The sequence below is a fragment of the Strix uralensis genome, chromosome 3 (assembly GCF_047716275.1).
Source record: "Strix uralensis isolate ZFMK-TIS-50842 chromosome 3, bStrUra1, whole genome shotgun sequence".
NCBI lineage: Eukaryota > Metazoa > Chordata > Aves > Strigiformes > Strigidae > Strix > Strix uralensis.
In genome coordinates this window covers 41,207,014-41,264,695 of record NC_133974.1, presented here as the reverse complement: position 1 = coordinate 41,264,695, position 57,682 = coordinate 41,207,014, and the positions used below count along the sequence as shown (strand labels likewise).

Sequence of the window (57,682 nt, the reverse complement as noted above, 5' to 3'; positions counted from 1 at the left end):
AGAGACAAACAAAAGCCAACACATGTGACACAAAACTGAACCGTGCAAATAATTCCATGTAAGAGGTTGCATCCTGATCATAAAGCTACAAGATGTCTACAGAGAAATTCAGTTTTCCAGTAGTGTTCCATTTGCTCACTTTGGCTGAAGGCTGAGGGAGGGGGAAGGTTGCTCCCAGTAGTCTCAAAACCCTGATGTTTTGAAAGGGATTTGGGGGTCACTTTTTCTGTCATTTTTGGTGACAGCTGATTGAATTTGATCATGACGGCTAATAGGAGGTCAACCAAGGTAGGGCTGTACTCTTTGATCGTGAGCACAGCAGCGTAGAAAGCCACTGACATGGCTGCCACGCTCATCTTGGTTTGGGTTTTTCTCCACCACCCAGCACCCAACCCTCCTCTGCTCCACGCTCCCCGATGCTCCTGCACCCGGGTGCCCCTGCCCACCGCTGGAGTACGTGGGTGCGTGGCCTCCCAGTGTCACAACACATTTGTGGGTGTTAGCGTCACAAGCAACTCAAGCAGCATCGCTAATCTGTGTAGCATTGCCTCTCCTCGACAGCACCAGCCATTCCAACCCAGGGATCGCTAGTTTATTTTTATGGAATATTTTGTTCATGTGGACTCGTAGCTGCTTCCCACAGGAGAATGTCTTGGAGTAGGAAATGTTCCAAATAACATATGAGCTGCTATGTACATCCACCGCAGAGAAGTGAGAGCTAATAGATGAAGCACAAAACTCAGCACTGAAACCTCACAGCACTTAACCCTGACTCTGCCATTGACTTGCTGCAAGAATGGGGATGAGCTATTTACCTAATGACTCTTCCCCCCCGCCTCCGGCAGTTATTATAAGGATGAATTATTTAATGTGTGTACACAGCTTTGATGTTGTATGCACCATTTCATATGTACATAAGTGCTAAAGATTATTGGGTGGTTCTGTCATCGCTAGACCACTAAACATGCATTTCTGGGCTTAATTAGGTGTGTAAAAACAGCTGTACACAGCCACACTGGAAAATGTGAGTCCTGATGTATAAAAAATTGTGAGGCCATGGCAAAATGGATCTCAGCAAGAGAAAGCCCATCTGGATTTAACTTTGACCAAAGCCTGCTAAAGTGCCTCTAATGGCCTCTAAGCTCTTAAGGCATCCAGAGAGGATTCTCACCTCAGTCCTTTCCTGGTCTGCCTGGTGTGAGTTTGAGCCGAACAGGATGATTATTTTATTTAAAAAAAAAAATCACACAAGAACCTGGAAAGCTTTGCCTCATGAAAGCTTTGCTATAAGCTCATCTTGGGGACACATTTATCAGAAGTTTTGCAGAGGCTTCTGGGTACTCTGGGAGGGAAGGTGGTGGGCCATGAGTCACCTGGCCTGTGTGTACATCAAGACATCCCAAAGCATGTTTCATGGCTTGCCTGTCCTCTCCACTGCTCTGCTTTATGTGTGATATATTGCATCCAAATACGTGCTAGCCACTAGCCTTTAGCTGCTCTGGAGAAATGCTCCACTTGCAGACCCAATGTATTGACACTGGTGAAACCCTTTATGCAAGTCACAGAAACACAGAATCACAGAATGGTTTGGGTTGGAAGGGACCTTAAAGATCATCTAGTCCAACCCCCTACCCTGTCATGGGCAGGGACATAAGTCAGCAAGGCTCAGCAAGTTGTGATTTGCATTTGTGCAATTTACTCCTGTTTGGGGGCCAGCTAATCTCCACCAGTGCAAATAGCAGCTTTGCCTGTATGCACTTGGGAACAATGCTGACAAAGCCCCATCAGCGGCTGTCACCAGTGGATATAATATGGCAAAATCCCCAAACCAAACAAGACCTTAATTTCCCATTGAATGTTGAGTTTCCTGAAATCTACACTTGAAGGTGGTTTTATCCCTTGCTCAAGGGGTAAAATCCTCTGGCAAGAAAAGGTAAATAAAAGTTCACAGTGCACAGGCTTTCTGCAAATAAACGCCTGAGTGTCTCACCAATGGGATCAGTGTGATGTAACTGCAAGAGCATCTCAGTCTCATCCGTGTTGCAGGACCTCCTTGGGAAAAGTAAGTTCAGCTTCTTCTGATGATCCTGTGTTATCACATGAATGTTTTCAGAGTACATTCTTCATGTGTTAATAGTTTTGCACGTTATTAAACTGGATCTAATTATGCTTGGTTTGCTAGGAGCAGCAAATCATATTCACAATTGTGTTTTCATTAAAAAAATCATACTATATAAAGATTTCATTAAGATGTTAATTGCTACTGGAATTATATGCACATAAATAATAAACAAGAATACCTAGCCATTATTAGAAAATAACTTCCACATATACCAAGCCATTTAGTTTAATTTGTTTTAGATTTTAAGTGGGAAGTAGTGTGCCTGGCTAGAATTAGCAAAAGATCCTCCGTTATGAAAATGTGGCTTTATCTCCTTCTCTGCAGAGTGCTGCTTGCCAGGCCACACTAAAAGAATAGGTGATGCCCTTTTAGCATCAATAAAAAGAATGGATCATATAAAAAATCTAATGATGGGAAACATTGTGAAGGTTTAAATCACTGAAGGACTCAGCATAAAAAAGCACAGACTATGAGACAAATGTGTGAGGACAGCAGACACTTTCCTCTCTGCGGACCCTGTATTTTAACCAAGCAAGGGTAAACTCCAAATCTTCAAAGAGGCCTGGATGGGGCGACCGTGTTCCTTGCCAGAATCCCTCTGAATTTGCTGGTCTTTCTTTGCAGACAATTGTGAGATGTGAAGTGAGCTCCCTGGCCCATGAGCAACTGCCAGCCCCCAGGTAGCAAGGACAGCAAGGACACAGCTGTGGCCAGAATTCTGACAGAGGTCCCTCCTCCACTGAGGTGGCAGCAGCTGGAAATTAAATCGGTGGGCTCAGTCACATAACAGGAAAGCATCTGTGTTTGTGCCTATTGGTCTCAAGGTGTAATGACCAGATGGGGTTTATTTTTGACCTCTAAAAAGAGGTTTTCTTGCTCTTGCAGAGCATATTGGACACTGAGATCAAACATGCCCTACGTAAGGCTCACTGACATGCCCTGTTGGGCAACAGTCATCTTCAGTGACACAGAGAGAAGAATGAAAAGGAAAATACAAAAGGTCTGGCAGTATCAACAAATTCTCCTTTCTGTGCCTTCCCTCTAGCACCACAGGCTGACTCGATGTGCGGGAACAGAGAGCTTTCGATCAGGAGCAAAGTGGAAAGGAACAAGAGGAATGTAAATGCAGTGTGAATCAGAAAACACACTCAGAATTATAAAAAGTCTCTACTTCAGGAGGAGCCACAATAGAAGTCTGAAAGCCTGAGCAATAGGAACTAGGAAATAGAAAAAGGAAATTAAATTTTTAAGACCCTGTATGTTTAGATGGTGTTATCTTCAAGACAACAGCAAGGGGCCAGGAAATTCAAAATTAAATCCAACACTCTCCTTATTTCCTGATTTTCTCTTGTTAAGCATAAAAAGCACAGCCAGGATCAAGTTAACATTATATTTCCTTCCATGTGACTCTATTGGCATAATTTTCATTGCTATGTATATGTGGACTCACCTAGTCTGAAATGTAAAAAAATACATTAATTGCCTTGACATGCACAGAGAAGTAAGTCAAGAATTTCAGAGCTGTAGTGCACAAGAAATGTAACAAGCCCAACTGCTGGCCTCACAAGGTTTTTTGTAAATCCAAGGTGAATGTCTCATGGATGGAGTTCATGTCTGATGGCAGATTCTGTTGTTATTAGATGACATTTATTGATTAGTGTGAGCTATCTGACAGGTGTTTATCCTACCAGAATTTAAATCATGTAGCCCTTTGGTACTGCTCTGACACAGCTGCCATCTTCTACAATGCATTAATTCCTGTGAGTTGACTATGAAAGGCAGGAGGAAAACTTCATGAACTCACCCTGCAGTCCTTTGCACCTACCAGCTCACCAGGGTTGCTGGCTACCTGAAGTTCTTGTCATGCCCTGCTGCAGAGAGAGATCATCTGAGACGCAAGACGATGATCTGAGCAACAGGACGTTTCCAACCCTGTGGGCAGTTCCTCTGCGCGAAGGTTCATCTGGGGAAACACAGTCAGTGGGGCAGTGGGATGTGTGGTGTGATGAAATGAGGCCTGGCCAGCTCCCCTCCAGCCAGAAGGCATTAATCCCCCATGGTTGCCCATGTCCAAAACCCTAGGAGCACACTTACGCATCAGAAATAGAAAGCCAAAGCAGAAGGCATATCTACCACAAACACACAGAACGGAGTTCATCACACATAGGTAGTACCTGTCCCTAGCCCTTAGCAGGGTGTGCAGGGCAGCATGGCATCTCACTGCAATCGCAAGAAAGGTGCTGTTTCTCTGGCAGAGACAAACAAGTCCACAGACACTGCCAGTGATGTCCCTGGACTGGCAGCATGAACTCCTGCGGTAAGGAGGTGACACCCATGAACCCAAACAGTGGTGCAAGGAAACAAGTGCCTTTCCCAGGCTCACCCTCAGCAAGGGGTGAAGAGCCCGAGGAGGGAGGACACCTGGTCTGTTGCCATGGCTTGTGAAGTTCAGCCATAAGAGCAGCATGCGAGTGATAAATGGGTGTTAGTGCCAATGCAGCTTATTCCCAAGGCAAAGGGGATTCTAAAGCCACCTGTGTGGATTACAGACCCCAGCTGGCCAGACGCTGGTTGGAATGGGCTTGGCACAGGCACCAAAATGTGTCCAGCCATAGGCTGGCACTGGTCCTACCCTACTCCTCTCTCTGCATCTGGGGTCCTCCCAGCCACTGAGCTCAGTACAACCTTCCAGTAACTTCCTTGTTATCAGGAAAGAGTTTGGACTGAAAGCTTATTAACAACAAGGTTTCTCCGCCATGAGTTCTGGGGGCTCAGCGGTCTCAAGCTCGAGGGCTTGCTTTCCTCAAGTGCTTTCACCTGCATTAATGCTGACTCTGATACAAGCTCCTTTTGAGTGAAGTCCATCGCTGGCCTGGGGGCATACAGTAGCCAGGAGGTGTTGCAGACCCCATAGGAGTAGCAGATGCTGCCTGGTTCCCACTGTCTGTGTCCTGCACCCTCCACCAGCGGCCGCACTCTGCCAGCAGCCAGCGGCACGCAGGTCCCAAAACACAGTCCGGGAGCTCAGCCACGGTTTTCAGAGCAAAGAGTTAGACTTTGATTATTACTTTGAGATTATTGTTACAGAGCAGTTTTAGTCATCATGACCTGACTTTTCACTGGTATCTATAGCAGTTGACTCAAACTTCTAAGCTAATTCTGTGCTTTCAAAACCTATTTTTGTACAATCCTGGGATCCTCAGAACTGAGGCTGAGAGGTGGCAGGACATTTTACTTTTCCCTATGCCAATTTTAATTTAAAAAACTACCTCCTTTTACCCAGAATTAATAGTTTTTGAAAGGAACAAGGGAGGGATGGAGGGACAGAGGAGTGCAGGAAGGGAGGAAATGATGAAGGGAGGAAGAAAGGAAAAGAAAGGAGGAGGGGAAAAGGGAAGGAGAGAAAGAGACAGAGACAAAGAAAGGAAAAGAAAAAAGAATGAAAAGGAAGGAAGGAAGGAAGGAAGGAAGGAAGGAAGGAAGGAAGGAAGGAAGGAAGGAAGGAAGGAAGGAAGGAAGGAAGGAAGGAAGGAAGGAAGGAAGGAAGGAAGGAAGGAAGGAAGGAAGGAAGGAAGGAAGGAAGGAAGGAAGGAAGGAAGGAAGGAAGGAAATCTCCTCTGTAGCCGGCAAGGTTAGGTGAATTATACTTGGATTTACAAGTGACACTTGAAAAGAAGGATTCTACACTGTGTTTTGATCCTTCCATTTTGCTTCCTATTTAATGTCTTTTCATTCACATTGGAAAAGTCTAGCAATACAATTCACATTTCAAGCAACATTGTGAATCAGTCTGCCAGAAACTGATAGATACAGTTCTTTCTCTGCAAAGGTCTGACGTGTCACTGCTTGATGAACCAATCTTGCCAAAAACAAGTTGAAATTTTAAGACATCACTGAAGAGTCCTTTTCAGGATTTGCAAGGAAGTTTTATCACAAGGGTTAAAAGTTAGGAATAAAACCCACCAAAGTGGGTGGCATGTAGCTGCTGTAAGTGATGCCTGAATACAGCCCTGCCATTGCATGCTTTATGGAAACCATGAGCAAGAAAACCTATGAAAATGAGACACTAAATTTGCCATTTTAAATTTGGAAACTTTAGAGGTCTCTGGTCTTTCTTTTGTGACCCTGTTCACTCTCCAGTTAAAAATGCTTGAACAAAAAGAGAAGGAAAAACAAAGAAATATTGGAGGGAACTACAGTCATGGACCATTATTCATTTTATTTGTCCTGAAGGGAGAAAGATAGAGTGATGGAGTTCCAATTTTGTAGAAAAAGTTGGATTTTACACTATTTAAAATGTTGAAACATAAATTTCACACTCTTTAGAATGAAATACAATATGAAGAATCTATCCAGTTTGGACCAGCAATAGCCCCAGGCAGAGGCAGAGGAGAGCTTCCCCAGATGCATGCATCGTGTGATATTTTGTATGAGTCAAGAGTTGAGGGAGTAAGAGAGGTGTCCAGCAAAGAGGCAACACCCAAAAGCACTTTTGAGTACAATTTAATGGACTGTCCTCTTTATAAACTAATCTCCTGTTCTACTCAGCTGTGCAGCAACTGAAGACCCCATCCCAGATCCATTTTCTTAGCTGAAGGAAAGGCAAACCTCGTCTCCCAGGAAAGCACCTCATCTACCAGGCTAGGGGTTAACATGTAGGATTTCTCCCTGCATCCCACACTCCACCCTCTCTAGTCAAGTTGTACCAGTGTGTAGAAACATGAGAGATTCCTGGGGTACAGCATGAAGGGAATCGAGAACCTGCTCTTACGCAGCCTCACTGCTAAGAGGCTATGAGTGGTGAAACAGCAGTCTGTGATTCTTCTCTTATTTTATCATACAACTGTTTAATGCAAAATGCAGACACAGGTATCCCCTTCAAACTGAACAGGATTCAGGGCTGTGTTCCTACTAGCACCTTTGTACATTCAGACCAACAAATCTTGAATCCTTCTCTGAATAGTGGCTGTGTTCCAACAGCCACTTCTGGTGAAGACAAAATGGGTGCAGAACATGAAGATGGATGTAGCAGTAAATGAAATTGGGAGAAGCATATGGAACAATCAGGAACATATATGAACAACTCTTATCCCTGTGTGATTTACCAGGGCCAAATGAGAAGTTGGTTCAGGAACAAGGAATGCAGTTTGTATCTACTGAATGAGGAACCGTGTTTTATAAAGATGGACTCTGCAAAGGATTTAGGATACAGGGATGGCAAGTAGCGGAACACAGACATCAAGTGTCATAGGGCTTATATGGTTCTATTCAAAATTAGAAGCTGTCAAAAAGAGTCAGAAAAAGTACCTAAACATGAGAAAGAAAAGCTTTTGAGAAGACCTTTAAGAAGCTTAGTCATAAAAGAAGACTGAAAATGTATTGATTAGTGTGTGTTGGTGAAGAAAAATTTTTCCATGAAGGAAAAGTATGAAGTACTAGAAGACTGACGATTTTAGCAGAACCAACAACCAGTGGCTGAAAGATGAAGCCAGATGTGTTCATATTTTGAATGAGGAGCAATTCTTATTTAGCACAGAAGGCAATAAACCTCTGGAACAAATTGCCAAGGGAAGTGCTGGACTTCCAGTCTTTCAGTGCTTTTCTGGCAGGTATTGTTTAAACACAGACTTCAGTTGAGTTACCAGCCTCAGCACAAGAGTAATAGACAGACAGGGAAGAGCCTCTTACAGACACAAGATCAGACCAGATGATGCGGTGGGACCTCCTGGATGTGTGCACTGTCAACATATGAACTTAAGGTCTTTAAAGCTTCCTTAGAAAATCACAAATGTCTTCCCCTGAGATTAGCAAGTGCAGCACATGGGCAGCCTGGATAAAATCAGTGCTTCAACAATGAAAATAAGAGATTCAATTATACATGTCTTGCCTCTATGCTATTCAAAGGGAGTTGGCATTTTGACTTCCACTGGCTGACAACCTGCTGTGAATACCACTTGGACCAGGAAGACTGATGACATTTTGAAAGAACTACATCATTCACCTGATGAACTTTTTATGAGACAAGGAATTTACCTTTATCCATTTATCTACAAAGATAAAAGTCTGCAGGCTTTAAAAGTAAAAAACGAGTAAAAAACCTGACTGCCTTTTCAGGACCATTTACAATGATGTAAATGCACACACTAATCTACCAATTTATAAGGTTTGTCTTTCAGCATCCTGCCCCATTAAATTCCTCAGTGGCCTTCTCTTTCTCCTTTTTCAGTTGTTTGCATGAAGTCCTAGCCCCACATCAATCTATGGCCAAACTTAACAGGGGAGAAGGGAGGAAGTCTTTCAGCCTCTGTTTTGCCTTTAAAATGCCTTCCTGCTAATCTGCTTGAGTTCCCCAGGTTTGCTTAACCAGCTCTGCCAATCCTGACAGCTTTGTCAGGTCCTCTGCTCCCCAGCTCTTCTGTCCCTTCTGTATGAGTGTGTTGAAGGAGCAAGCCTGCACCCCACTCTGTCTTCAAGTGGACACCAGAGACAGGGGCTGGACCAGGGCTGTATAGCCCACATACACACTGACATTTCTTAACACTCAAACTTGCAACTCCTTTAAAGTTTTCTGTGATTTCTTAAATTCTGTACTAACAATTCAGGTGTTCTGCCAGGTGGCAATATACTCATAACAACATACACATCGACAGGGTCGGGACTTTTAGCTCTAGGGCAGGGATCTAGATACTTGAGCTAATACAGTAACATATTCACCCTTCAAGTTAACTGCAAACACAGAAGGCAAGAAATAGTTTGCTAATGGCTCTTATAGATGTTTGCAACCAGCAGAGGTACAAAGAAGCCCAGAAAAACTGCCCCTAATCCAGGTTCATGATGAAAGAATATTCCAGTGGACACAGGTACCTCCAAAAGAATCCTCTGCTCTGACCTATTCTGTCTTGTCTCTTCAAAAACTCTGCCTGCTGTAGTCCCATGTCTCCGTTGTTCATTCTTCCAGTCTCTTCTTGCCAGAGACTTCCAGTCTCCACTCTTCAGGTTTCTCACCCTGATTTCTGTTTTCATATGCATTCAGTCCTAGTCTGCCCCTCCAGCCTTGTTCTTCACCAGTCCAGTCCCCTGGCCCTCCTATCCCAGCATTCAGACTGAGGTTGTTACCCCAGTTTCAATGTCTTCATTCTGCCTTTCTTATCTCCATATTCATGTTCAGCATGCTTGGCTCCCTGTTTGATCTCTCTCTCTCTGCCTCCCAGGGTCTCACAATGCCAGTCTCCTTCCCTATGTTCCTCACAAGGAACTCTCTCTTTTCACAGTATCTGCTCCTTCTCCCCACTCCCATCAGGTTTCTAAGCACAGCCACTTTGTCCCGCTAATCTCAGGATGCTGCTTAATTTCTAGTTTTCTTCTCAGCCTTCCTTCCATGACCACTTCTCTAGCACTCCCAGTCTCCGCTCCCTTCCCAGTTTCCCCACTCCCAGCCTGCTCTCACCAGCCCCTCTCAAAATACTCACCCAACCTGTCTTAACCTTCTTGTTCTTTCCTACTTCTCCATCATCTCCAAGTCACAGTCATTCCTTTCCTGTTCAGTCTTAGTCTTACCACACTAAGGAAGAAGTGCTGATGGGACAGTGGGTTGGGAGGGGGAAAACTGGGATGGGATCAGAAACTAGGAATGCGAGAGAAATGGTCACGATGGGATTAGCAGCCTATTTTTCCACTGAATGGGTTCCAAGAAAAACTAAAACATTTGACTGCACTTTCTTCATACCCAGAAAAAAAGATAGCCTGAGGATCACATATTCATCATGGAAAATTTCTCCCTTAAAGATTAAAATTTGGAAGTTATAAGTAGCAGATAATTGGACCATTGTAAATATCAAGGGATCTTGATAATTTGCTATTATTCTAGGTGTAATACAACATAATGTTATCCCAAAACAGTAACTGTTTCATCTGCACGACAACTTCATACTATTTTTTAATTCTTATGTTTGATAATGTGATACCCTCAGTAAGGATCAGGACATCACGTTGTAAGACTTCACAGGCACATATACTACAAAACCATGTCTTTGGGAAAGGGCTTACAGTCCAAAATGAAGATTTAATTGGCTCAAGTCTTCCCATTTTGCCCAGTAACTTTCTGATTATAAAAACATGAGGATAGAGTGCAAAACACATGTAGGATAAGTAATTTTAAATAACCAATTATTCAATTATCCATATCCAGCCATGCTAGATTTGGGGTTTAATTGCTTCAGACATGCAAGCTTTTTCTCCAGTTATCTTTTCACAGTCCACAAACACAATTTCCTGTTAAAGTAGCATTGTCCTGAAAATTCACCATAATGAATTTTCCAGTCTGAGTACTCTGACCCAGTTCTAAGTCAAAAGTTTTTCTATACAGCTAAGTAAAAAAACCTTAGTAAATTGTAAGTGAACTATATTGGCCTAATATAACAAGATTCTCATAATGAAGTAGAAGCTGAATGCTCTGCTCCTGAAAAATCCATCCCTATACTTTACAAATAAACAACTGGAAACCACAGAGCTCTATTTCCAAAATCCATATAAAATGCTGTACATTTGACTTAACATTTAGCTGTAGCCTTCCGATTCATAAAATCATAAATCAAATTATTTGCTTATTTTCTCCCTGTAATAGCTGCACAATGCTGAAATTTTGCCACCAATCATGAAGCACTGAATCAGTTTTCAACTAGCATTTCTTTATTTTATTTTATAGAGCATTAGGTTAAAAAATGACCCATATTTCTGTGGCAGTCTCCTGTATGCATAGCAGCAAAGAAATAAAAAACATGAGTACTTATTATTTTGTTAAGTGTGTGTGACTAAATGAAGTTATAAAAAAATAATGAAAATCTCTGCAATTCACCATAAAAATTTCATTTCCAAAAAGAGCCAGTAAAGCTGTCAAAGAAAAAAATTCATTTCTATGGTATATACTATTAGACCATACATAAATGAAACTGTACATACATCAAGACTTAAATAACTATATAAATGCATCCTAAATTTCCTGAGACAGATGATAGATCATATACAGACAAGATATGCATTCCAAAAAGATATTCTTTAAGAAGAATAAGAAAAGGAAGATGAAAGAATAGTTGGGAAATGTTTAAAATACTATTAAATTAAAACCCACAGGATTATCCTGCAATATTAGACAATACAAAGCAAATGAAAGCAAGCACAGTTATTTTGGCCCTGATTCAGGAAATCACTTAAACACACATATAAGGACATCCTGGTTCAGGTAAAAATGTAAGTACAAGCTTAAATTTAAGCATGATGAAATTTTCACCTTCACTCTGGCCCCTGTATCCTGGATCCAGGAGCTAGAATAGTGGAAGGAGATACTAGAAGTCCTCTGTACAGCAAAGGAGGGTGAAAAAGTCTCCTGGCAGATGAACTGAACTTGACAGCCCTCCATGGTGGGGCGTAGGAAGGCGTCTGAATGAGGGCAAATCTACAAGCTCCCAGAGTGCTGGGATTTCTGTACAGATCACACTTTATAGAGAGGACTGGGGAGGCTGCCTAATCTGCGTTGGCCAAAAGCTCTTGTAGGCAGCACAAACTCCCGAGATCATACAGATATTTTTATGTGACCTTTGTCCCTTTTTCTAGTTCTTCTGTGCTTCTCCCCTTAGAAATGCAGCAGATTCTCACTTCAAGAGCTTAAATGCCACTGACTTATACAGGAGTTGGGCACATGCCTAAGGTCTGAGAATAAGAATACTTTTGCACTTTGGGGTGATCAGTAACAATAATGTTTCCACTGCAGTCAGCAAGCAGGAGATAGAAATACTGTACTTAAATCTATGGAAAATGAGAAACTCTTGTTGGTTTTCTTAATTAACCCACTACCAGAAAGTAACAATGAAAGCATTCTTTACATTTCTTAGGCACTGCAGATAAAAGGAGTTACATCAAGTACAGTTATATATCCTAGACGGTGAATACTCTCACCAGAAGTGTTCAAGCAGATTGTAACATGTTCTTTATCTCTTTAAAAATACTTAAGTTACAACACTTATTTCTGGATGTCCTTTATCTGTCATGACTGTCCATCTTGTTTCCAAACTAGTAAGTATATTATTCAGATTATGGGATCAAAAGTCAGGGAAGGTTGCTATGGGTTGTGCTAAGATAATAATTTTGCATTTCCCATGTGTTTTATGCTTCATCTAGTACAAAGAGCAATTCATTCAAATTTATATTTAGGGTGGTTGTGTGATGGCTGCTTGGACAGAGTAATCTTAACTTCAGGAATTTGCTCACTTCTTGGAATTTCTGATTGCAGCTTCAACAACAGAACAGCCTGTTTACCCTATCTGTTGAGCAGCAAGGCACTATTCCATATTTTATGCTACAGTTTTTGTATCAAATTTTCTGGCAACTTTTTTTCCTATTTTGTAGATAGCTTTAAGGAGTTATAAAAGAACAAAAAAAGCAGAAGATAATCGTATTTTACAAAATGTAAGTCAATAAAGAACAAAACCTCCTTGATCTACCCTAAGGACCCCCACACTCACCAGTATGGATTAGTTCAGCTGTTTCTGAATTTCATTTTCTGAACTACTCTGCTTATGTATCTATTACTTTTTGCTGGATTTGCCAGCAGACCATGGAAATTTAAAACCCTCAAAATACCAACCCAAATATGACTGAAGGTTCTTTGCAAATGTTATTAAAGCGCAAAATGGTTGTATAATAATACACCTCTGCATCACTATGGAAAAGAATATTCTAGTTCCCTCTCTTTTTCTTTCAGTTATACTACACCCTAATTACAACGTGAAAGCAAGAGTTCAAAAGTCAATCGCAGAGCTGATGGCAGGGCTTCATATTTACCACACTTTCAGTGGAAATATTTTCCTGAGCAATAACAACTGGCTTTGGTCTATTTTTAAGCCCAGCATTCCAGATCTAACCCCAGACTCACCACAACACACTGTCTTTGATTTCACAGGATCAAAAACTCACCTTGAATGTGTAAGCTAGTTCTGAAAACTGCGGAATTGTTATTGTCTGCTTTTTCCTTCTCTATGCATTTTCTTCTTAATGTTGCAAGACTTGTAAGTTTGTCTGCCAAATGATATAAAATGACATAGCTAATGATAGTGTTACCAAAAATATCATTTCCATTTTAAAAAAAGATATTTTTATAGAATTAAGTGCACGTCATTTTTGAATATGATGTTTTATTTGCAAAAATGTAAATGATCTTTTCACTAAACAGCAAACAAAATGATGTATCTCTGAGAAATATGATAATGCTTTTTTAAGGATGTGCAGATGGTGCAGTTAGAACATCTGCAGCAACAGAGGATCTGAAGAGAACAGGAATTCTTTGAGAGGATGAGTTACTACCTCCAATCTATTTTTTTGCAATTTTTTAGCAATGTTCTGTACTGAGAAGCATTCTCTACCCTGGGGTGCTCAATATTTGGCCTCTTTTCAGAGCTTCTACTATACTCAAGAGAAAATCTTAATCATAAAATCTATTAAACTTTTTAACCAGTCCACAGTCCATTTTTCAACATGTCATCAGCTCAGGTTTTTTATTTGCATCAAACAATGTTTACTTACACAAACAGAAAGCACCTTCATAAACAAGATAGTCATGTAATGGAGGAAGGTTAGAGAAGGTCAGCAAGAATGGTCAGAGGTATGGTACGGTTTCAGGATGAACAATCACTAAATAATCTTGCACTTCTCAGTACAGAAAGAAAATAATCAGAGTCTAAAAGATATTAGAGGTCTAAAAGACAGTCCCTTTCAGGGAAAGGATAGTGTGGATTGACATGGCTCACTGCCTTTTCAAGAAGTAAGTTGTGACAAATGAAGCTAGCAGGAACTGGGTTCAAGCTGGACAAAAGATGTGGTTGCATTGTGGATCTCCTTGCCCTTGGACATTTTATGTGACAGAAGCTTACACAGGTACAAGCACACACTTAACAAAGCCATGGAAAAGAAAGCCATTCAAGATTGCTAACTGCTTAGAAATTGGATCTGGTTTAGAAAACCTGCAGCTGCCTGGAAGCTGGAGGAATACACATGAAAGATATCATACAGCCTTGTATTGTTTTTTTGCTCTTCCCTAGACGTCCTTCGTTTGTCCATTGATTTGATTACAGAGGTAGATGAATCCTTGGTCTCACCCTATGGGGCTACTCTCTTGTTCACATATTTTGGTCCCCTTGAAGGCAGAAATGGTTATGTGTGCAAATGTGCAGGTAACAATTTAATGAAACTTATGAAGCAACTTTCAATTATCTTCTCTACCATTACACATCTTTCCATGTGTCAAGAAGAAACTGGAGTATGGTGATTACATGGTAGGTGCTGTGCTTGAAGATTATTGAGGAGATAAAGAGCACTTTACAAAAAATGGTCTCTGCCTAGATTATATGTCTAGTTTCATCTAGTCTAGATTAACATCTTCACAAAATTAAGACATATCATACAAATACATCATTTTCAACATCCTCACAAAAATTGGGCTTTGGTTCTCCAGTTCAGAGGTGCTCAGACTATTAAATTACCTGATGAATGATGTCCACCGTAAAACAGAAGTGTTTTTACACATTTCACTTCCAGTCGAGTAATCCAAGACAGTGAATGAACTGTAGAAAGTACTTCTTAAAGCCAGTATTTCAAACATATTTTTATCTTCTTTATATCTATATATTAGACTATGTAGCCTAATTTTCTTTTTTCTAATTCTGTTCATTATGCAAGTCCTGGAAGGACTTAGGTACTTCATCCTCTGTGAGTGAGGGCTCTGCCACTTCTTGTATCATGGCCCATGCAGATGGTGAGAACACTGTAGCTGCAGGTGGAGGCTCCAATTCCTTGAAAGGCCAATGCAGACCCTGAGCAGGGGGGCTATTTATTCCATGTTACACAATGATCTTTTGTTGGCCTTCTTGTGTTGGTTGTCTTGCCCAGATTTTGATTTACAAATAGATTTTACAACAGCCCTGAAATGGAAAAAAGAATTAAACAAAAACGTAGCTTTAAGTAGGTTTACATATACTGCTCTGATTCATTTCCTTCCCATCCACAATCACCATTAACTGCTTTGTAAAGTACTTCTTTCCAATCTCCAGAAGCTTGTTCCTGTTTTCTCTACTGGCAACACAAATATTAAACTATAGAGAAACTTAAGTAGTTCACTCCAGGTCATGTTTGTCATCAGTAATACCATATTTTGATCAAATGAAGCATAAATCACATTGTATGGTATCCACCTACCAGTGAAGAATCATAAAGGTCATGGCAAGGATCACACCAATAGTCACAATAATTCCAGTTACCAGGCAAAAGACCAGAATGGCATCTGTTGTGGTTCTCCTTGATCGCCCTGTTTCTATTCTCCTTAATTTTTTCATTTGCATTTCTGAAGAAAAGAAATACAGGGTCATTATTATGTTCAAATTTTCAAATGAATAAGGCATTTAATCTGATGGACAGGACTGAAAAGGAGCAGGGCTTGATTATTTACTGTCTGACATCCTTCACAACCTTCAGGCATCAGCAAAAGTTAGAATAGTAACATTTTATAACTTCTTTGCAAAGGCAATTCTAACCAAGTAAGATGCAAAGAAATGGAGATCAAGGCATGTGGAGTGGGAAACAGGTCACTTAACAGCTGTGAAACACAAAGAACTTCAATTCCTAAAAACAAGCTAAAAAATAGAGGGAAAAGTATCTATTTGGTACATGTTAAGAATGACTAATGTAACAATATTTTTGCTTTAAGAAATGCTTTAATGTAAGATTTCAAGATGTGTCCACATAAGATATGTGAACGATAAAGACAGAAGAACTACCACAGACTGTCTGCCACTCAAGGCAGGCTGATTTCTTTGTTCTGTGTCTGGTACCAGGTGCTCCATCACCCAGAGCTGAAGCACCAAGGTACCACCACGCCACAGAAGAATTCTAACAATGGTAATGGCTGTAATAATGAAGCCAAAAGAGAGTATGCTAACAAAAGAACAGATTCAAGGACTTATGTGCTGCTTTTCAATGCCCTGTCTCTATCTAGGTCTGCAAAGCAGACCTTTATTTAAAGCAAATAACCACTGAGCATGGCAAGAGGTTGTTCTGCATGGCCCAGAAACGCATAGCGAGGAGCAGCTGCCTGAAGCTGAGAAGTGAAAAAAGTACCAAGGATATCAAGTAAAAATGCATTTTGTAATGCTGCAGCCTGTTCAACCATTCACATAAGGAAACTGAGGGCCCTGCCATTACTCAGGCTGTTTCTCTAAGACCAGACATACCAGTTAGGAGATGACTCTAACAAACAACCCACGAAGAGCAGAAAATGCTGAAGATGGTGGAGCAACTTCCCCCATCTGTTTTTTGACACTGGATAAAGAAACACCAAGAAACCAAACCCAGTCAACTTGTTCTGAAATTTAATTGACCTTATTTGTTCAGCCACATTCAACTAAATCAATGAATTGCCAGGCATCTTCCCAGATCCCTCCAGCTTTGACAATTTTACACAAGCCAACTCTAATTTCTCTTTCATTTTCCCTCATATAGTTTCTAAAACTATAAGGTGCTATCTCATTGCTGAGTGGTATGCAAAATTGATGTTCACACTGGTAAGAATTCTGTGTAGCAGAACAACTGCAGGAAAACCACTTCAATTTCTATTTCATTTCTACTTCTATATAAGGTCCTGTGCCACTGCCATCACTGTAGTATCTAAGCAACTCTTCCATCGCATCATTTGAGTTTCATTCTCCTGCATCACCGAATTTTCATTTTGATATTCTTAAACCATAGCTCATCTATAGGATTCTCCTGATCTTTCTGCAAGATACAGGACAGGTAAGAATGGTGAACTGGCTAAGAATATAACACACAGTAAGTCTGAATGCTGAGGTTTCCATACCGTGTAGAGCTACCTGCTTTTAGACCAACTCACTTCACTGACTGGACTGTGTCTTTTAGAATTACATGCAGTTGTGGGGCATAGAGGTTAAAGAAAATTATCTTTGATTTTGCAATTTCATTCACGTAATATATTTTTCTCTAGGAAAGATGTGAATTTATTGCTCCAGGAACACCTCTGTTTACAGGCTGTAACAGGAGCCTGCTGAACAGAAAAGTAAGTTTTACGTTATCCACTGCTAATATACTCAAGTTTTCTTCCTAGGCAAGAAATTCTTCCAATAGTCAAGAACCAGAACAGCCCAAGAGACAACCTGATAATACAGAGAGGATGCCTTCCAAGTAAACACACATGTTTAAAATGCAAGCAGGAAGGAAACAGAAAAGTAGCTTTCCAATAAGCTGGTTTACAATGAGAAAAGACTGATTCACATCAGGTGCACTTTTAAGCCCCTGACTGCACTCAGGCAGGGGCTTAAAGTTCAGGCAACACTCCCAATCAGTCTGTGAGAATTTTGCCACAGTTGGAATATGCCTTAAAACCACCTTCAGCTTACAGTTAAGGTTATAAAGATGTATTTACACCAACTTTAAACAAAAAAAAAAAAGTTCACTTAGCTTAGTAAAAGTAGGAAGAACAATTCTGTTGTGAAACATGTGAAGTCTAGTTCAATCACTTTCAACTTGAAGTCTACAGCCCACTGTGGGTCTGTAGACTACTTCACTATAAAGAATGATAAAGAAAATCACTATCATATATATTCCACAATTCCATTGTAAAAAAAATCCTAAAATTGTGTACACCTCAACTGAAATTTTCTAGGATTCTACAAACAAAAACCAGATTGGTAGCATACCTGATAGTTTCAAGTAGATTGTCTCCAACCCTACTGAAAGTTTGGCATTCTCACTTTACCTGTTGATTATTTATATTCATCTTAACTAAAAAAGGAATGCACTAAATGCAAGGGTGGGATACTGCAGATAGATTGTAGGCACTGTTGGATCTAATCTATGAAGATCCATTTATTTGTGCAAGTCCAAACAAGGCAAGAAGGAAGGAAAAGAAGGAATGCTCAGATTTAATATTTAGCTTCCACCAGAGCTTGCTGATTTGAGGCCAGCCCTGTGGCAGAAATCCCAGAGTGTGCTGGTCATGGCTCACAGAAGCCTTTCCAACAGCTCAAATGGTGCAAGCACCACACCAGTCCCTATCTGCTATTCGTGTCATCAGAACAACAGGACCTTAGAAAGTTACTGCTTTCTTATTTGGGCCGAAAGAGATACATCACATACCTCCCTCACACCCAGCACCAGAGCAGGATAGCAGCACATACTCTGCTGTGGTGTGGCCCAGCAACTATATTTGCTTTGTATACCACAGTTTAACAAAGCTGCTTTGATTTCTATGTGGTGCATCTCCGGTCTGTCCTCTGCCTTCATGGAACCCTCTCCCCTTTAATTTGTTTAAATCCAAATGCATTCAGAAATATCTGTTGTCACTGTTAGCATTTGATTCCAGAAAATAACAGCAACACAAATTCCGTCTCTACTCTTCAGTCATTTCTTCAGTAAGAAACAGATTCATAATAATGTAAATCTCATATACATCAAGAAAGTGGAACACCTGCTTTTTCAGCACCATTTCTGTCCAAAGGAAACCCACTACTTCTGCCAGCAGCACTGTTCCTCTTCATCCTCCTCTTCCCCTGGGTTCTTGAGCTGGAGTTCCTCCTAGACCATGATGTACAGCAGTGCTCCATCTACAAGCAGACACTCAACCAATTGTTTATACAGTCCAGCAGCCAACAGTTCTTTCAACCAGTTTTCAGATCCAGAAAGTATGTATCAGTTTGGCAGAGAGGGATGAGATTTTGCCTCTGCAGAGTGTTTTTTTCCCCTTAATATAATGGTGATGCATAGCTTTTTTGTTTCCCTTCTAGATTATCTATAAGCCTTTTCCTATGTATTAAAAATAGATGGATGGATATATGCTAATGGGAGAGCAGGATTATATACACACAGAGGAGATCCAGGCTGTTAATTTTGGGTACTGGGATTCCCCATTTCATTTCTGTGCGAATGCAAGGGCAACATGGTCATGCTGATGACATGTTTGTACAGTAGCTGGTTACAGAGTGTGACTTTTCCCTCTCAAGGAAGCTCTGGCACTAAAGTCATCAGCAGGAAATGAACTGAAGAGAGATGGGGGCTAGAATGGCCTCAGAGACACAGAAACACTATTGCCTCCATCTTCTCCACAGAAGTGCCACCAGACACACACCCCAACTCACTCTCTCGCTCATGAGAAGCGTGGAGCTTGAAGCACAGCTGGGATCTCAGTAGGCTGACACCCTTCACATAGCATCCTAATGAGGATCATTCTCTGCTCTTGCATTCCTCCCTTGCAGATTCCTCCCTCCTCACAGGACTATTATTAGTAAATATGAATAAACCTCCTTTCAGCGCCTAAGTCTTCATGAAATAGTGAACAACACAACAGGCAAGAGTGTGAAACAACACCCTTCAGTGTTTCAGGGTAGTGATTTAGTAAAAAGGACATACAGAAATGTCAGTTACTAAAAGACGGGATTTTCCTTGCAGAGATCCCAATGATTTTTGATGAAGTTGAAATACTTTTTTCTTCCCTGTTATGTTTCTCTTGATATAAAAGCCAAAGAGAACCCATACGTCTGAGCAGTTCTGAAAACAAAAGAGCCAAATTACTAAAGACTACTCACTTATGCAAAAAGGTCATTACGACTGTTCATCAAAAGGTCACAGAGAAGTGCAGTGATCACTGGCAAAGGACACATGGAAGTTCTCCATGCATAATTTAAAATTAACTCATACAAAGTTTTGCCACATGGCAAATACACACAAATTCCTGTGAGGTTTTACCTGCCCTTTTGCAACATGTATTCCCTTCCTCCCACCTCACATGCCTCAAAATCTGAAGCAGAAAGTGTCATGCTATGTATTTTCAAGTGGTGGCTTTGGATCCAGGCTTGCAGACTGTGTTGCTGAATCTGGCCACTGCTGTTCATGTCGGTAAAACATCAGAGCACTGGAAAGAGGAGGAAGGATGAGATAAAAGCAAACACATTCGTCCCTTATCTGCTGCATGGATAATTTTTAGCTCTGTTGATGACTTCAAAGGTTTCTCTCTAGGAAAGTGTCAAGAAGAAAGGCCAGCCATGGAGCAAACACATTTCCACTTCCCCTGCCCCATCCTGTAGCGCTGGCATTAAGAAAGGAGGAATAGTGAAAGGAGTGATCTAGGTGATGAGAAAGACAAAATAAACAAATTTAAGCTTATTGACTTGAGTGAGGCAGAGAGGTGGTCAGAATCGCCTCAGCTGAATTAAAAAAAAAGTAATTTAGGAGGTAATAGAGAGGATGCACTCTTTTCCTTGTCCATTCAGCTGGTTCAAATACACCTCTCAAAAATTATACGAGACCCTCTCTCTCCCCACAGATGGTTTGGCCTGTTGTACCAGGTGCCGGTGCCCAGGCACCCTGCAGGGGTGGTCACTGTGAGGAGACGCCAGGGCTGCCCCGAGCCGGACATGACCAACTGACCCGCCAGGGCGGGGGCTGGCCCACCACACCCACCCAACTTGCGCTGACTAGAAATCTCTGTGGTCAGTTTTGGATGCTGGAAAAAATCCAGTTCAGTGCTGTAGATTCAGACTTAGATTTTCTGGAGTAGGTAGAGAAACCATCTTGCTTGACAGGGGTGATAAACTTGTCTCAAATTCCCCAACCCTCATTTCAAAAAGTCTTTTAAAGAGGAACTGGGAAAGGCCACATTGTACCATGGGCAGAAATGTTATTCCCTTCCAGAGTCTGAACAACACAGCATGTCATGCTCCCAGAGAACAGAGCAGCTCTGCAAAATACAAGGCAGCAGCTAAGAGAATCTACATCCAAACACAAGGAGTCTTGCCACTATCAGAGGATCTTTTTCATTTCCTCCTGATCCTGCTGGAAAAGTAAAATCTTCTGATCTGGCTAGACTTCTGACCATCCACAGAGAGCAAAACTAGATCTGTATGATGAAAGTCCTGGTACATTCTCAACCAAAACTTCAGCTGATGACTTCTTCTATGTACCTAATCAAGAGTTAATAATTTCTGAAGTCCAAACAATGTCACTCCTGGGGAAGCAAAGCCCAGAAACTCCTTTGGGCATCTACACACCTCTGTACAACGTCAAAGGATGCTGATCTGGCACTAAGCAGAACCACCCATTCCTTTTAAGCTACTTAATAAACCTTAGAGTTTATCTTCCCCAGATTTCTGTATAGTCATAAATACTTTCTGAATCAATAAATCTCAATCCTTGTTCTCAGTGGGTATGTCTGTTGGGCGGGTTTCATCTGACCACTTTTCACTAAGACTACTCAGTCACAGCTTAAACACAAGTGTGTGAGTCGTCCTATTGATGACTCACCGACTCAAGTCAATGGGACCATTTGCATGCTTAAACCTAAAACAGATTATGTGCTCTGCTAATTCAGGTCTCAGAAAGGAAGCTTCCTCTGTACAAAAAGGAATGTCGAGACTGAATAGTGGGAGAGGGGAAAAAAAAAGCTTTGGGTGTTTTGTGACTGCCAGATGGATTTAGAAAATGAATAAACAAATTTCATGTTACTGTACAATGGCAGAAAGGATCTCTCAATAGAGATACAGGAAATAGCCTATTTTACTGAAGAGAGAGGGGGGAAAAGCAGGATTCCCAGACCAGTTTTACCTAGGTAAACAACATGTAAGGGAGAAGCATGGGGAGGGGTATCTCCAAGGATTTCTTTCTTTCTAGTCACCCATAATTTATTTCTTTTCTAGTCTGCCATGTAAGACCTGAATCCTCATTATTTCAGGAAAAACTTTAAATTTTGATGAGCAAGGCACTTTCACCCTTTCTCTGATTAGGAAAGGTAAGTTTCTGTGTGGCTGTTCTCACGGTTTAAGAAAATTAGCACACTGCTACCCTTCCTGATGAAGTCAGCAAAAATCCCATTAGCAGAGGAGGTGAAAAAGACAGTACTGGGGAACTGTTTTATGATGTATTCTTTTTAATGTTAAACTTTGCTAAATCCATTGTGTATAAGCAAATTCCAGATGGCCACTAAAAGAAAAACCCAAAAGGTTGTTTTCTTGCTGCAGTATTGAAGTGGAAAGGAGACTTAACTGCAGAACCCATGCTGCTGGTGCTACATGGCTTAGTGAGGTGAAGAGAAATCTATGTTAACAGACCTAGGTGCAGTAAAAAATAAGCAGGTAAGAGGAAAACCTTCTTATCTTAGCTTGAATTTTTACAAAGGATAAACAAAATACTCATTCCTACCACAAGGCACGTCTTCACTCCCATTCTGTCATTTCCTTTTATAGGTCTCTCTTACTGGTCTGCTTTTCATGACAGTCATTACCACAGCACACAAGCTTCTGCCTATATACCACTGGTGACATGCAATCTTACGAAGATTGAGTACCACATAAAAAACACAAGGCCATATCACTAGAAGACTGTAAGAGTCTCTATGAGCTTACTGGTTTTTGCGTAGACTCTGCATTTTACAGAGGCAATTATATTTCCGTTTTCTTGAGTTCCACACTGGAAAGTAACTGAATGGGTATCTCTGCAAACTTTCATAATAGCTGAATCATCAGGAAGAATGTGTGTGGTCTAGCCGTATATAAAAGTAAAAAAAAAAAAAAAAAAAAAAAGGGGGGTTGTATTTTTTCTAATAGATCTGCAAAGACAAGTTGCATTGTGTCAGATGCACAGAAAAGTGCTTATTCTACTCCCGACAGCTTTCAACCTGCCAGGACCTCTTGGCCCCTGGGAACATTTCTCCCATCTCTTCAGCACCTCCTACTTGAACAACTGGGAAGGGCAACGTGGTTGTGACTTGCTGACATGTATGCACTCACTAGCCACTACGCCACATTTTTCTGAAATAACAGTAAACATCACTCTCCCAAACTATTGTTTCCCTCACATAAACAGGAAATTGAACCTGCATAAAGGGGCTAAGCCATGCAAGCCCTCATATTATCAACTCGCCAGTGACAAATCAGGGCTTATGTGCATTGTAACAGCAAAGGAAATAATCTACCTAGAAGTCTGTACAATTCAGATGGAACATGTGGTAAATACATGCAGTATGCAATTCTTCTGCTCAGTTACTCACCTTGTTTGGAATGAACATCTTCCAAACATATTTAAATCGATTTTCAGGAGGTATATAAATACAAGGCATCTTCACACAGGCAAGGCCCTCAGAAATTGGTATTCCCCCCTACAGGAGGAATTTTTAATAGGTACATCATCAACTATATGAAACATCTCTGTATAGATCATAAAGTTCATAATTCATCAAACCACAGCATGTTACTTGGAAATCATTCTTGCCCTTAAAATTACTTAAAATACTTTTTGCTTGGTCTAATGTCTGGAACGAAGCACATAGCAGAAAAATGGTGTTTTACAGGGACTTGAAATCAAGCACACATCAGTACAGAAATGAGATCTGAAACATTACTGGATTGCTTAACAGGGTAATTGGAAGGTGGAATGCAATCACTTCATTCCACTTCCACCACACGAACAGAGAATAAGGATGTTTCCTCTGAATCAACTTATTTGCTCTAGATTACTGTATCACAGTGTTCCACTTACATCCACAGTCTACTGGCCCCCGGCATTCCTCCACACGGACAATACATTTTGCTTCAGTCCCAGGGCATCCACTGGTTAACAGAACTTCTTGAAGGCAAATCCTTTGGGGGGGGGGGGGGGGGGGGGGGGGGGGGCGGTGGTGGAAATATTTTACTCTGCATTTCTTCCTTTCTTTCATACTCTGTTTTGCTTTCTCCTTCTCTATCCTGGATGTTAATATGATGTATCTACCAAATACCAGGCAAAACAGATCTTCTCAGAGTGCCTGCTAAAGCTATCCATGTTGGTATCTAAGATTTCAAGATAACATCTACTTCTGTCAGCCTCTGCACCCTAGGGAGTCAGATCCTTGGAATCATCATGTGTCAGAAAGAGGGTTGAAAATTAATTCAAAACTTTTCTTACAGAAAAAGTATTTGAAAATAAACTAATATATGTTCTGCAAAACAGGTTATTCACTTTAAATTTGAAAGCATTCAGGCTCCTGGCCTTTAAAAGCTCGAATCAGATGGCACAGAGAATATTGTACAGACTGCCAACTCGGTCTGCCTCCAATCTTGTGACTGTCTGAGTGTCTTCAACTCCCACCAAGGTCAAAAGACGCTGAAGGCACTAAAAACCTCCTAGTACTGGGACTGGGGAGTCTGAAGTTACCTAACAGTGACTGACAGTGAGTGACACAGGAATACCACCACCAGCCTCCAAAATGAAGACTCTCCAAGCATTAGCTCGTGGTCAGTAACACAGGGCTTCTTGTGACAAACCGGTAAAATCGTGTTGACCATCAGGACTCCACCTGCAACATAGAGGGTCCTACTGAAGCAAAGAACAGGAGGTAACCTATCACTAAGGTACAAAGTTAAGGAAAATTCCTACACAACATTCAAGGAAACCAGAAAATGTTCGCTCTCACTATCAGGATTTCAGTGGGAACATCCTCATTTTAACAATTATGAACAAATTCGAAACAAGTGCTATAATTGTTTTTGCCAAAAAGTGTGTACACGGTTCATTGGAATGACATAGCTTGTGGGGGAGGCACGAATAATATGTTTAGGCCCAGTAAACACTGAAGGTTTTGCCATTTTTCCAGAAGCATTTTTCTTACTAATAGGCATGGAAAAAGGAGAGTTAATCCTCCCTTGCAGTAGAATAATAAATAAGAAATTGGCTTGAATATTGGATTTATGATGCATCTGCCTTCCTTAAATGAGTATTATATAAACCAATGGAGTTCAGAGTATTTCAGAGATGTCATGTAACGCATGAAACAGAACTTCAAGTGACAGAGGGAGACAACACCACTTTCTGAAAATGACACAAAACGAGGATTGTTCTCCGCTCCAGAGAATGTTTCATCTCACGGATGCAGAGACAGAGGTGTAAATGGCAGTGAACTGACACTTTTATTAAAGCATTCCTCTTTCTTCAATGCCATGTAGGTTTTTTAGCTAACAAAAAAGACAGGAAACTTATGAAAAGCCAAAAGATGAAATCCGGGTGCTGGACTAACTGTGGTCACATTCATCAGGAAAAATCTCACCATGCCTTACCTATGGGAACATTAACATTTGGGAAGTATATCATACTCAAAGGGTTGATGAAAAAAGCTCTTTTAGATCTGCAAGTTCTTTTGGTACTCCTTCCCTCTTTCTTTTGGACAGCTTTTTCTTTCATTCCCATGTTTCCTTTACCCACCTCTTCTTAATAGCTGTCAGTACTGATGAAATTAATCTACTGAGATACTCTAACAAATGAAGTCCTAACTTCAACAAGCCATACAAGTTAACCTAACAGAAAACTAGTCACAATGCGGTAAAATAAATTACCTAAATGAAATTCAATCTAGAGAAATGTAAATTAATAGACTGGGGGAGGGGTGGTGAAGAGGGATGACCCACAAAGAACTGAATACTTAGCAACACAAAAACAGCAGTTACTAGAGAAATCTAGAGGTAAGAGAGGCCAAAACAATTAGACCACAAAGAGACTAAGGCAAAACATGGTGGGATGTCTCCCATGACTGGAGTGCGCCAATTGATGGCTACAAGCTCTTTAGAAGGGATAGACAAGGAAGGAGAGGCGGTGGGGTGGCGCTGTATGTTAGGGACTCTTATGATTGCTTCGAGCACAAGTATAGTGAAGACAGGGTGGAGTGTCTTGGTGTTAGAATCAGGGGGAAGACCAACAGGGCAGATGTCATAGTGGGAGTCTACTATAGGCCACCCACCCAGGACAGAGAGGTGGATGAAATATTCTATAGGTACTCAGGAGAAATCTCACGATCGCTTGCCCTTGTTCTTGTGGGAGACTTTAACTTCCCAGACATCTGCTGGAAATACAACACAGCAGAGTGGGACCAGTCCCGGAGATTCCTGGAATGTGTGGCAGATAAATTCCTGACACAGCTGGTGAGCAAACCGACCATAGAAGGTGCCCTGCTGAACCTCCTCTTTGTGAACAGAGAAGGACTGGTGGATGATGTGGCGGTTGAAGGCCGACTAGGGCACAGCGATCATGAATAGAGTTCTCTATTCTTAGAGAGGCCAGGAGAGGGGGCAGCAGAACTGCCATCCTGGACTTCCAAAGAGCTGACTTTGTCTTGTTTAGGCACCTGCTTGACAGAATCCCTTGGGAGACAGTCCTGAAGGCTATAGGGGTCCAGGAAGGCTGGGAACTTTTTAAGAAGAAAGTCTTAATGGCACAGGAACAGGCTGTCCCCAGGTGCTGTAAGAGAAGCTGGCACCAGAGAAGACCACCCTGGCTAAACAGGGAGCTTTGGCTGCAACTCAGGGAGAAAAGGAGAGTTTATGACCTTTGGAAGAAGGGGCTAGCCACTCACAATGATTACAAAGATGCTGTGAGGCTATGCAGGGTGGAAATCAGGAGGTCTAAAGCCCAGCTAGAAATTAATCTGGCTTCAGCAATCAAGGATAACAAGTATGTCAACAACAAAAGAAAGACCAGGGAGAGCCTCCATCCCCTGCTAGATGCAGGAGGAAACATGGCAACGAGTGATGAGGAAAAGGCTGAGGTGCTTAATGCCTTCTTTGCCTCAGTCTTTAATAACAAGACTAGTTGTACTGAGGGAATCCAGCCTCCTCAGCCAGAAGACAGAGACTGGGAGAATGACCCCCCTGAAATCCAGGAGGAGATAGTCAGTGACCTACTGCATCACATAGACAGACACAAGTCTATGGGACCGGATGGGATACACCCGAGGGTGCTGAAGGAGCTGGCTGGGGTGCTCACCAAGCCGCTTTCCATCATTTACCAGCAGTCCTGGCTGACCGGGGAGGTCCCGACAGATTGGAAACTGGCCAATGTGATGCCCATACATAAGAAGGGTCGAAAGGATGATCTGGGAAATTACAGGCCTGTCAGCTGGACTTTGGTGCCCACGAAGCCGATGGAGCAGCTCATCCAGAGTACCATCACACAGCACATGTGGGACAACCAGATGATCAGGCCCAGTCAGCATGGGTTTATGAAAGGCAGGTCCTGCTTGACAAACCTGATCTCCTTCTACAACAGGGTGACCTGCTTATTGGATGAGGGAAAGGCTGTGGACTTTGTCTACCTTGACTTTAGTAAGGTCTTTGACACCATTTCCCACAGCATTCTCCTGGCGAAACTGACTGCTCGAGGCTTGGATGATCACACGCTTTGCTGGGTAAAAAACTGGTTGGATGGCAGGGCCCAAACAGTTGTGGTTAATGGAGTTAAATCTGGTTGGCAGCCGGTCACGAGTGGTGTCCCGAAGGGCTCGGTTTTGGGGCCACTCCTGTTTAACATCTTTATTGATGATCTAGACGAGGGGATCGAGTGCACCCTCAGTAAGTTTGCAGATGACACCACGTTGGGTGGGAGTGTTGATCTGCTCGAGGGTAGGGAGGCTCTGCAGAGAGATCTGGACAGGCTGGAGCGATGGGCTAAGGCCAACTGGATGAGCTTCAATAAGGCCAAATGCCGGGTGCTGCACTTGGGCCACAACAACCCCCAGCAGCACTACAGGCTTGGGGAGGAGTGGCTGGAGAGCTGCCAGTCAGAGAGGGACCTGGGGGTGTTGATCGACAGCCGGCTGAACATGAGCCAGCAGTGTGCCCAGGTGGCCAAGGAGACCAATGGTATCCTGGCTTGCATCAGAAATAGCGTGGCCAGCAGGGACAGGGAAGTGATCTTACCCCTGTACTCAGCACTGGTGAGGCCGCACCTCGATTACTGTGTTCAGTTTTGGGCCCCTCACTACAAAAAAGGACATTGAATTACTCGAGCGTGTCCAGAGAAGGGCAACGAAGCTGGTGAAGGGTCTGGAGCACATGTCGTACGAGGAGCGGCTGAGGGAACTGGGGTTGTTTAGTCTGGAGAAGAGGAGGCTGAGGGGAGACCTCATTGCCCTCTACAACTACCTGAAAGGAGATTGCAAAGAGCTGGGGATGAGTCTCTTTAACGAAGTAACAAGCGATAGGACAAGAGAGAATGGCCTCAAGTTGCACCAGGGAAGGTTTAGACTGGATGTCAGGAAGTATTTCTTTACAGAACGGGTTGTTAGGCGTTGGAATGGGCTGCCCAGGGCAGTGGTGGAGTCCCCATCCCTGGAGGTGTTTAACAGTCGGGCTGACATAGCACTTAGGGATGTGGTGTAGTTGGGAACTGTCAGTGTTAGGTTAATGGTTGGACTAGATGATCTTCAAGTCTTTCCCAACCTTGACGATTCTGTGATTCTGTGAAAATTGAGGCAGGTATGACAAGACATCATTAGCATATATTTTAATTATGCTTTAATGACTCTGTAAACCTGGACTATGACTAGAGGAGCAAGGAATCTGAGCCACAGCATTACTGGGGAAAAATTAAGAACATTGAGTCAGTTCAGAAAGCAAGAAATATGAATAGTTAGACAGATGAATCTACGGAATAAGAAGGACTATGAAGGAGACAAAGAGCTTACAGCTTTACTGGAAGAACCAAGAAGCTACCTTGCAATCTTTCAACAGACAAACATGCCATGCATTGAACAGCCCAGACTAGAATGAAGGCTACAAACATGATCTGAACTCCAGATATGAGATGATGCCTTTTTTCTTTTTTGTTAGATCTTCCCTTTCCTGATTCTTCGCTAAGATTATATAATTTTCAGAATTAAAGGCGTTAAACATTTCATATTTGGTCTGGCTGGGATGGAATTAACTTTCCCCATAGCAGCCCTCATAGTGTTGTGCACTGTATTTGTAGCTGGAACGGTGTTGATAACACAACGATGTTTTGGCTACTGCTGAGCAGTGCTCCCACAGCATCAAGGCTGTCTCTTCACACTCTCCCCAAAGACATGTAAGGCTGAGGGTGGGCAAGAGGCTGGAAGGGGACACATCTGGGACAGCTGACCCAAACTGACCAAAGGGATATTCCATACTATATGATGTCTTGCTCAGCAATAAATGATAAGAGAAGGGGGGAACATTTTTATTAAGGCGATTTTCTTCCAAAGAAACTGAGACCCTACTTCCCAGAAAGTGGCTGGACATCACCTGCTGATGGGAAGTAGAGAATAATTTTGTTTGTTTCCTTTGCTTCTGTTCACAGCCTTTGCTTTTCTTTATTAACCTGCCTTTATGTCGACACATGACTTTTTCATTTTATTTTCTCCCCTGTCCCACTGAGGAGGGGAGTGATAGAGCGGCTTGATAGAGCGGCTTGGTGGGCACCTGGAGTCCAGCCAAGGTTAACCCCCCACAACATTAACTCTGAGGGACCAAAGGTAAAACTGAGACAAAATTTAGTGAAATTCCCTAAAAATATGGAACATTTGAGACATCTGCTAGAGGGATGGGACATAAGGAGCAGTTTCTTAGTATCAAAAAGATGTGTGCATCAGAGCAACTGAGGTTATTAAGAGTATGGGGATACATATATGGCATGGAACATATAAGCAGATTTGAAATTATGAAGAGTAAAAGTATGTAGAACAAAAAAAAACCCCAACCTTCTAAACCCATTAATGTCCTAAGATGTGGTAAAGGAGGGAATCAAGGAAGTTCTATCACTGAAAATGTGAAAAACTGACTGGAAAAAAGCAAAAGGCATACTCTAGAAAACATCAGATCGATGAGGGCAAAAACTTGCCTCTCTTTTTTCTGTGGTCTTACAAGAAGCTGAATTTGTTCAGAAAAAAATTAATAGCATTTCTGATTCAAGACTGCTTCCTAAGCAATATAATTACCACCTCACAGCCGTTTCTATCATCACCCCAAACGAAGAGATGTCTTCTTAAGGCTCATCTCATTTTTCCTCTTTCCTTTCCTACTCCAGAATGATACCTCTCTTCTCCATCGCACAATTTATAAATTGTATAAATGTGGAATACAGAACAGGCAACTGCAGGCAAGCAATTTTTTGGCAATATTGTATGTGGGAAGACATCTGTGAGAAGCATCAGAAGATCTTTCATCTTCTGAACATCTCACAGATGTTCACAAATAGCGAAAATTGTTACTTTGGGGAAGGCAGCTCATGTGCCAATAAACGTAGGGAACTGGTTTAAAATAGGAGCTTGCAGGCTGTGAAATTAATAAAACAACAGATCTGACCTAAACTCCTAATGACAATCAGCCTGATTGTTTTTGTTAATTATAGTTATTGGCAATTGAAATCAATGAGAGGTGAACGAGGGCAAGCAAATTACAACTGCTAAATTGCTAGAGTTAGCACTTTTTTTTTTTTTCCAAAACAAATGACAATATGTTTTATTCATCTGCTTTGCTACTTACCACATGTAACAGTGCATACTCCAAATTCTACTTCCGTGGACACAGTGGCATTCAGACCTGAACACAAGTCTAGAGTTACATCTCTAATACAATGACAAGGGTGGAAATGCCCAATTAACAGGAAACTCACTCCTTGAAATCTTTACTACTTTTTAGTTGAAATGTGAAATTTGCGAACTTTTGCTTTCACTGATTAGACCAGAAAAACAAGACATTTATGAAAAAAATTTATAATAAAATCCAGTGTGACTAGCATTCATGTTTAAACCTTAAGATGATTCTTTAAAAGCAAAAAAATGTATTTTTCTTATAAAGCAGGCTATGATGTTAAATTAGTCTACTGAATGCTCTGGGAAGTGCAGTGTCTAGGTTCTATGCAAATTATAGGTTTTCCCTGAAAAGAGTTAAGAAAAAATTTCATTAAACAATATTCAGTTAACTCATTTCCTTGTTCTTTCTGGCTAACATACGCCTTCCCACATGATTGTTTTCCCCATCACACTTCAAGGTCAGGTTTAGACAGCCAGCACAAAGATGAGTCAACCAGGTACAGTATTTTAATTAGGTACTGGGGTTTTAATCACTGTGATTGGGTTCCTTCCATTTTTTAATGGTACTTTGAGGTTACAGAATGGGTTTCACAGAATGTACAAAAGCAAAAGGTTCTCGTCTCCATCTGGGATTCAAATCTGGATTATATCTTTTTTTCCTAATAGCATGCAATTTGAATGTTTGTTTATAAGGATACTGAGATAGAGTAACTGTTCCATAGAGAAACTAACTTAGCAAAGGTCCTTTAGAAATTATTCATTAAATAAGCAATAGGTCTTTTCAATTCTTCCAAATGCAAAGAGAAAGTCACTATGACTGTTTTTACAAGTCTACACTGCCAGTCTCGCCTACGCAGATTATTTTTTTCTGATAACAAATACTTACCAATGTAAAGTTTGCTTTCACTGTCTCTCAGTTTTTTATATTCAAGATTTATGTTTACGAAATGTTATTTCTGTGCAGCAATGCAAGTTTATATATCACTTCTTGCTACTAAATCTCTGAGTAACATTTACATTTTTCACACACTATCCAAAACTTTAAATTTCTCAGGTTGAAAGGAATGGATCCATTTCTCTTGCAGTCAGTGATATACAAATATAAAACCTTTATCCCTCCATTGTAAAGGATTTACACTACAGCAGCATGGTGCATTCTCCACAACAATACACTGATACTGAACTCCTCTTCCCAACATTATAAATGAGCCATCAAAATCTTATTCTTCTGTTATCTCTGTCTCTGTGGTTTTGACATTTACTTCAGCTCGTCAGTACAGTCTTCTAGCGTATGCACCACAATCCTTAAACAATAATTTAACTGTCCAGTTGAATGATAAAAAATCCAACCTTAGCCAAAACATAAGGAAAAAAATGGTAAGATTAAAATCCTATGAAAACAGAGACAACCTTTAAAAGAGCTAGTGCATCCTCAAACTCTATCTCTAATGAGCCTTGAAAAATAACAACTTCTTTAGAAGATGGTCCCCACCATGGACATCCTATCATGTTCCCCTTAGCTTCTTTTAAATTAATGGGGCAGTCATTCAACGGTCTTTCTAACAACAACTACCACAGTATAGCAGAGAGGAGGAGGAGATAAGGATCCTGTCTGCAGTCTAAACACAGCCCTGTTTAAAAATACCTGTTTTCACTTGGTACAAGGTGAGCTGCACTGTTCGCTTGTGCAGAATAAATGTAAACATGCAAAAACGAATGGGAGGGAGGGCTAGGACAGCTTCAGATGATGTAACTTCTCAACTCAATAGATTTTTGACAATTCATATCAGCTTATGGTAAGCCCCAAACCTCTACCCTGAAAGCAGGCATTACTGTAATTCAATTTTGAGGTGACAAGCTGAGTGTAGCCACAGAAGGGTATTATCACATCTGAAAGGAGAAGCTGCCATTTCCCATCCAGACACAAATTTTTTAAAAAAGACAAAAAGCTTTAGAAGCAAGAAACAAAAAGACACAAAACTTCACATATTACTAATAGAAGGTTGAGGGACTTTTCTAACCAATGAAAGCAAACTGATCCTAATTATAGGTGACGGTATCAACCATGGTACTCTTTCAGGATGCTTCTGGCTTCAGGAGCACCACAACATGCAACATGGCTCTTTTGTCAGACTCATAATGATGAACTGCCTATAGCTCTAAATAAAAAAGATACTGTATTTTCTAAGTAGTAATCCTCCAAATAAACCTTTAAACACATCTAAACATTAAAAGCTGATTGGTTCTAAATTAACAAGTTAATCAGGAATCACCAATCCTGACTTTGATTTAATGATTTATTTTTTTTTTAAAAAAAAAGTAACACAAAGAAACTTTAAGGGAAACAGGATCAGATTCATCGATAATCCTCTGGATAATGTAACACTTTTTACATGAATGTTATGAACCTTCCATGCTAATACCACAATACAGAGTTTTGTATTGCTTCCTTTACTTGCATTTCCTCCATACATTTTAAATGAACCAAAATGTTAAGAAAGCTTCGGGTAAGAAACTACGGATCTTTCTACTTATATAAGATGGCTGGTTCCAGTTGCATCAGGTTCAGATAAAAATATAGTGTCAGTCCTATGCAAAAAGAGTTATGTATATAGCTCCCATTAGCATTAATAGGAGTTATATATGTAAATCCCACACATGCTGAGATAAGAATGTGCTAAGGAACTGCATTTACATTCCTGTCAGGGGGCTGCAATTAGTACCAGCGCAGCAAAGGCAGTCTGTATTCCTCTCTACATTTGGAAGCCTTGTAAAACCTATGTAGAACAGAAATCTTTGCCATTATACACCATTTTAATTACCAGCCACAGCGCAGCGCACTTGCAGAATATTCTGATGAACACTTAAAAAGCACACAGAAGTCCTGCTAAAGCTGCCAACGGGTGTCATGGCCTTGAACCCCAGGAGAACTCGCTACCTCCTGAGCTGGGTGCATCATTCCTGTCAAGTACTGAGGCTTTAGTATTTGTGGGGTCCTGAGGGTGAAAGTGCGGGCGGGAGGCGGGGCAGCACTGCCCCATCCCCGAAGAGAGACCCCACGGGGCACCTAAGGGGTCGCAGGTTTCCCAGGTCGGAAATCTCTCCACGGGCAACTGACTTTGCGCTTGACAACACATCAGCTGTGAACCTGCGCGGCTCGTCGCTCGACGACAGACGGAGGGGGTTTGCACGTATCCGACTCTCGGTAGCCCACACTTTTGGCTACTAGAGTGACGAGCAGAACTGGAGCTTTCCCCGTCTCCCCGGCCTCCCCCTGCGGGAGGGCCCCTGTGCTGCCGCACGGCTTAATAAAGCACTGGATACGCTCCGACACCCTCCCACCGCCTGCATATGACACCCGGGAGGGATCGCTCCATCCCGGCGGGGATTACGCCGTGCTCGGGACCACGACCCCGGCCGGCCCCGCAAACAGCGGCTCTGCCACGCCAGCCCTGGTCTGCCGGCTGCCCCGGCCGCGCAGCCCCCGCCTCCGGGGAGGGAAGCCGGGCGGGGAGGGGGAAACTCCCCTCGGCGGCAGTGGGAAGCAGCGCATCGCGGGAGAAGCCGCGAGGGGAGACGGGCCGGCAGGCGAGGGGGGATCCCGCGCCCGCACTTCGGCTCGGGCCGAAGGTGCCGGGGACGCCCGCGCCCGCCAAGGGCGCCCGCACCGCCCGGGGCCGCCTCACCCGGGGCGCCTCACCCGTGGCCACCGCGCCCGGGGCCGCCTCACCCGGGCCGCCGCGCCCGCCCCGGGGCTCCGCCGCCTCCGCGCTGCTGCCGGGCGCGGCGCCCGCCGCCAGCGAGGCCAGGAGCCGCGGCAGGAGCAGGGCCGGGAGCCCCGCCACGCCGCCGCGCCCCGGGCACGCCGCGCTGCCCAGCAACCCCGGCCCCGCGGGGCTCCCTGCCCGGCTCCGGGGGGGTCCCTGCTCGGCCCCCGCGGGACTCCCGCCTCGGGGCTGCCGTGCCCGCAGGTCCGGGGGCCCCGAGGTCGTTGGTTGAAGCGGCAACGGAGGGGAGAGCAGTTTGCGGCCGCTTCGTTTGTTGCCACTCGTGCCGGAGCACAAGCCCGACTTTCTAATAAAGTGGGTGGCCACCTTCGTAGTGCCCAAGGGGCCTGTCTGCCTGTTAAAGATGGTCCTGAATAGTAGTAACGTGTGCGGTTGCAACTGAAGCGTCTAGTTCTTCTCCAACGTCCATAAAAGGCAGATTCAGATCTTTGTGGCTGACTCCAGTTTCTTAAAATCCTACCCTAGGTTTTCCACAGTACCTTTCAGGCCCCAGTATGCCAGAGCCCTGTGCAAAGGGGGTCTGTGCAAACTGAAGAAATGCACCCTTGCTCAGGGAGCGGGCAGTCATGCGCATGGTGGGCACATAGGACAACAGTGCTGACTGCAATGGGACGCCGGGCCAGCAGGTAGAGAATATAAGAGCCTGCTTTCAATCAGCATCCCCACTAGCCAAAAACAGTGTTTGTAAGTGATGCTCACACGTTTTACACAGAATCCATGTTGTAGTCTCTGATGTTCAGAAAGCCTCTGCAGATGTCCCAAGCTATCTGGGTGAGAACTTCCTCCTCAGTGAGCATGACTTCTGTCAGCAATTGCATTTCCCCAGGCTAAAGAAACACAGCCAACCGGTTGCTTGTGAGTGCAGAGCCAGACCTGGGCTGTATGAAATCTGTTTTCATGGGAGTTGAAAAAGGACAGAGCTTTCCCTGCATTTGAGACTACCTGCGTATCTTATCTGTTTGACTTAGACTTTCCTTTATAATTTCTTCCCAGGACACCTGCTCTCACATGTGCAACAGCAAACATGGAAGAAAATTCTTGGAACTGATCAAGCTACTTCCCTAAAGGCTAGAAGAGAGGTTATTACTGCTATAAAATACTTGGGAGGCTCTCAGATCTTGAAGGCAGAGAAAGCTGGAGAAGTGTGAAAATACTATTTGATGGCAAATGAACCATATTTATTCAATAAAGTTCATGAAGCTGTCAAAGTTGATGTTGTCAAAATAATAATTATAGCCTTAATAATAGCTCCTATTTCTATATTTTCAGGACCCAAAGTCATCTAGAACTAGAAAAAACGTCAGTATTGAATAAAACCAGCTGTCTCTAGGGAAGGGAAAAAGATTGACCAAACAGGTTAAATCCAGTGTATTCTAGTTTTACTTTCATTGAGACTTCTTCAACACACTTTCCTATCTATGTGTATGCACATGCAAAATATACCTATATATACACACAGATGCACATATATTTTGTGCCACTGTGGCTGGTTGTGACGGGATGCAGGAGAGAGTTACCATGAAGGAAAGATGAATAGTTTTCAGGAACAGCAGGGCTACATACTTCTCTAGAAGAAATAGATCTTTACCATTGCTACAGAATAATCAGGAGCTCAGCTTTTTAGGCTGGGACCTAGTAAACAGCTGGATGGCGTTTTGTGTGTATTTTCTCAAAATGATTAGTTAGTAGCAATGTCTTTTCCATTCCTTCGTTGTACTTCACATACCTGCTGTTAGTCTTGATCTCTTTCTACAGTCTATCTTCTGCCCAGGCTCTCTCATTTTTTCTAACCCTTCTTATTTTTCTGTTTTTATAAAAATGGGGATGACAATACTAATGGCAATGGGCAATATCCACTTGGCTCATGCTGTTAAGTGGCTCTGAGGAGCAGTAGTAAGCTCCCAAGTGGGCAGAGCTGTTCCACCTACTTGTGTTGCTCTCACAGCTGCCTGTACCACAGGCTGCCCAGAGAGAAGACTGGCAAACAAACAGCTTGGAAAGAGCTTGCAGCTGCTTGTTCTTCTCCCCAGCCTCAGGACAGCCATAAAGTGTTTCTGCAGTGGGAGTGTGTATTTGGAAGCTTTCTTCCAGGCTGCTCCTTTTCTCTCCTCGCTTGGCACCATCTCCCACACAATCGTTTTCCTCAGCCATTTACAGGAAGAACAGTCTGCCTGGACTTGTAGCCAGTATCACTCCCCTCCCCAGGGTTAGGAGCGGTGGGCAGAGTCACAGTACTCCTTAAAATTACCCATATGTGAAGCTGGGGATGAGGGAGCAGCAGACAGAGCTTCAGTGTTACAAACACCTGGAATATGATTAGCTCTTGATTCTGCCTTCAGGCTGTATGGGATGTGGACTTTCAATTTAGCCATATAGTGCAAAATGGTTTCTCACTGACTTTATTAGTCAGGTTGCTAATTAATAGACCAAATAACACCATTACCACAATGCCAACAGATTTATACTTCAGCCTGAACTCGTTCTCAGTAAGAACATGGCCAGATTAGATGCTCAGTAGTTTTCTGAGTTAATAACTGTACTTGCAAAAGGTTCAAGTGGCGCGCAGCCAAATGACATAGACAACATTTAGAGAGAGCCAGAGCAGCCTTGTCTCTTTTATTCAAACTGATAACCCAGGTTGTCAACAAGGTAAGGAAGATGTTTGATACTCTTAGAAAACACGAGTTCCATGCAGTGCTGTTTTCTGCGACAGGACTCTGTTGGTCAATAGAGTTTCTTTATTCTCTGTGCATGGACCAATAAATAATTCTGTTAAGTTATATTTCATTGAAAGCTCCTGCAGCAGGAGCTCATGCCAGAAGGTCAGCGCATCTGTAGTGGTCAAGGGGAGGTGGGCAACAGTTCTGAAAAACGCCTCCTCTTGTTTTGTTCCTATGCACAGATAATGGCATGCTTCTTCCACTGGGTAAGAATTGTTGCCATAGTAATGTTTCCAGCACTCCTTTGGATCAATAGCAGAACAGAGGGTTTTTCAGGTATTTCTGTTGTTTGCAAGCCTGCAGTCACACCCCATATATATTTCTATTCCGCTCTATAAAATAAGGTTGTTCAAAGATCTTTCAGCGCTGTACAATTATGCAAAGAAAGCAACAAAACATGCTGTACAAAGATCTTGGGTCAGAGTTAGACCTCTGATGGGCAAGTGCAGTTCTGTTAAGAGAGCAGAGTTGCATTTGACTAATCAAAGCCCTGAACTTGGCCCTTGTAGCCCTATCAAGACCTCACCAAATGTAGGAACAAACTGAAGCTGCAGAACTGGTTGCATTTTTTGATGAGGGTCCAGATGTAGTTCCATTCACAGGTCAGTGGGATTTTTCAGTTGATTTAAAGTTCATTCGCTGGTTCATGTACACTCTGTAGGTACCTGACATATTGCCACAGTATAGGTTCAAGCTGATTAGATGCTACTAATCTAGGATGGGAGTGAAATGGGAGCTTTCCATAAATTGAGGGCTGTATCTACAAAAGTGTGGATTTAGTCACTGCAACACCACTTTCAGCAATCACTTTCAACATGTAGATTATCAGAATCTGCCCATCTGCTCTACACATGTCAAAAGACTGTGTATGTGTTGAATAGAGGTCCCTATATTTCCACTACATAACCTAGCAATTAGGGCACATTGCATTTGCAGTGAGTTAATGTATTGGGAACAGTCCCCATTCCCAGTAAAAATTTTGCAACAGTCATGCTGTGTAAGAGTTTTAAGAGTCAATACAAGCCATTCATGCTACTTGATTTCAGTGTTGGAGAATGGCTACAAGCACAATTAATGAATGAAGACAGGGTTTGGTTGAAGATGAAGCATTACCATGTCTAAATGTTTTTTGTGAATTTAACATTAAGAGCTGAGGACAAACTTTTCTGAGGTAGAAAATGTTCTGCTTGCCATATTGATATAAAAGCAATAAAGGAGAGCACAACTTGCTAGCAATGTATTTTGCATCTTTTTAGGAAAAACATATCAAACTCTACTTAGATTTCTCCATGGCATAGTGATTCTTTTACTTCAGTAGTTTACATCTAAACCTTACCATTCACAAGCTTATTATGCATTTCTCTATGCATAGATTCTTTTACAAAGAGTGGTATTTACCTACAGATGCTGCAGAAGGCTCCTTCAGGTATTACAGTTATTCACTTCTAATTGGAACAGGAACATGCTATCTTCTGCAATTATGTGGTACGTTTTTTAAATAGTGACTAATATTTCATTGCCTGCTGAAAACATCTCCAAATCACAAATACAAGTGGGTTCTGTGGGAACAGTGGTAATCAGCACCATAGACACAACTCTGAGAGATTCATTAGAGTTCCCCCACAATTCTTAGGCTGGTGTCTGCATGCATATATCACCACTGAGCCGAAAAAATTAGGCACTACTTCTTTTCCTCTTATCTGACATTTCTCAGGAGATCTGGTATTTCATATCTACTTATTCTCCCCCTTCCTTGCTTCCACCAAAACTGGAGGAGCTTTCCTTTATCTTCTATAACTCCTTCTTCCTTGCTGGCAGCGAGGCCCTCTTGCCTACATCTACACATCTGGCCTTCCAGAAAGGAAGACAAGAGGAGAAAAGAGTAGGGGAGGAGAAGATACATGCCTGGGTGTTGTTATGAGATAGAATCAGGATGCATCTATACTGCTGACACTGGAAAACACGCTTGAGTCCTGTGGCTTGTATGTAATTCTTTGTCTTTTGTGGCCTTGTGAAGAGAAAAATGGGGAAATTCAACTGAGATTTCTGTCCATGGACAACAGCATGCTGTGATGATATGATTTTGCCCATGTTATTTAGGAGGTGTACATGCCTTCCTGACACCCAGCGTTTTCAACGATACTTATTAAATATTTTATGGCAGAAATATCAGAGAATTCAGATTGGACTTTCTGATATAGTCCCATCCATTTTCTTGTTACTCTGAAAAGACTTTAGTGAGAAAGATTGGAGGTATTGTGTGAGGAGAGAGAGATTGAGAACTGGGAGAATCACTGCTGAAACAGTAGAAACCAAAGGTCACATTTTGCTCCCACTGTTACAGCCCTCTTTGGTCAGAGTGGTTGTTCAGATGTAAATAGGGACTGAATACAAGTCAAATTAGTTAAAAGCCTGTTTTCTTAATAACATCACAGGGATCAAGAACTGAGCACTGAACATCAACAGTGCTGACAAGGTACAGTTTTATCTGTTTCTGGCTTGCACTCAGCACCAGTGAAAATAAAGTCTGCACCATAAAAGAAATTCCAGGCTTTACAAGTAAATGGGTAAATTCATGGGCTGGCATTTCAGGACCAAAATTGTAGCCTTAAAATACAGCAATTGCAGGTGTGCACATCACCTGGTCATCCAGGTCTTTCTGTTAGAAGTCTGACTGATACCTTAGATCAACTCTAGAAGCTCACTGCTGTAGTGAGGCCTTACTGTGTAGCTCAGTTGCTGTTTGTTCCCTAAGGGAATGCCCCTGAGGCTACCCCTGGCACTTCAGCCTTTCTGTTTATCCACTCTCTCATCCAGAATTCACCCGCCTCCACATGGTGTTCCTTGGCATCCTTGCTAGCACAGAGCTTGCAGTAACTCTAGCTTTGCTCGGCTCTGCACACAAGCGAGAAAAACGCCTGCATATAAGCCAACACACGAATGCCCTGCCACCTGGCCAGAGGCAGACTGCAAGGCATTGCTAAATAGATGCCAGAGCTTCCACACTGTCCTACTAGCTTTCCCCATCAGGCAGCTCATCGCATTCAGGAATCACGCTGTTTTCGTCTGCTGTCCCCTGCAGTTTGGCAGAAGCATCCTCTGAAGAGACCCAGCAAGAGCTAATGCTTATTAACTCCTCCTCAGATATCCATGGGTCTGGATGCACTGAGATACCATGGTAATGAGAGCAGTAAGAGTGTCTAGACAGACAGACAGACAGTAGTCCCACAGCTAGGGGAGAAATTTTGCCAGCAGATATTTCATCAAATTAACTGTTATGTATTCTGAACAGAGGAACATGTGAATATGCAACCCATGTGTATGGTGAATGTAGTGATTGCCTGCTATGACAGTTTTTATAGGATATCACAGAGCCTCTGGCAAATATGCAATTAACAACATACTTAAAAAATTAAAATGACATCTCACATTTGACAAGCTGTGTTATTAAAAGGGCTTCTTCAATAGTATAGGGTTTTTCCTGGTAGTGATGGGGAGCCAAACCAATCTTCCAGATTACATTTCTTAAAAGGAGGGAATTAAATCACTTTTAAAGACTGTCTCCTACATAGCCTACACTTAAAAGTCACTGCAACCATTTCTGATAAGGATTTCAAAGTGCGAGATCCATTTCTGCCTAAGATGTTGATCAGCTGTGCACCATTCCCTTATGTGCATTTGCCTTGATAAAAATAAATCTTGATTGACTCAGGTGCAGATATTAGGAGTTGCCTTGAATATGTTTGTTTGTTTGTTCTTGAGCATAAATTATGTTTGAACAATAAGGGCATGGCTCTCCAAAGGGCTGAGCACCTGCAGCTCACATTCCACTCAGCTGGAGCTATAAATGCCAAGCCACTCTGAAAAGACAGGGTTGTAACTGTCCCGTTGGATGGGATTTATCCAAAGAGTATTGATCAATAACTAAATCTCAGTATAAGGCTGCCTTTCCCTTTCCAACTTATCATGTTTACTTAGAGGCCTAGATTCTGTGTAAAACATTCAGAATAATTTTGTTTAATTAAAAGACTGCAGTGAAAGGAAAGAAAGGCAAAGATGTACCTTGTTCTGCAGCACAATAAAAAGTAAGTAAATACAATTCCAGTTAATTATCCATCACTCAATACAGAGACTTCTACTTAATCTAATCACTGGTTAATTAGATTGTATGTTTTATTTGATCAAATCTACTGTAACCAAATCATCTGCATTTGCATTGTGCTTTGTTTATTTTGATGATTTTCTATTATTAAAAAGGTCACTGTAAGGTCAACTTAGGCCTGTATTTGTTGTTAAATACAACAGAATTTCACATTACTTAAATATTTTTTGCAGAACCCAATTTGAGGCTCATTTTTAGAGCTTTGCAAGTATTGAAGGATCAAAAATGCAAGATTTTCAAAGGAATTAGATGCCCCACACTGATTAAAAAGCAGTATCTTTGACAATCTGGGCTACACTCAGTGAGGTATTTCCCAGAATCAACAAGGTATTTCAATAAGGAGTGAGGAACCTAAATGAAAAATATGTGCAAGAAAGGGTTTAGGCTCACTGTTTCTAATGTAGAGTCCACTCCATTTCCCCGTGGTGATCCCCGGCCAAGCCAGGGTAGCGCAATGCAGCTGTGCCTGCAGTTGAGCTGCTTAGCTGATGGATGGGAATGTGTTAAGTGGCCCTGATTTGGTTGTGTATCTGAGTCTCTAGAGAGTAAGTCCTATTTTGGCTTTCGGTGAGATTTAGAGCATTTTTAGAGAGGTTTTACCTTCCTGTAATCTAACAGGTATGCTTACTTGATGTAGCTGTCTATCGCAGCTGCCAAAAGTAAAGTGGTGCACAGGCTAAAGCTGGCCTGAGGAACAGGCTATTTCTGGGTGTTTTAGAAGAATCAGGAGGAAGATACTTTTAATAAATGGGAAAGATTATGGGCTACAGTTGAGGGGATTATGATGCCTTGGTCCCATATTGACATTAGCCTAGTGCAGAGAGGGGTGTCCTCAAGCTACTCAAGCTGGGATAACTGATAAGCAACCAGACCAGAACTGGGACATTGAAGGGTTCAGAGGACCTGAAAACAAGAATAGCAACGACTCCCTAAATTTTCCCATGTAAATGTGAATACAGTGGCCGTTCACTGCTTCTCTCTAAAGTGCTGTTCAAGACCATGGTAAGTACATGAGGGAAATTTCCTTATCTTGAATTTGTGAGAGCTGGGGTTGGTGATAAGAGCAGGGATAGTATAATAAGGGGTGCTAATCTCATCATAGCAATCCTGCTGTGTATATTGCTCAGGGCCAGCTCTAGGTATAGGCAAAATAGGCAGTTGCCTATGGCAACAGACTGCTGGTGAAACCAGAGTGAGTTCAGGCTCCTGCAGCCGCCTTTGTCAGTGTGAATGCCCTGGAGACACAGCCTGGTGGCTGTTGCTGGAGCAATCAGGACATGTGGGGCCATGGCTTTTGATGGCAGTAGTGGAGACCTAAGGGCTTCCCTGAAACAGTTGTCATCCACCCTTTGCCCCCCTGACACCTCTGCCATAGCAGAGGTGGAAAGCGTGACTCTCCAGGACCCTCCCCTGGCTCTGCTGCTGCTCTTTTGCAGCAAAATTCAATCTTGCCAGCAGTTCTGAGATGTCTGGAGGTGACTTGCATCATGAGAGTCTTGCGGGCTTACGGTTGCTCAGGGCAGCTTGAGCTTACCCAGACATATCTTTAGCGGCTTCTCAGAGCAATGGCAACACCAGCACTGACGGAAAGAAGTCAGGAAGGTGTTGTGCTGTGGCAGGAGAAACAAGCCAGGCCTTGCAGAAATGTGCAGGCAAAGATCAAACAATTTTTCATGAAATCATACCAGAGAAGTAGGGATGTTTCTGTGCCAAAATAGCGCAGACATGGTAAATGAAGAAGAATTGTTGCTGGGTCATTCTGGGAGCTGAGTCAAAGCCAAGACCTACCAGCTAGCAGCCTTGCATTTCTAGCCTTCCCTGTTGCATCTTTGACCATGCAGAGCCTGAACATAATTTGTGTTGGAAAGTCATAACTATGATTTCCCGTGCTTTTGCATTATAAAGCAATTTCTAAAAAGTCATGATTTCTCATTGGCAGGTACTCCATAGCTGGGAACTGTCTGAAGAAGTGCTTTTTCAGAGAATTTTATTCCAAGGCTCATGTATTGGTCTGTGTGCATTCGTGTTTACAGAGCACTGAACTGTATTTGCTTTCTTGCTTCATTACTAGAAATATTATCTGCTTGCAAAACAATACATGTTTGGGAAGGGATTTGGTGGGAGGGTGAGGTTGCTCAAAGTTTATTTTTTGCTCTCCTTGCCAATTACTGCTGATGCCTGCTGCTTAAGTAAGTAGACTGGATCAAAAAGGCAGCTCCTTTTTTCCATGTCCATAAATGATCCACTGTCTTTCAGCAGTGGTCTGCAAAGGTATAGCAAGGGCATGAAGTTAACAGCTGTGCACGTACTGACTCCTACCTCTTCTCTACAGGAAATCTCCTTCTGAGCTCGAACAAGGTGAGGTTCAGCTCTGCCTCAAAGACCTGCTGCTGGATGTCTGGGGATATTGCGTATTCTCTGCATTTCTTAGCAAGCTTTCCTTAGCTGTGCAGTCTGGGATTCCTAGTCCTTGTCTTGCCTGGACCACACCTGCAAATGATGTCCTGATATTTTTTTTTTCTTTTATCTGCAGCTTATTTTGAGTTACAGTGTGAACCTAGAGCCAGCAGAAATGAACAACTCCAAAACTGGTGGGAATTTAAAGGAAGGTCAACAGCCAGTCAGTGAACAATTCAAAAGTTGTCCATGCTGCTCACTGTTCCTGGTTGCTCACTCCTAAAAATTACACACGGAGAATTTGATTCATTTATTTGTGGCATCACTTGGGAATCAGCAATAGAGTCATCATACCTCCAGCTTAGTTAAGATGACATTATTCTAGAGATTTCTTTTTCTGCCACTGCAGGCAGGTGTTTTCTCCCGCTGAGGTGATGCCTGTTCATTGAAAGTGAAGTTGTTCCATGGCCTCACTCCTGAAGAAGTCTTCCAGCAAAACTCTCACAGTGTCCCTGCAGCAGTGGCTGTGGAGACCTTTTCACAGAGCTGCTTTTTAATTGCTGTTATCTGTATTCATAGATTCATGGATCAAAGGCTGGGAGGGACCATTGGATCATCTCCTTTGACCTCCACGAGCCTTTAAATGTCCTCACTTACCCCTGCATTGAACTCATGTTTAGTTGTAGTGGGGACGCAAAGTTACCGAGGGACAGAGAATTCGGCCCTTCTTCTGGTGGTTGATCTCCTCTGCTGTTAGAAATATACGCTGCATTGTGGCAGTGCCTGAGGGAGCCATCTCAAGGCCTGAGGCCCCATTATGCTGGCCCCACTATACATAATTTAAAAAGACAGCTATTGCCCCGGAGAACTTGGAGACTGTAAAGTATATGTGAGGCTTAATGTCAAATAGGCTATTATGCAGTTGGTTTCAGGCTGCTTGGCCAAGTGAGGAAAAAATTAAAACAATACTGTGGCCTAAAGTAGTTTGGGACCAAGGTCTGAAATGTGTAAGGCAGACGTGAGGTTTGCACAAATGTCACAGGCACAAGAGGAATGATTCAGAGAGGACAGTTGCCCTTAGCATGGTGGTATAATTTATAAATCAAAATAAATAAATAGAACGTGGAGAAGAAATATAAAATAATAATAATCAGAGAAAAATTCAATCAGGTCCCTGAGGATTAAAGAGAAAAAATAGCCTTGAGGAGAGATGACTCTGTGATCTTTTTCTGAGCTCTGGGTGCCTGTGTTCGCTTTGCAAAATGATAAATAATCGAAATAAACGGCAGGCTTAAGGATTTTCAAAATGCTGAATGAAATCAGCTCCCACATATACAAAATATTAATGTTTCCTGGTGTGTATATTTATAAATCTGATTAGAAAGAAAGAATGGACTGAGAAAAATAACATAATTATGTCCCTGAATGCATGGCTGAAGGTAATTTAGGGGTTTATTTCATTCTTTTGTCCTCTGGAATGTCATCTCAGTTTTCTGAGCAATACTTTTCCTTCTGGAGGGCTTTTAGTACTGATTGGAATGTTTACATATTTTTCTCTTATCTCCTCTGAATTATCTATTGGTACTTTCAAGGGGATCTTTTTCCTTCAGATTAAGAGAAGAGTTAAAACCTTAATATTGTATGAGCCTCATTCTTCATTTGCATTACATTTGTACCTCTAAGGTGAACTGAGTTCGGTGGACTATATCTCCGGCATGATTCCAGTCTGAGAGGAGAATGAGGCCTGTTATTTCCCTGACTAGCTCACCAGCACAAACTGATAATCGCTGCCTCTTGGGAAGAGTCAAACAGTACTGCTTAGGGTGAAAAGCATTCAGCCTCCTGGGTTTTCCCTGTGAAGTAGCATGTGTTTCGCTGAATTTTAAGTTGACATTGGCTTAGCTAATCAGGGTCCTAGAGCTATTGCAGTAAGGCTTGAGCCATTTGTAATGCACTCAGATCTTCCCAGGGGCTGAGTTAAGATAAAGTGCTGGTAAGGACAGCAGCTATCTACCCTCACCCACTTGCACCCTTTATCAATACAAGTCATAACACAGAGATCCAAACTGAGGAAATGTGGGATTAGCTCCTGGAAAACTAAATTTGGTGAAACTATCTGCAAATTACTTCACATGGTAGTAATGTGGGCATATACAAAGGATCAGCTTCTTGGGCTGTTTCTGCTTGGATTCAGCCTTCCAGATGGAGATGTGCATTGCTTGATGCAGCTCCACTTGCTGAGATTGCCTCCTCTAAATTTCCAATAGCTTGGCAAAGGGTCTGTGTGGTCCTGTAGCAACCCTACTCAGGCTGACACATACCCTTACTGCCTTTGGGACAGGCAACAGCAGTACTCTTGAAGACGGATCGTGCCATGAAAGCAGGCAGATGCAGGGAAATGGGGAGCATCAATGCTAAAGGTAGTGTAGGCTGAGGCACGAGCTTCAGTAGAAAACCTCTGGCCAACTTCTATGCAGGGGGAGAAGCTGTTCTGTAATATTTCTTGCTCAGATGTGATGGATGTTCAAATGCTTTTAAGTACATCCACTTATCTTTGAAGTCAGAAACAATATTTAAGATAATCTATAAACTGACAGACTCAAAAGGCTCTGGGAGCAACTGAAGGAAGCAACTGATAGACCTGCATTATCCAGCACAACACAGTTCAGGAGACTCCTCAGTGTGGAGGGAATACATGAATGGTGCCTCTGATTAAATGCCACCAGCTGTCTGTTAAGATAAAATCAAGATTAGCAGGCTGGCAGAGACATCCCAGCTAGGTCTGGAAGGAGCCCATCTGGGCCTGTCAGTCCAGGCTCAGCTCTGCCCAGCCCTATGCACCCTCCCGAACCATATCCACCCTACTCAGCCCTATGCGCACTACCCAACCCTATGCATCCTTTCCAAGGCTGTGAATGTGGGAGAGCACGATACAAGAGTATCTTCATTTCTTCATGCTTTTTCTCAGCATGTCTCAGACTCCTTGCCCTGTGCAGTGGATGGGGGAGGGTCTATCCTGAGGCATCTCTTTCTGTACATGGGATGGAGGAGCTGGATCAAGGAGCTGAGGGACAGGAATGTGGTCTTGGCAGGGATGTCCTGCCAGACTGCCTGTGAGTGCCAAGGAGCTCCAAGGAAAATTCAGCTGATGGGAAACCAATTTCCTCCCTAAGTTTACCACTGTGTGAGAAGACAAGAGGGTGCTTAGGAAGCAATGCCAAGATCATTCTGGTTGCTTTATCTGACATACAAATGACCGGAACAAGACACTCAGAGCACCCCTCCTCCTTCCAGATGCCTTTACTCTAGTGTAACTCTAAAGAACTTGGTGGAGCTACAGCATTATCAACAAGAAGAGGCAATCTGGATCCCTTGAGGAACATAATGTGGGAGCATTACAGAGGCAGAATTATTGCTGCCAAAGAGGAAGATAGGTCAGCAGTGGCCTCTGACAGTAATGAGAGTGTAAGAGGCTCTGATGGGAGTTCCTCTCAGCATTTCCTCATGAGAAGGGCAGGAGCTGTATTGTGGAGCCTTTGAATACACAGAGGAATTAGAGTGAAATTGCAGGCTCTCAGCGACCTGCCACATTTTAAGAGGAATTCTTGGGCAAAAAAGTAGGAAAAAACCTCTTTTTTTTTCCTATAAAATTGAAATAAAGCAAGTAATGGTATGTGTCAGTCCCTCCAGAAGTCTTCACATTTCCCTTCACTCTCAGAATTCAACTTAATAGGCTCCAAACATAGACTGCTTTAACAGCCAGTATTCTGACATCTCTTGGTGTTATCTAGAAAATGTCAGCAGCTCAAATGCAGAATAGAAATGTGGCTTCAGTTTTCTTTCAAGCAATTTATTTTTTTTTTGTCCTTTGACTTCCAGTAGCTGCAGGGGTGATGCCTCAATTCAAGAAGTATCTGCATTAAACGAAATGTGATAAAAAGAGACATCCAAATTCCAAACAGGTTTCAGATTAAGTTTTTGAATATGTAAATTTAGAAACATAAATTTAAACTACAAGGAAAAATATGAAGAGCATTTTGGCTGCTTAGAAAATTTAATACAAGATGTTTTCTTCTTTTTAAGGGCTCGCAAGTCTAAAGTTCCAGGCAGATGGAAACATTATGAATCTTATATAGGCACATCTTGGTCAATTTAATTTAAAATAAAGTAAAAATTATTGAGGTCCAGAGTTTCTATACATATGATACCAGAACAAGCTTTGTGACTAGCTAGATGGACACCAATACAATGCCTCAGCATGTTACCACATCTTCTGCCCCCTTGCTTTTCAAACTTTGCTGCCATTTTGCTTTTGAAACCCTGTTCACTTTGAAGGTTTTGTGACATAGTTCTTTACTGATTCTCAGCTTTCCTTCACTTTGTCTTGGTCCCCTTGTGCTTCTGGTGGTTTACAAGAGTCCAACAAGGACTTGACTTTCTGGCCCATCTCCTACAGTCTCAAGACTTTCACCCTTTCAGATACTTTGGGCTGAGAAATTTCAGGTGTGCTTTGCAAATCCAGACCTCTGATGAAAACCACACCTTTAATGTTCTTTCTGACCTTATTTATCGCATAGTGGTAATGTTAAACTCAGGATGGCTAAAGTGATGCTTGTTCTTCCTCTGCGTGAAACTCTGCCTTCTTCCTATCTTTCTCTGGTATCACAGATGTGTTACCTTTGACGCAGTCCTCCCACATCACTTCTAGATTTTGGCCTTTTCATCCTTATAATACTTGTCCAGAAGCTCAATTTCTTTTGCCATCAACACTTCCTTTCTCGTTGCCTTTCATCTCAGCAGTTTTAGCTCCCTGAAGTTAATTTAAAATATTAACTGTTCAGATCATCTTTCAGACTTACCTCTGGCCGCAACCCACTGCTCTTCAAGTGCATTCCATGGTTTAGTCAAAATTTCTCACCTCTGCATTTAGGGCCTTTAATTTCTTATCTTCACCATTTCTATTTAGATGAATAAATTATGACACTGACCATGCCATTTCTTGCAGAATGGTTCCAGCCTATTCTGCCCATCAGTCTACTCTGCTATCTAAAAGATGCATCTTCTTCCCATGAGGCATTATAGATTTGGGGAAAATCCCCATGTTCGCAGAGGTACTAATATTCACCTCTGCATAATATCTTAAAAAAAACGAAGCACTGCTGTTCCTAGTTGGGTCAGTGATGATTTTTCTTTCCTATGCTTTCCATTCCAGCTTACTTTTACATTCATGTAATTTCTCTTCATTACCTCTTTGCCACAAGTCAATAACAGTAATGTCAGCAACAAAACCTGCCACCAAAGAAACCTCCAAATCCTGCACCAGCTACAGCGTCATCAAACAGCAGGTTATCCTCTAAATCATATCACAGATGCCTCTGCATCTGTGTTTCTACCATACAGCCCCAAATCATATGACTGCCTCTGCATCTGTGTTTCTACCATACAGCCCCAAATCTGAAAGAAACTGCCATCACAGAGGGGTATCACCGGCTGCTATCATAATAGAGATTCATTAGTGTCAAATATCAGTATTCTGCTTAAATCTGACTTTAAAGAAAGAGAGAACGTGTTTGAATTTTAATTTCATTTAGACCCATTAGGGAAAAAGAAACCTGAAAATCCAAAAAATTTAGTTCCAGTTTTGTACATCCACAAAATCTGAGTGTTAGGCGTAATGTTAAAAAGCTTCACTAGCAAGAAGTATGCAAGACTTCCCTAAAAAGCCTTCCAGTGAATGCTTAAGTCTGGGTTTTTTTCTTATCCTAACAAGGTTTAAGGTCATTCGGTCTTCCTCTCCCTGTTAAAATATTGTGTGGATTACCAAAATGTAATTGGTGCTTAAATGCCATGCTGCTATTGCCTTGAGTCACACAGATATGCAAAAGGGGCAGCAGGAATGTGTGATAAAGCACATTTTGGAATGGAAACTAATGCTTTCTTTAGCACTAGTCTAACTCAGAGGGCATCTTGGATTCAAATTAATGGACTGTTGGCAGCTGCTTATAAAATTAGGTTCCAAAAGGATAGTGCAAATCTGAAACTTTAATTCCTTACAAGCAGCTGTGAGGAATCTCTTTCAACTCCAGTGCTGCATGGAAGTGGAAGAAGGTCTGATTTTTGCTCCATAAATGTTTACTTGTTCTACCAGTTTTGTCAGTATATTGTATTTTGGATTAAAAGGCTTTGATAGTGGAAACTAATTGCCAAAGAATAATAACCTGGCATTCTTATATATCCATCAGAGACGTGGATTGGCTCAGCAATACACAAAATTGGCCAGAGGACAGAGACTTAGCTACTAGCATCCTAATTGGAGAGATCCAGAATAGGTTTTATTATTTGTCTTCCTTTTCAGAATGATTGTCTTTGTGCGTATGTGTGTGCATAGAAGGTTTGGCAATGATATAATCTTGGAAGGCTTTTAATCAGCTCAAGGAGCTTAACTTAATACAAGAAAATGTATCAAAGCAAATGTTAAAGAAGTTGGCCTGTCAGTCAGCAAGCAGCTGAAGAGCTGAAGGACAGCATGCAACACCCATTAGGTAGCGGGTGCCAGGACTAACAAATGCCAAGGTAGGGGCTGCAAAAAGCCCATGGGCTAATAACTCGCAAAAGGTGACGAACAGCTGCGGATCTCTTTACGTTATGCGTCCTGCCCACTATGTTTATGCGCTCAGGGAGCGACTAAGTTAGCTCGCGAGCCAGGATCCAACAACTAAACTGCATTCACACATGACTAAAGGGAACCTTAGCAGTAAGGATGTGACATGTGTAGCTTAAATTTATGACGGTTCATCTGCTATGTGAGTGGTATCTTGAATGGAGTCCAACAGCTCTTCCGTCAGCTGCATCCATATGCTATGCATGTGTTCCCTGCTAAGCACATCTTTTAAATTTAGTCTTTGTGGGTGCATGTTCTACACTTTCTCCATGTTTGTGGCTCTTTCGTGTGCATTCTTTAGAAAAATACTCCTGTTCATTTCAAAGGCTGTCACAAGCTCTTCAAATGCTCTCCAGCCATTCAGCCATGACCTCGGAAAGACGCCCCAGCGCCCTCCCTCCCCGTTTCGCCCCAGCTGTACAGCAGCCACCGCCGGTCTCTGGGCTGCACTGCGAGTCGTGAGCTCCTCGGGGAACCGTTAGTGCTTCCTCGCTCCTTTGTTCGGAGGTGGTGTACATCCTGCTGGTGCTTGCAATGATGTTTGCCCCCGTTTAAAATTTATAGACTCTTAGGCAGAATGATCTGAATATGGTGACAAGCCTCCCCACACAGCATGTTTTCTGGTGGATTTTAAGCCTCATCCATCGATTTTTTTTAATCAGTGTTTACCACTAACAAGAAATGCCTTGTCACGTTTTTGCCATATGGGGTAAGGGGTGAATGTTTGTATCTTTGAAAGCAATAGCTGCCCTCCATGGTTCTCTCCCACTTCTCCAAAGTAAAAGAACCTTTCCTAGAAGAAACTGTGAGCCAAGCAGAAATAGGTGTCAAACTACCCAGTAGCACAATGGCATACACACAATAGATTATAAAAGCCTTTTCTCTGGCAGGCATTTGTTCCCAAGTTGTCTTCTGGAACAGAACATACTGCCCTACACATCAGCAAAGAACTGAAGACTCAAGGAAAATAAGAAAATTAGAAGGGAGAGAAAATATGAAATGCTCTTCTCACAACTAGCAAATGTGGAGGAGTGCTGCTCTGATATTAAAGACTAGTGCCGTTCTTCAGGCTTGAGAGTTCAGATTTATGAAAGAAATGCCTAGCAGTTCCCAGAGGAGAGGAGGAAAGCCAAAACACTCAAAACATAATGAATATGGACACAAAATTATATGTTCACATAAAAACGTTATGAGGAAAAAACAGAACAGTGAAGTGCTAAAAAGTATTGTCTGCACATTCAGGAATTAAATTGTAAGCTAACATTTCAAAATCGAATAGTGGTAAAGCTTAAAAAGCAGAGGGATTAAGGAATCTGCTGTAGCTCATATGGTAATCTGTGCCAGAAAAAAGTACAGAATTTGGATGTCTTCTGGTTTTAATGACACACACTGTTTCCTCTTCCCACAGATAACCCTACTGATGTGGTCGTCTTGCAAGGAGAGGGTGAATTAAAAAATAGCATCTATTCAAATATTTAGCACATGCCCACAGTAGAATTCATGTTACCTAACTTCAGCAGTCTGAAAGTTGGAAATGGGATTCATCTACCCAAATTTAGATTCCTACAATGCACACGTCAACAGCTGAGCTAGTCATACTGACTCCTTTATAGGCAATGAAGAGAAACAGGCACTTCTGATGCGTAAGCACATCTCATCCTAAAAAATATGTCTAAAAGAGATCCAGTGAATCACATGTAGAAGTGGCTTTTTCTCCATCAACTATAGAGTCCAGACTCTTACGATACAGGCTTTTAAAGATCGTCGAGATTAATTTGTCTCTGGGTGTCTAATCTAAACTGGTTGTTCTGGTTCCTTCATTGTGTTGACAGAGAGGAACAGCCACTTCTAGAGATCTTGGTCAGCTTCTCCAGCTGCAAACGACTATGTTAGCTGGTATGAGCTGCCCTCCAGAGGTATTTGCTGATGGGGGTTGGAAGCCTCCGGGGTTGCTGAGGAGTGTGAGCTGAGAGGAATTGAAATTATTTGAGCCATTCCTCATTCCCACATGTCTATTTCTGTGGTTTTAAAATGTTGCCTCCAGAGATATGGAAGGCTCAGGACAGTGCCGGGAGAGGAGGGGGGGCCTCCAAGCATGGGTGAAATCTGAATGAGTCATTTTTATTTACATATTGTTTAAGCCACTGACTTCCCTGAAGTTTTTCCCTTCCTCTGTCAGTAATACCACTGTTGGTGTCGGCAAGGAAGGGCATTTTTTCTTCAGAGATGCCATGCTGTGCACACAAGGCTTGGAGGCCTGTCCCAAAGCCAGCTTGCCTCCCTCCCCCAAAGTCAGAGTATTGCTTGCTCACTAGCACACCCTATGCTGGGGAAAAAATGCAAAAAAAAAAAAGGCAGGGAGGCATAGGAAGGCACAACAGTGAATGGGATATTTAATGATAATTAAACTGGAAACGGCTTCTCTTTTTCCCTCCATTTGTCCTGTATAGTGAGATAATCCCTCAATTCACAGTTATTTCATTCGTCTCTGATCTACTCAGCGATCCCTGGAGTATGCAAATGGTGGGCTGCAGGTTTTTCTGGTCACTGCGCTGCCTTTGGCCGCTCTATGCCCAGTGAGGCGTGAGGTCTCCTGCAGAGCTCGGGTGTAGCTCTCTGATGCAGCTGCACACATGTACACACACACACACACACAGAGATCACCGTCTCAAGGAAGGTGCAGTGGTGTGGGTTGTGGAGGGACTCATTTTTCATCCTTCCAGGTACTGACAGAAACACTCAGAAAAACATATGCCTTTGTCTTTGTTTTCCACTGTCCCTCCAGAAAGCCATGTTCAGAGTCTCACACCTCTTTTTCCTGTTTAAGCGTCCTTTAATTACCTGCTACATGCAAAATGGATCCTCATTAAATAGAATTTATCCTAAAACAGTCCTGATTAAGCAGTAGTAATTATTGCTCTCTGCCATTAGGCTGTCAGTCCCCAGGGAAGCTTCCTGAGAGCAGGAAGAAGATGGGGATCTCTGCTCTCCAGCACAGGGACTCTGGTTTGTCTCTGTGTGTGTACAGCCCAAGCCTGGGGACCAGGGAGCATTGCACTTTAGGGTTAGAGATGGGCAGGGGTTTTTTTCTGCCTTGTTCTGTGCTCCTACAGGAGCTCTTTGAGGTACCTCCCTGACCCCAGCTTGAGGAGGTGGCGAGGCCAGGCTCCCTTTGCCATCAACACCGGCCAGGCAGCCAGCAGTGCTTTTGGGCTGGCAAACGAGCTCATAAACTGTGGGGGAGCGTCACACCTCTGTCTCCCTGGTCTGTTTTCACATGCAAACAAACCATGGCAGCGCTGCACACCCGACTCTGTGCTCCTGGGTCATGCTAGCCGTCCTTGGAGCTAGGGACAGGGTGAGCTTCCCCTCCCTCTCCCCAGCTCCTGCAGGCATTGCTGCCTGCTGTCTGGGCAGCAGCTGAGCAGGCAGCAGCAGCTGTAAGGCTCGATGGGGGGAGGGGATCGTTTCTTTAATTTCTCCAGGTCCTTTTGGGCTATCCCCATTGGCAGCACACCCAGCAGGCTGTGCTCCTCCAGGGCCATATTGTACTTCTGGAGTAACCGGTGGCTTATGTTCTCAGCCAGTCAGCTCAGGAGACAAGGGTGAGGGTCTAGAGGATATCTAGGGGCCACTCAGGACCAAACTTAAGTCCAAAGTCAGGACCAAACTTAGAATTGAGCTTGCTACTGCAGGGGAGGGCAAACATTAGGCAGACAATGTCTGGAACCTTCACTTGATCTTACTTTTCCCAAGCTGTTACAGGCAGGGAAGTAACTTTGCTCAGTCTCACCCCAAATCGTCCTGCTGGAGGCCAGTTTCTCAGCAGTGGCACATGCAGAATGAGGACGGATGGGCATCTGGGGAGAAGCTGGCCCTGGGTTAGGTCCAGCTCTGCCAACCTCTCTGATATGAGCATAGAGCATCAGAGGAGCCACTTCAAAACACATGGGAGCTGCAGTCCCCAAAGGCCCAGCAGAATCACTTGCTCCGCCTCACCATCCTCACCCATTCTCGCTCTGATGCACTCTGGGGGTGAACACCAGGGCTCATCCTGCACAAGGTCTGTTACATATACAAAACAGGGCACACACAGAGGGTTCCCTCCGTGGACAAAAGTTTCCAGGCTTCAGGGAGCTGTGCTTCATCTGATTCCACAGCAGATCATACCTGGATCATCACATATTAAATGTGATAGCTATTAAAGACTATTCAGTGAGTTAGAGATGCTCTGGGTGAAAAAACACACACACACAGTGAGTGTTAGATCCACTGCCTGCTTGTTTCAGGGGAAATGCCAGCCTGTGTTATGAGAAACAGTGAGTAGATACTCCCTGTTCGCTGTTGCCCATGCACCTTTTCTGATTTCCTAGGTGTGACTCTTTCCCCAGGTGGAAAAGATCCAGTTCTATGGCATCCCAAGGCAATTCTCTTTCTGCAGGGCTGCTCTCTGCAGATCCAAAATCAGACCACTTAAACTGAAGCTCAGACCTTGCTGTTACCCTGTGTCTCTACCCACTCTATATGAACATCTTTGTCAGGGCAGCTTCTTTGCAGAAAGAGCATCTCCTTTTCCCAGTCCCTCTCATTTCTGTTCTTCCTGACTTTTCAAATTCAGTATCCGTAGGTTACAAAGCTGGCTTCTTGCTTGTTCTGCTCCTCTGCTTGCTGGACACCTAATAATAGCACTTACCTGGAACATTTAGTTCTCCAGGAACTGCACAAACCCTGATCACCACACTGGGCTTGTGAAGGAGTTGAATATTCTGGGAAGGCTGACAGCTCCCCCTTCTGCTCTGCCTCCTAGCCCCTGCCTTACATTCCCACATGGGGAGTCGCACTTGTCCCCCATTCCTTCACCCCATGCTCTTGGGACTGTATGTGTTACCCAGGAGCAGGGAATTTTCTGGCTTAAAGTCTGATGCTGTGGTCATGTGTCCAACCCTAACCGTGGTACACAGACCCATGGCACACCCAGGAGTTGTTTTTGTCATATGGTCACAGCATATATTCCCAATATCATCAAGCTTAGCCCCACAGCACAGCTGTGATGCTCAAAATGTTATTAAGAGTAATTTTATGGAAAAGTAAAAGGAAATCTAGGTACTGGCCATGCAGGATCAGAGGCAGGGGTAAAGCTGTCCTCAGGACTTCCAGGGGATTTCCAAATGATGCATATCCTTCTGAGACAGGATGCAGACATATCAAACGAAGCAGCAGATGCTAGTCCCACCTGGGATGAGGACTCAAACAGGACACCACAGTGAGGCACATCTTACACAGAATATCTGAACACAGGCAGATTCCTCCCCCTTCACTCCCTAGATCATCCTGCTTCACATCTCAGCTTTAGCAAGTGGAATTCATGCAATTTGGAAACAGATTGAGTAGTGAAAAATAAATAAAACTGTACTGCGTGTCAGCAATGTTTCCTATTATTCCCGGAAGGTAAGTACGAAGCACTACATAATACTGCTGGTATTAATAATTCTCGCATTCTCCTCTATTCCGTCAGTGCCATGAGTCTTGCTAAGTCTCACATGAAAAGATCTGAATGTGATGGACTGTGCTGAGTTTGCCCAGAATTCTCAATATTCAGCTGAAAATAAACTAGAGCCCTGATGCCAAATCTTCAGTGCTGATGACTTTGCTTCCATCTCAAGCAGAAAAAAAGACAGATTTCTCTTTTTCTGCTGGAAGTTAGTCATATAATCCTGTAATCAGTAGAGTGCTGGCCTATCATTTGCAAATCAGAATAGATGTCAGGAGAGAAAATATAAAAACTGAACATTCATTGCTCATCCACCGTAATCACCATAAATATATCCTTGCATCTGAGAGCAGAAGTGCCAGGTTAGTTTTATTTGCAGAAGTCTCTTCACATTATTTCTTTTAAACCTGGTTAATGTCTCCCAGCCATTTCATCTGCTACCAGACTATTAGCCTGTGGGTAGAACTGAATCTTCCCTCCCCCATCACATGTCCAACATATTTATTTTTCTGCAATTGGTCAGATTTTGAGTCCCTCTGCCCAAAGTCAGCTGAGAGACATCTCCAGTCACCTCTGGCTCCATAGCATCTCAGACTAGCCATCCCAGGCTCCACACCATCTCCTACATTCTCCAGCCTCTCTGCCATATAACCTGACATCCAAAATCCTTCTGACAAAATGCATTTCCTAGACCTTCACCCTGATCAGCACCCTTCTCTTATCCTCTTTCTGCTGTTTTCTCTCACTCTGTTTAAAAGTCTTCCTGACATTGTCCAAGCACAAAATCTTTCCAAACACAGCAGTAATCGTATCCCTTTTTCCAACTTTCCTCCAACTCCTACAGTCCTCAAAGTGCCTCTTGACCCTTTCATTTCCTTTCCTTGTACATCTTTTGGGGCTGTGTGTGGTACAGGGAAGGACTTGTCCCCCGCCACTTCATCCGTCACCAGTGAGATCTCCCCCAGATTTCATCCTCTTTCTTGCTACCTGCCACAGGTGAAAGATGAATAAATGAAAGAAATGGCAATGTAGAAACCTTCTCTGGGCTTCCCTGTCTGCTCTGTCTTTATTTTTTCTATCTCTTAGAATACCTAAAAAGGACCATGACTGTCTCCAGATCTTAGTCTGCACCCAGCATATTGGTCCTGGGTAACGAAGAATGGGGAAGACCCTGAGTCTGAGCCACCCACATGCACTTTCAGAAGGTGTTTGGGTCCCTGCCTGCGGGGTATTCCATAAATATTAATCTTTATCCTAACCTTGGAGGTGCAACCATGCCCTGCTGCTGTCAGAGGAATGGGGGAGCAGGGACAGGCAGAGTAACAGGGCAACCACATAATAACTGATCGTTAGCCTTAAGTGCCCTCCAGTGTAACCAGACAGGAGAGCCCCTCCAGACAGACAGCCCCCAAGGGAGCCGGGCAAGAGAAGGGGTGGCAGTGGCAATACCTCAGACACCTACCCCTGCTCTCTTTCTTCCCTTTGCCTTCCCTTCCCTATGAGGACTCCCTATCCACCATAGGCCTCCAGCTCCTCTTTGACTCATACCCCTCCCGATAATGTGAAATTATAATGCTGGCAGGCTTGGGGTTATTGCTGAGTATTCGCGCTGCTGGTGCATTAACAAGGGCAGCAGATTTCGCACATCTCCAAGCCATTGTTTCAGGCTGCCAGGAGCGGCAGGAAGCCTTCACAGCATCAGTTACACTCTGCTCACATTTGGGGGTTAATTTGTAATCAAAAAGGCTGGAGACTCTTTTTTCCTTTTTTCTTTTTTTTTAATGACAGTTCAGATGGTGCAGAAGCAAAGGATTTGCAAGGGAGAGAAAGATATGCTGTTTGCTTACATCAGCCACTGTGTCTAGTACTGCTGAGGTAAAACCCTAGTGAAGGCAAGACAATCTGTAGCTTTCATGCCTGTTTATGTGTCAAAATTAACAGAGTG

The 57,682-nt window shown here is 42.7% G+C and overlaps 1 protein-coding gene across 1 annotated transcript; it reads right to left on the bottom strand.

Annotated features, from left to right (window-relative positions):
• Window positions 1-14,999: 14,999 nt before the first annotated feature.
• On the bottom strand, window positions 15,000-33,559 carry SPACA1 (sperm acrosome associated 1). Its single transcript, XM_074864582.1, has 8 exons — window positions 33,457-33,559; window positions 31,781-31,868; window positions 30,465-30,551; window positions 23,702-23,802; window positions 23,214-23,320; window positions 22,570-22,705; window positions 15,365-15,509; window positions 15,000-15,090 (listed from the first exon to the last, which is right to left on the bottom strand). The coding sequence occupies exons 1-8, from the start codon at window positions 33,557-33,559 to the stop codon at window positions 15,000-15,002; spliced, it is 858 nt and encodes a 285-aa protein (XP_074720683.1).
• Between the last annotated feature and the right edge of the window lie 24,123 nt (window positions 33,560-57,682).

Coding starts and splice junctions, on each gene's coding strand:
- SPACA1 (XM_074864582.1), bottom strand. CDS start 33,559: ATGGGGCAGTGCTGCCCCGCCTCCCGCCCGCACTTTCACCCTCAGGAC. Junction 31,869..33,456: donor TGATGCACCCAGCTCAGGAG/GTAGCGAGTTCT, acceptor GTTTTGGCTAAG/GTTGGATTTTTTATCATTCA. Junction 23,803..30,464: donor TGCACTGTTACATGTGGTAA/GTAGCAAAGCAG, acceptor CCCCCCCCAAAG/GATTTGCCTTCAAGAAGTTC.